This window comes from Astatotilapia calliptera, chromosome 10, assembly GCF_900246225.1.
Source record: "Astatotilapia calliptera chromosome 10, fAstCal1.2, whole genome shotgun sequence".
In the NCBI taxonomy this organism is placed as follows: Eukaryota; Metazoa; Chordata; class Actinopteri; order Cichliformes; family Cichlidae; genus Astatotilapia; species Astatotilapia calliptera.
Window position 1 is genome coordinate 17,766,001 of NC_039311.1, and position 72,089 is coordinate 17,838,089.

At 43.2% G+C, this 72,089-nt stretch overlaps 4 protein-coding genes and 2 pseudogenes across 4 annotated transcripts; all 6 read left to right on the forward strand.

The window, feature by feature from the left end:
- The first annotated feature begins 10,671 nt into the window (after positions 1 to 10,671).
- On the forward strand, positions 10,672 to 11,652 carry LOC113030945 (olfactory receptor 1500-like). The gene has a single exon (XM_026182748.1). It carries the CDS (start codon positions 10,672 to 10,674, stop codon positions 11,650 to 11,652), a length of 981 nt encoding a protein of 326 aa, XP_026038533.1.
- An 8,008-nt stretch (positions 11,653 to 19,660) lies between these two features.
- Positions 19,661 to 20,638, forward strand: LOC113030949 (olfactory receptor 1500-like). The gene has a single exon (XM_026182760.1). It carries the CDS (start codon positions 19,661 to 19,663, stop codon positions 20,636 to 20,638), a length of 978 nt encoding a protein of 325 aa, XP_026038545.1.
- Positions 20,639 to 28,620: 7,982 nt separating this feature from the next.
- Positions 28,621 to 29,598, forward strand: LOC113030950 (olfactory receptor 1500-like). Its single transcript, XM_026182761.1, has one exon. It carries the CDS (start codon positions 28,621 to 28,623, stop codon positions 29,596 to 29,598), a length of 978 nt encoding a protein of 325 aa, XP_026038546.1.
- Positions 29,599 to 34,128: 4,530 nt separating this feature from the next.
- Positions 34,129 to 34,855, forward strand: LOC113031094 (olfactory receptor 1500-like; annotated as a pseudogene).
- A 23,238-nt stretch (positions 34,856 to 58,093) lies between these two features.
- Positions 58,094 to 58,820, forward strand: LOC113030917 (olfactory receptor 1F1-like; annotated as a pseudogene).
- Positions 58,821 to 63,821: 5,001 nt separating this feature from the next.
- LOC113030797 (olfactory receptor 1-like) lies at positions 63,822 to 64,787 on the forward strand. The gene has a single exon (XM_026182515.1). It carries the CDS (start codon positions 63,822 to 63,824, stop codon positions 64,785 to 64,787), a length of 966 nt encoding a protein of 321 aa, XP_026038300.1.
- The last annotated feature ends 7,302 nt before the right edge of the window (positions 64,788 to 72,089 follow it).

Sequence of the window (72,089 nt, forward strand, 5' to 3'; positions counted from 1 at the left end):
GTGTAGAGCCATGTTGATTGCATCGTCTACAGACCTGTTGGCTCTGTATGCAAACTGCAGGAGGTCCAGGAGGGGGGCTGTGAGGGTCTTGAGGTAGGAGAGAACCAGGCGCTCAAATGACTTCATGACCACAGATGTCAGAGCCACAGGTCTATAGTCATTTAGTCCAGTGATCCTTGGTTTCTTGGGGACAGGGATTATGGTAGAGGACTTGAAGCAGGCAGGCACATGACATGCCTGCAGTGAGGAGTTGAAAATGCCAGAAAACACTGGGGCCAGCTCGTTTGCACAGTGTCTGAGGGTGGCAGGAGACACACCGTCTAGGCCAGGAGCTTTTCGAGCATTCAGACTCTTAAACTGCTTCCTCACATCTGCTTCATGAATATGAAGGGTTGTAGTGGGAGAAGGTGGTGTGAAATGGAAGTATGGAAGATTGTGTCGATAGGGTTGGTTCGGCAAAGTTTGTTACTAAACTGAACTTGTTGAAGGGCTATTGGCAAGCTCCTCTAACAACACGTATTGCCGACATCTCTGTTGGCCCTGATTTTGCACATCCTTTCAAATTAGAGGTAGATACCAGTGCCAACGAAGCAGGTGCTTGGGTGCTAACAATGAAAGTCAAGGTCAAATGGTTAGCCAACCTAGGTATTCATGTCCCCCAATGCCTGGTATATTGTTATGAAGTGAAGAAAATCCATAAAAATTCCTGGATAATATAGTGTTCACTGATATTCACATTTGGTATGACGTTGACTGTGACCCAGTTTTCATCACAATGAAATCAGCTCAAGCTTTTATTGGTATCTACCATTACACAAAATGAAATCTTGCTCCATGCTAGACTACTAACAAACAGACAGAAAAACAAATAAACGGAACCAATTAAATACTCCCTCCTTCCAGGGGAGAACTAACAACGCTGTCAATGTGCATATGACGTAAACAGCAATTTACAAGGTCCAGTCGGGGGCATTAAACTTAAGACAGAACACCTGTAGGGTGGCTGTAGCTCAGGTGGCAGAGCAGGTCAGCCACTAATCAGAAGGTCGGTGGTTCGATCCCAGGCTGCACCCTGGCTGCATGCCAAATATCCTTGGGCAAGATACTAACCCCATGTTTGCCTACTGGTGGTGGTCGGAGGGCCCGGTGGTGCCTGTGTCCGGCAGCCTCCCCTCTGTCAGTGGCTACAATGTAGCTTGCCATCGCCAGTGTGTGAATGTGTGTGTGAATGGGTGGATGACTGAATGTAGTGTAAAGCGCTTTGGGGTCCTATGGACTAGAAAAGCGCTATACAAATGCAGGCCATTTACCTGGTGAACAACTGCAAGAAACATCTTACAACTGTGTTTGCCCGCAGCAAACACAGATGTTCATCCATTTTTATCATGGTTCCCTTTGGCTTGTGGGATACCCAGGGACTTGTAGCTTCCCTGTATATTTGCCTTCTGGCAACTCCACCCTTTTAGTGTGCATCACCTTCCCTCTCTTTGCAACCATTTAGCCACTCTTTTCTTGTCCAAATGACATCCCAACATTTTCTCTGTAGATCCTGGTGAGATGGATGATATCTTGCTCACTCCTGGCATACAACTCAATCTCATCCATGTCCAGGAAGTGGTTGATAGTCACTGAATCTACACTCAACAAAAATATAAACGCAACACCTTTGTTACTGCTCCCATTCCCCATGGGATGGACGTAGAGACCTAAAATTCATTCCAGATACACAATATAACCATCCCTCCCAAACAGTGGTCACAAATCAGTCCAAATGTGTGGTAGTGGGCACATCTGCCATATTGAGATAATCCATCCCACCTCACAGGTGTGCCACATCAGGATGCTGATCTGACATCATGAGTAGTGCACAGGTGTACCTCAGACTGCCCACAACAAAAGGCCACCCTGGAATGTGCAGTTTTTTGCACTATTGGGGGTCTGGGGACCCAGAACCGGTCAGTATCTGGTGTGACCACCATTTGCCTCATGCAGTGCAACACATTGTCGCATGGAGTCTATCAGATTGTCAATTGTGGCCTGTGGAATGTTGGTCCACTCCACTTCAATGGCTGTGCGAGGTTGTTGGATATTCGTGGGAACTGGTACACGCTGTCGTATACGCCGGTCAAGCACATCCCGAACATGCTCAATGGGTGACATGTCCGGTGAGTATGCTGGCCATGCAAGAACTGGGACATTCTCAGCTGCCATCTGCCCTGAATAATGTGAACCATGATTCATCCGTGAAGCGCACACCTCTCCAACGTGCCAGACGCCATCGAATGTGAGCATTTGCCCACACAAGTCTGTTACGGCGACGAGCTGGAGTCAGGTCAAGACCCGGATGAGGACGACGGGCATGCAGTTGAGCGTCCCTGAGACGGTTTCTGACAGTTTGTGCAGAAATTGTTTGGTTGTGCAAACCAATTGTTCCAGCAGCTGTCTGGGTGGCTGGTCTCAGACGATCTTGGAGGTGAACCTGCTGGATGTGGAGGTCCTGGGCTGGTGTGGTTACACGAGGTCTGCGGTTGTGAGGCCGGTTGGATGTGCTGCCATATTCTCTGAAACGCCTGTGGAGACGGCTTATGGTTGAGAAATGAACATTCAATGCACGGGCGACAGATCTGGTTGACATTCCTGCTGTCAGCATGCCAATTGCACGCTCCCTCATTGCTTGTGGCATCTGTGGCATTTTGCTGTGAGACAAAACTGCACATTCCAGGGTGGCCTTTTGTTGTGGGCAGTCTGAGGTACACCTGTGCACTACTCATGATGTCAGATCAGCATCCTGATGTGGCACACCTGTGAGGTGGGATGGATTATCTCAATATAGCAGATGTGCCCACTACCACACATTTGGACTGATTTTGTGACCACTGTTTGGGAGGGATGGTTATATTGTGTATCTGGAATGAATTTTAGGTCTCTACGTCCATCCCATGGGGAATGGGAGCAGTAACAAAGGTGTTGCGTTTATATTTTTGTTGAGTATATCCATAAACACCCTTAGCAATGAGCGGGCTTTGGGGTTGATGCCTAATCAGAATAGCATAGGGACATATTGCGCATGTTGGCATATTCCACATTTGATGGTGACTTGTGCAGTAGCCTTGGAGTTAGCCTCTAGTTTTGTCTTCTACAATACCGTTTAGTTGTTGATGAATATTATCAATGCACATACTTAATCATATTTCTCCCATACTGGTTTCTCTTCATTGGCTCACATTACATCAAGAACTAAAATTCAAAATCTTTCTGATCACATATAAGATCTTTAATAATCTTGTCACGGCCCAGCGGCACGAGATAACAGAGATGGACACAAGTGCAGAAACCAAACCGGAAGCGAGACTGTAAGTGAACAGAAGGCTTATTCCCCCCCCCCCCCCCCCACAGTTAAACACCAGCAAAACAACACGACGCCACCACACTAGAGGCGCGCAGAAAAACTAAGTTAACTAAGGGTGACCTAGACAACTCTAGGGTGCAGCTGAACAACTGAGGCAGTGGAGAGGTGGAAACTGGGCTATGAAGTGGCCGGGGCACTGTAATGAGAGGAGAGCACAGTCAACGGGATCCAGCAGACAATCGGCAATCCTGGTGGATGAGGTGGAGGCGAGACCTCCACTCCAGGAGCTACCTCTGAGGACAAGAAAAACAGGTAAGTCGTCACACGGGTTCTGGACAAAGCAATCACACTCCACTTGACTAACATGGGGATAGCAGATACTCAGACGATGAACGGTTGAGTGCGCAGGTCTTATATGCTGCCGGAATAATTGCCCACAGGTGGTCAGCCAGGGAGGAGCAACCAATCTCTGCCTAAAGGAGGAGGAGCCGCTGTTGGAGACCTGCAGGTACCTACCCAGACCATGACAAATCTGAACCCATCTTATCTTAAAGGCCTCATGGTACCATATCATAGAATGGGAGTGGGTGACCTTGACATCCACCCTTAAAAGGCCTGTGCTGCTGGGGGGTTCCTGAGATGCACTATTTCTTTTCCTCATCTTTTTTTGACTGACTGTTTATACACAACTTTGCATTTAATCATTGGTTATTATTAGTCTCTGGCTTGCTTCTACAGTCTGGTTTTGTCTATTGTTCCTCTGCTCACCTCCAGCCAGTCGCAGCAGATGGCTGACCTTCCCTTCTGTCTGAGGATTTTTTCCTGTTAAAAGGGAGTTTTTCCTTCCCACTTCCCACTAATGGTGTATCACTTCAGCCTAGTGAAAGAACTACTGCTTCGAAGATGCCTACCTGTTCATCAGAGGTTTCACGCTTGAGCTTGTTGGAGGCATTTGCTGTCTCTGCACATCTCACCGCCTGCAGAGACTGCTCCCCAACTGCAGCAATCGATACTGTCTCTCCACATTCCTCCACAAATGTGAATGAAATTGGTGTTCGCTCGCTCTGCGGTAGAGTATCACTTCCTGTTCCTGCTCAAACACAGTGGTGTTTCTGAGTAGCTTATTTGCTTAGCAATTTAATTAACAACTTTTAAATACATTCTTCTTTCATAGTATAATCTTCACGTGCTTTATCCGAAGCACACTTTCTGTGTACTCACTACCTAATTTATAGCCAAAGTATTCACTCACTGTCTCTGTACTGTTTCGCTAGCTTAGCTTAGCTCGTAGCCGACTCATTAGCACCATGGCTACTTCACCTGTCCCTCCTGCACTTTCTTGCTCATTGTGTCAGATGTTTAGTTACTCCTCGGCCTCCTTTAGCAGTAATGATATCTGTAACAAATGTAGCATATTTGCAGCTCTAGAGGCCAGGATTACTCAATTGGAGACTCGGCTTCGCACCCTTCATTCACCCGTAGCTAGCCAGGCCCCTGTAGCTGGTGCAGCCGAAGATAGCGTAGGCCCCGCTAGCTATTCCCCGGCAGACCCCAAGCAGCTGGGGAAAGAGGGCGGCTGGGTGACGGTGAGGAGGAAGCGTAGTCCTAAACAGAAGCCCCAGGTACACCACCAACCCGTTCATGTGTCTAACCGTTTTTCCCCACTCGGCGAGGGTCAAACTCTGGTAATTGGTGATTCTGTTCTCAGACATGTGAAGCTAGAGACACCGGCAACCATAGTCAATTGTCTTCCAGGGGCCAGAGCAGGCGACATTGAAGGAAATTTAAAACTGCTGGCTAAGGGTAAACGTAAATTCAGTAAAATTATAATTCACGTCGGCAGTAATGACACCCGGTTACGCCAATCGGAGGTCACTAAAATCAATATTGAATCGGTGTACAACTTTGCTAAAACAATGTCGGACTCTGTAGTTTTCTCTGGTCCCCTCCCCAATCAGACCAGGAGTGACATGTTTAGCCGCATGTTCTCCTTAAATTGCTGGCTGTCTGAGTGGTGTCCCAGAAACGATGTGGGCTTCATAGATAATTGGCAAACCTTCTGGAGGAAACCTGGTCTTGTTAGGAGAGACGGCATCCATCCCACTTTGGATGGAGCAGCTCTCATTTCTAGAAATATGGACAAATTTATTAAACCCCCCAAAATATGACTATCCAGAGTTGGGACCAGGAAGCAGAGTTGCAGTCTTACACGCCTCTCTGCAGCTTCTCTCCTCCTGCTACCCCCCCAAAAACCCATCTCCATAGAGACTGTGTCAGCTCCCAAACAGACAAAAAACAAACTAAAAACCAGCAACAAACAACTTAAACATAAACAATTACAAAGAAAGAACAATAAAGTATCCACACCTGAACCAAAGAGTAAAACAGTGAAATTGTGGATTATTAAATATTAGGTCTCTCTCCTCCAAGTCTCTGTTGGTACATGACTTAATAATTGATCAACAAATTGATTTACTCTGCCTTACAGAAACCTGGTTGCAGCAGGATGATTATGTTAGTTTAAATGAATCAACACCCCCGAGTCATTCTAACTACCAGAAATCTCGAAGCACAGGCCGAGGGGGCGGTGTGGCAGCAATTTTTCACACCAGCCTATTAATTAATGACAGACCAAGACAGACTTTTAATTCATTTGAAAGCCTGATGCTTAACATTGTCCACCCCAGCTGTGAAACTCAGAAACCAGTATTACTTGTTATCATCTATCGTCCACCTGGGCCTTACACAGAGTTTCTGTCTGATTTCTCAGACTTTATATCTAATTTAGTTCTGAGCTCAGATAAAATAATTATTGTGGGTGATTTTAACATCCATGTAGATGCTAAAAATGACAGCCTCAACATGGCATTTAGTCTGTTATTAGACTCAATTGGTTTCTCTCAAAATGTAAAAGAACCCACCCACCACTTTAATCACACTCTAGATCTTGTTTTAACATATGGCATAGAAACTGAACATTTAACAGTGTTTCCTGAAAATCCTCTCCTGTCTGATCATTTCCTGATAACATTTACATTTACAATAATTGATTACACAGCGGTGGAGAGTAGACTTTATCAAAGTAGATGTCTTTCTGAAAGCGCTGTAACTAAGTTTAAGAATATAATCCACCCACTGTTATCATCTTCAATGCCCTGTACCAACACAGAGCAGAACAGCTATCTGAACGCTACCCCAACAGAGGTCGATTATCTTGTTAATAATTTCACCTCCTCACTACGTACGACTCTGGATACTGTAGCTCCAGTGAAAACTAAGGTCTCTAATCAGAAGTACCTGACTCCGTGGTATAATTCTCAAACACGTACCCTAAAGCAGATGACTCGTAATCTGGAGAGGAAATGGCGTGTTACAAATTTAGAGGATCATCATTTAGCCTGGAGAAATAGTTTGCTGCTTTATAAGAAAGCCCTCCGCAAAGCCAGAACATCTTACTATTCATCACTGATTGAAGAAAATAAGAACAACCCCAGGTTTCTCTTCAGCACTGTAGCCAGGCTGACAAAAAGTCAGAGCTCTTTTGAGCCAACCATCCCTTTAACGTTAACTAGTAATGACTTCATGAACTTCTTCACAAATAAAATTTTTATCATTAGAGAAAAAATTACCAGTAATCATCCCACAGATGTAATATTATCTACAGCTACTCTTAGTACCATTGATGTTAAGTTAGACTCTTTTTCTCCAATTTATCTTTCTGAGTTAACTTCAATAATTACTTCCTCCAAACCATCAACGTGTCTTTTAGACCCCATTCCTACAAAACTGCTCAAAGAAGTCCTGCCATTAATTAATTCTTCGATCTTAGGTTGATCATTTGATCATCATTTATCTCTAATAATCGGCTATGTACCACAGGCCTTCAAGCTGGCTGTAGTTAAACCTTTACTCAAAAAGCCATCTCTAGACCCAGCAGTCTTAGCTAATTATAGGCCAATCTCCAACCTTCCTTTCGTATCAAAAATCCTTGAAAGAGTAGTTGTCAAACAGCTAACAGATCATCTGCAGAGCAATGGTTTATTTGAAGAGTTTCAGTCAGGTTTCAGAGCTCATCACAGCACAGAAACAGCTTTAGTGAAGGTTACAAATGATCTTCTTATGGCCTCTGACAGTGGTCTCATCTCTGTGCTTGTCCTGCTAGACCTTACTGCAGCATTCGATACTGTTGACCATAATATCCTATTCATTTCATTTTTCATTCATTTCATTTATTTGTTCATTTTCAGGCACAACAAATACCTATATTGAACATAAAATGCACAAAACAAAAAACAAAAATTGCCTGAAAAAGAAGTGGGACGAAGAAAACGTATTAAATCCCACCCCTATATTCACTCATCAACAAAAAAAACAATAAACTTCCCGCAGCTACGCCCATCATTGCATACAGACCCATCAACAGCCCCGGGCACATACAAGCATCTAAACGGCAGCTCGCAAACAACAATTAGAGCCTTCATAACTGAATACAGAATATGTAAATTATAAATTGCATTACCACAGGTAACTACAAGTAACAAGCACACATACATATACATACATATATATCTACACACACATGTACATATATGTACATACATACGCACACTTTTTTTTTTTTTTTGAATCCATACCAGCAATGGTAAGAGAACAGACATTACAGAGCACACTAAAAACCATCATTGAGTATACTGTGACCAGACCAACTGTTTGTAGAGGAATTTAAATCTATGAATATTTTTGCATTGTGTCAATTGTAAACTCAGACTGTTCCAGATTTTCACACCACATACAGACACACAAAAACCTTTACGGGTTGTTCGAGTTCTGGGTAATTTGAATTCTCCAAAGCCTCTCACATTATAAACCTTTTCTCGAATTTCAAATCTAGTTTGTAAATTTGCCGGTAAAAGTTTAGTAAAAGCTTTATACAAAATTATGGATGTATTGTAATTAACCAGATCCTGGAATTTAAGTAACTTTGCCTGAAGAAAGAATTTGTGAGTATGATCTAGATAACCAGCCTTGTGAATAATACGCAGTGCTCGTTTCTGTACTGTGACTAATGGATTAGTTGTATTTTTATATGTATTTCCCCACACTTCCACACAATATGTAAGATATGGAAGAACCAGGGTACAGTACAGAGTACAAAGTGCATCTTTATCAAGGAATTGTTTCACTTTGTTCAAAACTGCGAGGCTTCTGGAAATTTTGGTTTTTATGTGTCTGACGTTATTAGAGCGATTAGAACATGCTGTAGGTATTACAGGTACTGCACTGCAGTAGTTTGTATCATATCTATCTAATAGACTCCAATTTGTGCATGTAAATGGAGAGTCCTCTTCACACACTGAGGTTAATTATGGAGTTCCACAGGGTTCAGTGCTAGGACCAATTCTGTTTACATTATACATGCTTCCCTTAGGCAGCATCATTAGAAGACATAGCATACATTTTCACTGCTATGCTGATGACACCCAGCTCTATCTGTCCATGTAGCCAGATAACACACACCAATTAGTTAAACTGCATGAATGTCTTAAAGACATAAAGACCTGGATGGCCGCTAACTTTCTGCTTCTTAATTCAGATAAAACTGAGGTTATTGTACTCGGCCCTGAAAATCTTAGAAATATAGTATCTAACCAGATTCTTACCCTGGATGGCATTACCTTGGCCTCCAGTAACGCTGTGAGGAACCTTGGAGTCATTTTTGACCAGGACATGTCCTTCAACGCACATATTAAACAAATATGTAAGACTGCTTTCTTCCATTTGCGCAACATCTCTAAAATTAGAAATATCCTGTCTCAGAGTGACGCTGAAAAACTAGTTCATGCATTTATTACTTCCAGGCTGGACTACTGTAATTCATTCTTATCAGGATGTCCAAAAAACTCACTGAAAAGCCTTCAGCTAATCCAAAATGCTGCAGCAAGAGTACTGACAGGGACTAGAAAGAGAGAGCATATTTCTCCTGTTTTGGCTTCCCTTCATTGGCTTCCTGTTAAGTCCAGAATTGAATTCAAAATCCTGCTCCTCACATACAAGGTCTTAAATAATCAGGCCCCATCTTATCTTAATGACCTTGTAGTACCATATCACCCTATTAGAGCACTTCGCTCTCGCACTGCAGGCCTGCTTGTTGTTCCTAGAGTATTTAAAAGTAGAATGGGAGGGAGAGCCTTCAGTTTTCAGGCCCCTCTTCTGTGGAACCAGCTTCCAGTTTGGATTCGGGAGACAGACACTATCTCTACTTTTAAGATTAGACTTAAAACTTTCCTTTTTGCTAAAGCATATAGTTAGGGCTGGACCAGGTGACCCTGAATCCTCCCTTAGTTATGCTGCAATAGACGTAGGCTGCCGGGGGATTCCCATGATGCATTGAGTTTTTCCTTTCCAGTCACCTTTCTCACTCACTATGTATTAACAGACCTCTCTGCATTGAATCATATCTGTTATTAACCTCTGTCTCTCTTCCACAGCATGTCTTTTATCCTGTCTTCCTTCTCTCACCCCAACCGGTCGCAGCAGATGGCCGCCCCTCCCTGAGCCTGGTTCTGCCGGAGGTTTCTTCCTGTTAAAAGGGAGTTTTTCCTTCCCACTGTCGCCAAAGTGCTTGCTCATAGAGGGTCATATGATTGTTGGGTTTTTCTCTGTATCTATGAAGCGCCTTGAGGCGACTTTTGTTGTGATTTGGCGCTATATAAATACAATTGAATTGAATTGAATTGAATTGAACTTGGGCCCAACTTCAACTTTAACCCAGCTTTACTTTGTTTATTGAAAGGTTCCAGCAATAAAGATGACTTTTGAGTTTAGTTCTGCATCCAAGTCCTGCATTAGGGCCCATACACTGCCTGCCACACAGAGTCATTGTGACAAGTAGTGCAACAGCATTGCTACATAGAGCAAGAGTCCAGGTTTTAAACTGTTCTGGCAGTTCAGACCTCTCACTTTGTAACATATTGGCACAGTATAAATTTTGAATTATTGAAAAATGCTGAACATTTAAAAACCTATATCAAACAACAAAGGAAAAAAGCAACATGTGAAACTACCTCCCACCACCCACCCAGCTCACCCCCACTGATAACACACACACACACACACACACACACACACACACACACACACACACACACACACCAGCTATCAAACCAGAGTAGCTATTGGTTTGATAAATATAAACGCTGAGGGAGTCAGCTAGAACTTCATCATCTGGGGTACTCCAGTTTGCATAACAGAATCATGATGTGCAGTACTGCTGTCTGCATTATCACAGCTTAGGCAATATAAGACTCTAAGATTTTTTGCCAATGGATCTTTTCAACTCTGCACTTGGAAAAAATATCACTTTTTTGCGTCCTGCATTTTTCATTATAAGTGGATTTATTGGCATTCCTAATATAAAATATTATTATGCCTTTCTGTTTTTTGTTTATATTATTTCTGTCCTGGCAAACACAGCTGTCATGGCCACAATATATTTGGATCACAATCTAAGAACACCGAAATATATTGCAGTTTTCAATCTTGCATTGGTTGATCTGTTAGGTAACTCTGCCATGGTGCCAAAGGTTCTCGATATCTTTTTGTTTAATCACCCTCACATTTCCTATAATGACTGCTTGACATTCCTGTTTTTCTGCTATGTATTCCTTTCGATGCAAGCTCTAAATCTGGTTGCACTGTCATATGACAGAGTTATGGCGATCGTTTACCCACTGCATTATCAACTGAAGGTGACTCAAAAGTTCATGCTCTGTTTAATTGCCTCTTTCTGGGTGTTTGTCATTATTGTTGTACTTATTGCAACTGGCCTTCTTACAAGGCTTTCCCTCTGTGAGTCAGTCGTTATTAAAAGCTTTTTTTGTGACCATGGTCAGATATACCGGCTTGCATGCAATGATTATACACCCAGCGATATAACTGCTTGGATTTTGCCAGCTCTTATTCTTTGGCTTCCTCTTTTGTTTGTTTTGTTGAGTTATCTGAGTATAGGCTATGCTTTAGCTAAGGTAGCCACAGTTCGAGAAAGAATGAAGGGCTTTAAAACCTGCACAGCTCATCTTTCATTAGTGGCAATCTATTTCCTCCCAATATTAATCACATTTATTCTACGTGCAAACATAGAGCCACATGCCAGAATCATAAACCTGTCTCTGACATCAGTCTTTCCTCCAATGCTGAACCCTATCATATATGTTCTTCAGACACGAGAAATCAAAGAATCTCTGAAGAAGTTCTTAAAAATCACAACACACTACAAAAATAGAAAAGTCAAATTTAAAAAGTAAGAATAAATTTGGCATAAATATTTTTACCCCTTTGTTAATTTAAGGAATGCATATAAAATAAAATAAAAATGTTCAAGTATGTTTAAGTACTTCCAAATAGAACCCAAATTACAAATGTCACACTTCACGGGGCAGTGTGTGATTGATTTGAAAACACATCCTGTAGCAAAGATTTGTGATTTGTAATTTTTTAATCAACTGTAATTGTTACTGTTAGGACCAACACAGAGAGACATACAGATACTTATTCACAACTATGGGTCAGTTTATGAACGTGAAAGCTTAGGAGTTTATCATAAATAAAATAAAATAAAATAAAATAAAGCCTGTTGACAAGTCATGCACAAACAGGGAAAGCATGGAAAGGTGAAAGATTAGATTCAAAGTAGGGACCTTTATGCTGTGAGGTGATAGTGATAACTAATCACATTTATCTTTAGCCAAATGTAAGGGTTGCCTTTCTGAGAAATATGCATTGCAGCATGACATATGCTTGTTTTTGGTTTTTTTTTCAAAGTGAGATTCAGTAAAGCTACTATATAACTACAGAAATACATTTTAATGACTGTTTAAATAGATAATTTTCTGCTATGAGAATATGTCAGGAAGCCTTCCAACTTCTCTTTCTTCCAGATTCTATGTGGATATGGGCCGCCTTTGATTAGTGTTTCAAAGAATGTCCAACCAAAATGTAAATATAATGTAAAGGACTGACTAAACTGGTAGAAACCCAGAAATGTTATTTTTTGTGGCTGAATCATTGTGTAGTGACCCGATTGAGTAAATTCTACTTATAACAATATAATCACATGGTTTGATTACAGAGGGAACACAGGGCTAATAAAAGTGAAAGACCATGTGGTTAAGTTGAGACTATGAGTCGTATTCTTTATATTTATGAGAAAATTCATATTCACTCACTAATAAATTAAAAAACATTGGTGAAAAAAAGTTTAAAAAGCACAGGAGGAATCAGCAGTACTGAACAGGCCAATTGCTATCCGGTAATCAGATTACAATGTAGGGTTTCTGAGTGATTTGCCGTTAGTAGTAACAAACCACCCAAAGTGTAAACTCAAAGTGTAGACTCTACACACTGGGTACTCTTCAAGGGGTATAAAAGAAAATCTCACCAGTCTGTACAAGAGCGAGGTCTAACCAAGTGTGTTAGCTCACATACTGTAATATGTAATTTGCTGGTAATAGAATCACAGTCAGTCTTTCAGTAACAAAGGACAACAATGTTTCATGTCTCATAATAACAATATAACATTTTATAATTGGTGGTGAAAAGTGAGACTATTTAAAATGTAATGTATAAAAATCCTAAAAATAATGTGTGAACATTTTATTGTGAGCACAATTGTGCTGGAGTAATACACTTACAAGTAGAAAATATTTTAAATCTAATTTCCAGTGTTTATAACGATGACCAGGAAGCAGGGTTGGAGGCAGTGACTCAGCGGAGGGTGGCCTCCAATTCCTGGTTGAGGCGTTCTGTCTGACCGTTAGTCTGAGGATGGTGTCCTGAGCTCAAACAGGGTTTTGTTCCTAAGGATGTACAAAACGCCCTCCAGACCTGCGACGTGAATTGCGGTCCTCTGTCAGAGACGATCTCAGTGGGTATCCCGTGCAGCCTAAAAACATGGTCAACTAGCAGATTAGCAGTTTCAGTGGATGTGTTTGTCGAGGGCAATGAAGTGAGCTGCCTTGGAAAATCTGTCAATCACAGTGAGGATTGCGGTCTTGCCAGAAGAAACCGGTAAAACAGTAACAAAATCCAAAGAAATATGCAACCAGGGATGCCGTGGAATGGAGAGAGGCTGCAACAACCAAGCCGGGCATTGCGTGTTAGATTTGCGGTTTCACGTTGCGGGACCCTGGGCGGTAAGAGATCGAGAAGTTAAACCTACTGAAAAACATGGACCAGCGAGCTTGACGTGAATTCAGTCTCTTGGCTGTACGAAGGTAAGTCAAGTTTTTGTGATCAGTCCACACTATGAATGGGTGTTCCGCTCCCTCGAGATAGTGCCGCCACTCCTCTAAGGCCAGTTTCATGGCCAACAGTTCCCTTTCACCCACATCGTAATTCCGCTCAGCGGTGATAAGCGACAGGGAAAAAAAGGCGCACGGGTGAAGTTTGGACGCCGTGCCAGAGCACTGTGACAATACCGCTCCTACCCCGACGTCAGACGCATCCACCTCAACTATAAATGGCTTCTTGGGGTCGGGGTGAATTAAAATCGGCGCTGAGGTAAATAGTTCCTTTAACTTGGAGAAAGCAGCTCCTGCTTCCGGACCCTAAATGAAAGGGAGCTTTGAAGATGTTAGCTGGGTCAGCAGTGCTGCTACTTGGCTGTAGTTTCTGATGAAGCGGCGGTAAAAGTTTGCGAAGCCCAAGAAACGCTACAGAAGACTCCGGGACGTTGGAATGGGCCATTGCACGACTGCCTGTATTTTAGCCGGGTCTGTCTTCACCTGCCCCCCCAAGGATGTAGCCCAGGAACGAGACGGAAAGGGAGTGGAATTCACATTTCTCCGCCTTAACGTACAGTTTATTCTCCAGCAACCGTTGTCACACGGCTCGGACATGCGTTTGGTGCTCCTCCAGGTTTTTGGAAAAAATCAGGATGTCGTCGAGATAAACGAAGACAAAACGGTCGAGGAAATCTCGCAGTACATCATTCACCAGATTTTGGAAAACCGCTGGGGCATTTGTGAGACCGAAAGGCATCACTAGATATTCAAAGTGCCCCAAATGAGTGTTAAAGGTGGTTTTCCACTCATTGCCCTCCCTGATTCTGACGAGGTGGTACGCATTTCTGAGGTCTAATTTTGTGAAAATGGAGGCACCATGGACCGTCTCGAAGGCGGAACTGATCAGCGGTAAGGGGTATTTGTTTTTTATCGTTATGTCATTAAGCCTCCTAAAATCGATACAGGGCCGTCCTTCTTACCGACAAAGAAAAATCCGGCCCCCATGGGTGAAGAGGAGGGTCTGATGATGCCCACGGCCAGAGAATGTACTTTTCCATGGCTGTCTTCTCGGGGCGTGTCAGGTTGTAGAGGCGGCTTGAAGGTAGGGTGGAACCCGGTAACAGGTCTATGGCACAGTTGTAAGGTCTGTGCGGGGGTAGTGATTGAGCTTTGTCTTTGTTAAAAACCTCCCTTAAGTCATGGTATACCAAAGGTATAACAGAAAGGTCTATGTTGGCGCTTTCGTCATGTGCGAGCTCGACAATGGCAGACGGCGGGGCTGAGACGAGACAATTGGCATGGCAAAATGGGCTGCAAATTATAACTTTCTGCCCTGCCCAGTGCAGATGAGGGTTATGTAGTTTTAGCCAGGTGAAACCAAGGATAACGGGAGTGCTGGGGGAGTGGAATGTCAAGAAGGGGAGTCTGTCCCTATGGTTGCCTGAGGTGACTATAGTAATAGGTGCGGTGCAGTGAGTGATGTGAGAGAAAACTTGGTTTACTAGTGCTTTAACTGGGATGCTAGAGTCCAACTCAAAAAGGGGAATATTCAGCTGCTTGGCTAATTCTTTATCAATGAGGCTTTGCTCGGCGCCCGAATCGACTAATGCCTGGGACGTGTGGGTCGCAGAACCGAGCAAGAGCGTAACCGGCAACAAAAACGGGGCTTAGAATCAATATTGGTACCACCCACCCGTATCCCCGGACCTACCGGTGGGCGCCCCCTTTTCCTTTCTTGGGACAGGTGGAAATAAAATGCTCAGCGGAGCCACAATAAAAACACGAGCGAGAGCGACAACGCCTCTCCCTCTCTTGCGGGGACAACCGGGATCACCCGATCTGCATGGGTTCTGGTTCCGATTCAGTCCTCTCCACGGCGACTGTGGCCGAAGGCTGAACCGGAAGCGGCGATGGGGAAATGAAAACCGGGGACACACGCCGCACTGGCTGACGGGTACTGGAGTTCCTCTCTCGCTCCCGCAGTCTGTTGTCAATGCGAAGCGTGAGCGAGGCTAACTCCTCGAAAGTGACAGGTTCGTCTCGGGACGCTAGCTGATCCTTCATGTGCTCGTTCAGCGACTGCAAATAGACTCCCTGAAGGGCCTTATCGGGCCAGCCGACTGCCGCCGCGGCAGTGCGGAAGTCAATCAAATAATCCGCGATGCTACGGCAGCCCTGACGGAGATTTAACAGCCGCCGAACCGCACTGCCCACCGAGATAGGGTGAGCAAAAGTCTTCTTGAACTCGCCAAGAAAGGCATCATAGCTACAAGACGGCAACGGGTGTACGCTCAGGTATGCCTCGGCCCAATTTAGGGCTTGGTCGCGTAGTTTACCTATTACCGTATTTCCACAACTATAAGGCGCACATAAAAGCCTTAGATTTTCTTTAAAAAGTGCGGCGCGCCCTGTAGTGCAGTGCGCCCTGTGTGTTGTAAGGAGGACGTAGTAGAGAACACCATGAGAACGCTAAAGGGTGAAGTGTGGGCGTTGATCGTATATACCGGGACAGGTATGTGCATTATGCGGAACATCGTTGTTTTAACAACCCTGAAAATGGCAAAGAGACACGCTTATGAAGCACAGTTTAAACTGAAGGCCATCAGCTACGCAGAGGAACATGGAAATCGAGCAGCCGCGAGAGAATTCAAGATTAATGAATCAATGGTTTGCAAGTGGAGGAAGCTGGAAAACAAGCTCCGACAGGTCAAGAAGACGCAGCTGAGTTTCCGCGGACATAAGGCGAGGTGGCCCGAGTTGGAGGAAAGACTCGAGCGGTGGATCATCGAGCAAGGAATGAGTGGGAGAAGCGTTTCGACGGTCACCATTCGACTAAAAGCAGTTTCGCTAGCAGAAGAAATGAAAATTGAACATTTCCGAGGAGGTCCGTCTTGGTGCTTTCGTTTCATGAAACGGTGCCATTTTTCCATCCGGACCAGGACTACGGTAGCGCAGCAACTTCCAGCGGATTATAATGAAAAGCTGGCCATCTTCCGCTCCTACTGCAGCAAACACATCGCCGACAAACACATCCAGCCCAGCCACATCACTAACATGGACGAGGTGCCGCTCACTTTCGACATCCCGGTGAGTCACACTGTGGAGAAGAAGGGGACCAGCACGGTAGCGATACGCACAACGGGGCACAAAAAGTCTTCTTTTACTGTTGTGCTTGGCTGCCATGCTAATGGACAGAAACTGCCGCCTATGGTGATTTTTAAGAGAAAGACTTTGCCTAAAGAGAAGTTTCCAGCAGGAATCATCAAGGCAAATGAAAAGGGCTGGATGGATGACAAAATGATGAAAGACTGGCTGAGGGCGGTGTATGTAAGGAGACCAGGTGGTTTTTTTCCACGCATCACCATCGCTGTTGATCTGTGACTCTATGCGTGCCCATCTCACAGCCGATGTGAAAAAACAAGTGAAACAAATGAACTGTGAGCTTGCTGTCATTCCGGGAGGCCTGACAAAGGAACTCCAACCGCTGGACATCGATGTGAACCGGCCGTTCAAAGTAAGGCTGTGAGCGGCGTGGGAGCGATGGATGACCGATGGAGACCACAGTTTCACTAAGAGTGGAAGGCAGCGCCGGGCGAGTTACGCCACAATTTGCGAATGGATTGTAGATGCTTGGGCTAACATGTCTGCATAAAAATGTGAGTACCTAACTCAGTTTTGCTCCCGCTTCATTTTTAAATACGCACACTTGTATGCTGATGATGATGACGATTACCGGTAATAAAAATGTGAGTACCAAACTCAGTTTTGCTCCCGCTTTATTTTTAAACACTGATACTTGTATGCGCCCTATAATCAGGTGCGCCTTATGTGTGTGTTAAATACAGTAATGGCACACATAACTGAGACTGCGCCTTTTAGTACGGTGCGTCTTATGGTTGTGAAAATACGGTATATAGGAAACTCGAACTGTGTCTAAAACGAAAGAGCGGGGCGAACGCCCGAACGCCAGCTCACACTGTAAAAGAAAACCGCTACAGGCCCCCGGGTCACCTGCGCACGGCTCCGGCTCTGGGGAAGCTGCGTCGCGGAACAGGTAAGCTCGCTGGGGCTCGGGATCTGCCACGGGCTGAGGTGAACTACTGGCGGCGGGTTCTGACTCCGCCGAGGGTTGAAGGGACTGGATGTCGGATTGCATTTTAACCTGCTCGTCTGTAAGCGTGTGTACTTGGGCTAGGAGATACTGCAGCGTCTGTTCGTGACTACCGATGATAGCCCCCTGCTTACTTATCGCTACACGGGTTGGGTCTGCTGTGTCCATAAAACTGTCCTGAGTATACTGTCACGGCCGAACGGCGCGAGGTAACAGAGATGGACACAAGTGCAGAAACCAAACCGGAAGCGAGACGGTAAGTGAACAGAAGGTTTATTTCCCCCCACAGTTAAACACCAGCAAAACAACACGACGCCACCACACTAGAGGCGCGCAGAAAAACTAAGTTAACTAAGGGTGACCTAGACAACTCTAGGGTGCAGCTGAACAGCTGAGGCAGTGGAGAGGTGGAAACTGGGCTATGAAGTGGCCGGGGCACTGTAATGAGAGGAGAGGGCACAGTCAACGGGATCCAGCAGACAATCGGCGATCCTGGTGGATGAGGTGGAGGCGAGACCTCCACTCCAGGAGCTACCTCTGAGGACAAGAAAAACAGGTAAGTCGTCACACGGGTTCTGGACAAAGCAATCACACTCCACTTGACTAACATGGGGATAGCAGATACTCAGACGATGAACGGTTGAGTGCGCAGGTCTTATATGCTGCCGGAATAATTGCCCACAGGTGGTCAGCCAGGGAGGAGCAACCAATCTCTGCCTAAAGGAGGAGGAGCCGCTGTTGGAGACCTGCAGGTAACCACCCAGACCATGACAAATCTGAACCCATCTTATCTTAAAGGCCTCATGGTACCATATCATAGAATGGGAGTGGGTGACCTTGATATCCACCCTTAAAAGTCCTGGGCTTCTGGGGGGGGTTCCTGAGATGCACTATTTCTTTTTCCTCATCTTTTTTGACTGACTGTTTATACACAACTTTGCATTTAATCATTAGTTATTATTAATCTCTGGCTTGCTTCTACAGTCTGGTTTTGTCTACTGTTCCTCTGCTCACCTCCAGCCAGTCGCAGCAGATGGCTGACCTTCCCTTCTGTCTGAGGATTTTTTCCTGTTAAAAGGGAGTTTTTCCTTCCCACTTCCCAATAATGGTGTATCACTTCAGCCTAGTGAAAGAACTACTGCTTCGAAGATGCCTACCTGTTCATCAGAGGTTTCACGCTTGAGCTTGTTGGAGGCATTTGCTGTCCCAGAATATCCAGGGTGTGGCTCACCCTGGATATTCTGTCTCTGCACATCTCACCGCCTGCAGAGACTGCTCCCCAACTGCAGCAATTGATACTGTCTCTCCACATTCCTCCACAAATGTGAGTGAAATTGACTTGGGCCCAACTTTAACCCAGCTTTACTTTGTTTTTTGAAAGGTTCCAGCAATAAAGATGACTTTTGAGTTTAGTTCTGCATCCAAGTCCTGCATTAGGGCCCATACACTGCCTGCCACACAGAGTCATTGTGACAAGTAGTGCAACAGCATTGCTACATAGAGCAAGAGTCCAGGTTTTAAACTGTTCTGGCAGTTCAGACCTCTCACTTTGTAACATATTGGCACAGTATAAATTTTGAATTATTGAAAAATGCTGAACATTTAAAAACCAATATCAAACAACAAAGGAAAAAAGCAACATGTGAAACTACCTCCCACCACCCACCCACCTCACCCCCACTGATAACACACACACACACACACACACACACACACACACACACACACACACACACACACACACACACACCAGCTATCAAACCAGAGTAGCTATTGGTTTGATAAATATAAACACTGAGGGGACCAGCTAGAACTTCATCATCTGGGGTACTCCAGTTTGCATAACAGAATCATGATGTGCAGTACTGCTGTCTGCATTATCACAGCTTAGGCAATATAAGACTCTAAGATTTTTTGCCAATGGATCTTTTCAACTCTGCACTTGGAAAAAATATCACTTTTTTGCGTCCTGCATTTTTCATTATAAGTGGATTTATTGGCATTCCTAATATAAAATATTATTATGCCTTTCTGTTTTTTGTTTATATTATTTCTGTCCTGGCAAACACAGCTGTCATGGCCGCAATATATTTGGATCACAATCTAAGAACACCGAAATATATTGCAGTTTTCAATCTTGCATTGGTTGATCTGTTAGGTAACTCTGCCATGGTGCCAAAGGTTCTCGATATCTTTTTGTTTAATCACCCTCACATTTCCTATAATGACTGCTTGACATTCCTGTTTTTCTGCTATGTATTCCTTTCGATGCAAGCTCTAAATCTGGTTGCACTGTCATATGACAGAGTTATGGCGATCGTTTACCCACTGCATTATCAACTGAAGGTGACTCAAAAGTTCATGTTCTGTTTAATTGCCTCTTTCTGGGTGTTTGTCATTATTGTTGTACTTATTGCAACTGGCCTTCTTACAAGGCTTTCCCTCTGTGAGTCAGTCGTTATTAAAAGCTTTTTTTGTGACCATGGTCAGATATACCGGCTTGCATGCAATGATTATACACCCAGCGATATAACTGCTTGGATTTTGCCAGCTCTTATTCTTTGGATTCCTCTTTTGTTTGTTTTGTTGAGTTATCTGAGTATAAGCTATGCTTTAGCTAAGGTAGCCACAGTTCGAGAAAGAATGAAGGGCTTTAAAACCTGCACAGCTCATCTTTCATTAGTGGCAATCTATTTCCTCCCAATATTAATCACTCTACGTTTAAACATAGAGCCAAATGCCAGAATCATAAACCTGTCTCTGACATCAGTCTTTCCTCCAATGCTGAACCCTATCATATATGTTCTTCAGACACAAGAAATCAAAGAATCTCTAAAAAAGTTAAAGGGAAGAATCACAACACACTACAAAAATAGAAAAGTCAAATTTAAAAAGTAAGAATAAATTTGGCATAAATATTTTTACCCCTTTGTTAATTTAAGGAATGCATATAAAATAAAATAAAAATGTTCAAGTATGTTTAAGTACTTCCAAATAGAACCCAAATTACAAATGTCACACTTCAGGGGGCAGTGTGTGATTGATTTGAAAACACATCCTGTAGCAAAGATTTGTGATTTGTAATTTTTTAAGCAACTGTAATTGTTACTGTTAAGACCAACACAGAGAGACATACAGATACTTATTCACAACTATGGGTCAGTTTATGAACGTGAAAGCTTAGGAGTTTATCATAAATAAAATAAAATAAAATAAAGCCTGTTGACAAGTCATGCACAAACAGGGAAAGCATGGGAAGGTGAAAGATTAGATTCAAAGTAGGGACCTTTATGCTGTGAGGTGATAGTGATAACTAATCACATTTATCTTTAGCCAAATGTAAGGGTTGCCTTTCTGAGAAATATGCATTGCAGCATGACATATGCTTGTTTTTGTTTTTTTTCAAAGTGAGATTCAGTAAAGCTACTATATAACTACAGAAATACATTTTAATGACTGTTTAAATAGATAATTTTCTGCTATGAGAATATGTCAGGAAGCCTTCCAACTTCTCTTTCTTCCAGCTTCTATGTGGATATGGGCCGCCTTTGATTAGAGTTTCAAAGAATGTCCAACCAAAATGTAAATATAATGTAAAGGACTGACTAAACTGGTAGAAACCCAGAAATGTTATTTTTTGTGGCTGAATCATTGTGTAGTGACCCGATTGAGTAAATTCTACTTATAACAATATAATCACATGGTTTGATTACAGAGGGAACACAGGGCTAATAAAAGTGAAAGACCATGTGGTTAAGTTGAGACTATGAGTCGTATTCTTTATATTTATGAGAAAATTCATATTCACTCACTAATAAATTAAAAAACATTGGTGAAAAAAAGTTTAAAAAGCACAGGAGGAATCAGCAGTACTGAACAGGCCAATTGCTATCCGGTAATCAGATTACAATGTAGGGTTTCTGAGTGATTTGCCGTTAGTAGTAACAAACCACCCAAAGTGTAAACTCAAAGTGTAGACTCTACACACTGGGTACTCTTCAAGGGGTATAAAAGAAAATCTCACCAGTCTGTACAAGAGCGAGGTCTAACCAAGTGTGTTAGCTCACATACTGTAATATGTAATTTGCTGGTAATAGAATCACAGTCAGTCTTTCAGTAACAAAGGACAACAATGTTTCATGTCTCATAATAACAATATAACATTTTATAATTGGTGGTGAAAAGTGAGACTATTTAAAATGTAATGTATAAAAATCCTAAAAATAATGTGTGAACATTTTATTGTGAACACAATTGTGCTGGAGTAATACACTTACAAGTAGAAAATATTTTAAATCTAATTTCCAGTGTTTATAACGATGACCAGGAAGCAGGGTTGGAGGCAGTGACTCAGCGGAGGGTGGCCTCCAATTCCTGGTTGAGGCGTTCTGTCTGACCGTTAGTCTGAGGATGGTGTCCTGAGCTCAAACAGGGTTTTGTTCCTAAGGATGTACAAAACGCCCTCCAGACCTGCGACGTGAATTGCGGTCCTCTGTCAGAGACGATCTCAGTGGGTATCCCGTGCAGCCTAAAAACATGGTCAACTAGCAGATTAGCAGTTTCAGTGGATGTGTTTGTCGAGGGCAATGAAGTGAGCTGCCTTGGAAAATCTGTCAATCACAGTGAGGATTGCGGTCTTGCCAGAAGAAACCGGTAGAACAGTAACAAAATCCAAAGAAATATGCAACCAGGGATGCCGTGGAATGGAGAGAGGCTGCAACAACCAAGCCGGGCGTTGCGTGTTAGATTTGCGGTTTCACGTTGCGGGACCCTGGGCGGTAAGAGATCGAGAAGTTAAACCTACTGAAAAACATGGACCAGCGAGCTTGACGTGAATTCAGTCTCTTGGCTGTACGAAGGTAAGTCAAGTTTTTGTGATCAGTCCACACTATGAATGGGTGTTCCGCTCCCTTGAGATAGTGCCGCCACTCCTCTAAGGCCAGTTTCATGGCCAACAGTTCCCTTTCACCCACGTCGTAATTCTGCTCAGCGGTGATAAGCGACAGGGAAAAAAAGGCGCACGGGTGAAGTTTGGACGCCGTGCCAGAGCACTGTGACAATACCGCTCCTACCCCGACGTCAGACGCATCCACCTCAACTATAAATGGCTTCTTGGGGTCGGGGTGAATTAAAATCGGCGCTGAGGTAAACAGTTCCTTTAACTTGGAGAAAGCAGCTCCTGCTTCCGGACCCTAAATGAAAGGGAGCTTTGAAGATGTTAGCTGGGTCAGCAGTGCTGCTACTTGGCTGTAGTTTCTGATGAAGCGGCGGTAAAAGTTTGCGAAGCCCAAGAAACGCTACAGAAGACTCCGGGACGTTGGAATGGGCCATTGCACGACTGCCTGTATTTTAGCCGGGTCTGTCTTCACCTGCCCCCCCAAGGATGTAGCCCAGGAACGAGACGGAAAGGGAGTGGAATTCACATTTCTCCGCCTTAACGTACAGTTTATTCTCCAGCAACCGTTGTCACACGGCTCGGACATGCGTTTGGTGCTCCTCCAGGTTTTTGGAAAAAATCAGGATGTCGTCGAGATAAACGAAGACAAAACGGTCGAGGAAATCTCGCAGTACATCATTCACCAGATTTTGGAAAACCGCTGGGGCATTTGTGAGACCGAAAGGCATCACTAGATATTCAAAGTGCCCCAAATGAGTGTTAAAGGTGGTTTTCCACTCATTGCCCTCCCTGATTCTGACGAGGTGGTACGCATTTCTGAGGTCTAATTTTGTGAAAATGGAGGCACCATGGACCGTCTCGAAGGCGGAACTGATCAGCGGTAAGGGGTATTTGTTTTTTATCGTTATGTCATTAAGCCTCCTAAAATCGATACAGGGCCGTCCTTCTTACCGACAAAGAAAAATCCGGCCCCCATGGGTGAAGAGGAGGGTCTGATGATGCCCACGGCCAGAGAATGTACTTTTCCATGGCTGTCTTCTCGGGGCGTGTCAGGTTGTAGAGGCGGCTTGAAGGTAGGGTGGAACCCGGTAACAGGTCTATGGCACAGTTGTAAGGTCTGTGCGGGGGTAGTGATTGAGCTTTGTCTTTGTTAAAAACCTCCCTTAAGTCATGGTATACCAAAGGTATAACAGAAAGGTCTATGTTGGCGCTTTCGTCATGTGCGAGCTCGACAATGGCAGACGGCGGGGCTGAGACGAGACAATTGGCATGGCAAAATGGGCTGCAAATTATAACTTTCTGCCCTGCCCAGTGCAGATGAGGGTTATGTAGTTTTAGCCAGGTGAAACCAAGGATAACGGGAGTGCTGGGGGAGTGGAATGTCAAGAAGGGGAGTCTGTCCCTATGGTTGCCTGAGGTGACTATAGTAATAGGTGCGGTGCAGTGAGTGATGTGAGAGAAAACTTGGTTTACTAGTGCTTTAACTGGGATGCTAGAGTCCAACTCAAAAAGGGGAATATTCAGCTGCTTGGCTAATTCTTTATCAATGAGGCTTTGCTCGGCGCCCGAATCGACTAATGCCTGGGACGTGTGGGTCGCAGAACCGAGCAAGAGCGTAACCGGCAACAAAAACGGGGCTTAGAATCAATATTGGTACCACCCACCCGTATCCCCGGACCTACCGGTGGGCGCCCCCTTTTCCTTTCTTGGGACAGGTGGAAATAAAATGCTCAGCGGAGCCACAATAAAAACACGAGCGAGAGCGACAACGCCTCTCCCTCTCTTGCGGGGACAACCGGGATCACCCGATCTGCATGGGTTCTGGTTCCGATTCAGTCCTCTCCACGGCGACTGTGGCCGAAGGCTGAACCGGAAGCGGCGATGGGGAAATGAAAACCGGGGACACACGCCGCACTGGCTGACGGGTACTGGAGTTTCTCTCTCGCTCCCGCAGTCTGTTGTCAATGCGAAGCGTGAGCGAGGCTAACTCCTCGAAAGTGACAGGTTCGTCTCGGGACGCTAGCTGATCCTTCATGTGCTCGTTCAGCGACTGCAAATAGACTCCCTGAAGGGCCTTATCGGGCCAGCCGACTGCCGCCGCGGCAGTGCGGAAGTCAATCAAATAATCCGCGATGCTACGGCAGCCCTGACGGAGATTTAACAGCCGCCGAACCGCACTGCCCACCGAGATAGGGTGAGCAAAAGTCTTCTTGAACTCGCCAAGAAAGGCATCATAGCTACAAGACGGCAACGGGTGTACGCTCAGGTATGCCTCGGCCCAATTTAGGGCTTGGTCGCGTAGTTTACCTATTACCGTATTTCCACAACTATAAGGCGCACATAAAAGCCTTAGATTTTCTTTAAAAAGTGCGGCGCGCCCTGTAGTGCAGTGCGCCCTGTGTGTTGTAAGGAGGACGTAGTAGAGAACACCATGAGAACGCTAAAGGGTGAAGTGTGGGCGTTGATCGTATATACCGGGACAGGTATGTGCATTATGCGGAACATCGTTGTTTTAACAACCCTGAAAATGGCAAAGAGACACGCTTATGAAGCACAGTTTAAACTGAAGGCCATCAGCTACGCGGAGGAACATGGAAATCGAGCAGCCGTGAGAGAATTCAAGATTAATGAATCAATGGTTTGCAAGTGGAGGAAGCTGGAAAACAAGCTCCGACAGGTCAAGAAGACGCAGCTGAGTTTCCGCGGACATAAGGCGAGGTGGCCCGAGTTGGAGGAAAGACTCGAGCAGTGGATCATCGAGCAAAGAATGAGTGGGAGAAGCGTTTCGACGGTCACCATTCAACTAAAAGCAGTTTCGCTAGCAGAAGAAATGAAAATTGAACATTTCCGAGGAGGTCCGTCTTGGTGCTTTCGTTTCATGAAACGGTGCCATTTTTCCATCCGGACCAGGACTACGGTAGCGCAGCAACTTCCAGCGGATTATAATGAAAAGCTGGCCATCTTCCGCTCCTACTGCAGCAAACACATCGCCGACAAACACATCCAGCCCAGCCACATCACTAACATGGACGAGGTGCCGCTCACTTTCGACATCCCGGTGAGTCACACTGTGGAGAAGAAGGGGACCAGCACGGTAGCGATACGCACAACGGGGCACGAAAAGTCTTCTTTTACTGTTGTGCTTGGCTGCCATGCTAATGGACAGAAACTGCCGCCTATGGTGATTTTTAAGAGAAAGACTTTGCCTAAAGAGAAGTTTCCAGCAGGAATCATCAAGGCAAATGAAAAGGGCTGGATGGATGACAAAATGATGAAAGACTGGCTGAGGGAGGTGTATGTAAGGAGACCAGGTGGTTTTTTTCCACGCATCACCATCGCTGTTGATCTGTGACTCTATGCGTGCCCATCTCACAGCCGATGTGAAAAAACAAGTGAAACAAATGAACTGTGAGCTTGCTGTCATTCCGGGAGGCCTGACAAAGGAACTCCAACCGCTGGACATCGATGTGAACCGGCCGTTCAAAGTAAGGCTGCGAGCGGCGTGGGAGCGATGGATGACCGATGGAGACCACAGTTTCACTAAGAGTGGAAGGCAGCGCCGGGCGAGTTACGCCACAATTTGCGAATGGATTGTAGATGCTTGGGCTAACATGTCTGCATAAAAATGTGAGTACCTAACTCAGTTTTGCTCCCGCTTCATTTTTAAATACGCACACTTGTATGCTGATGATGATGACGATTACCGGTAATAAAAATGTGAGTACCAAACTCAGTTTTGCTCCCGCTTTATTTTTAAACACTGATACTTGTATGCGCCCTATAATCAGGTGCGCCTTATGTGTGTGTTAAATACAGTAATGGCACACATAACTGAGACTGCACCTTTTAGTACGGTGCGTCTTATGGTTGTGAAAATACGGTATATAGGAAACTCGAACTGTGTCTAAAACGAAAGAGCGGGGCGAACGCCCGAACGCCAGCTCACACTGTAAAAGAAAACCGCTACAGGCCCCCGGGTCACCTGCGCACGGCTCCGGCTCCGGGGAAGCTGCGTCGCGGAACAGGTAAGCTCGCTGGGGCTCGGGATCTGCCACGGGCTGAGGTGAACTACTGGCGGCGGGTTCTGACTCCGCCGAGGGTTGAAGGGACTGGATGTCGGATTGCATTTTAACCTGCTCGTCTGTAAGCGTGTGTACTTGGGCTAGGAGATACTGCAGCGTCTGTTCGTGACTACCGATGATAGCCCCCTGCTTACTTATCGCTACACGGGTTGGGTCTGCTGTGTCCATAAAACTGTCCTGAGTATACTGTCACGGCCGAACGGCGCGAGGTAACAGAGATGGACACAAGTGCAGAAACCAAACCGGAAGCGAGACGGTAAGTGAACAGAAGGTTTATTTCCCCCCACAGTTAAACACCAGCAAAACAACACGACGCCACCACACTAGAGGCGCGCAGAAAAACTAAGTTAACTAAGGGTGACCTAGACAACTCTAGGGTGCAGCTGAACAGCTGAGGCAGTGGAGAGGTGGAAACTGGGCTATGAAGTGGCCGGGGCACTGTAATGAGAGGAGAGGGCACAGTCAACGGGATCCAGCAGACAATCGGCAATCCTGGTGGATGAGGTGGAGGCGAGACCTCCACTCCAGGAGCTACCTCTGAGGACAAGAAAAACAGGTAAGTCGTCACACGGGTTCTGGACAAAGCAATCACACTCCACTTGACTAACATGGGGATAGCAGATACTCAGACGATGAACGGTTGAGTGCGCAGGTCTTATATGCTGCCGGAATAATTGCCCACAGGTGGTCAGCCAGGGAGGAGCAACCAATCTCTGCCTAAAGGAGGAGGAGCCGCTGTTGGAGACCTGCAGGTAACCACCCAGACCATGACAAATCTGAACCCATCTTATCTTAAAGGCCTCATGGTACCATATCATAGAATGGGAGTGGGTGACCTTGATATCCACCCTTAAAAGTCCTGGGCTTCTGGGGGGGTTCCTGAGATGCACTATTTCTTTTTCCTCATCTTTTTTGACTGACTGTTTATACACAACTTTGCATTTAATCATTGGTTATTATTAATCTCTGGCTTGCTTCTACAGTCTGGTTTTGTCTACTGTTCCTCTGCTCACCTCCAGCCAGTCGCAGCAGATGGCTGACCTTCCCTTCTGTCTGAGGATTTTTTCCTGTTAAAAGGGAGTTTTTCCTTCCCACTTCCCAATAATGGTGTATCACTTCAGCCTAGTGAAAGAACTACTGCTTCGAAGATGCCTACCTGTTCATCAGAGGTTTCACGCTTGAGCTTGTTGGAGGCATTTGCTGTCCCAGAATATCCAGGGTGTGGCTCACCCTGGATATTCTGTCTCTGCACATCTCACCGCCTGCAGAGACTGCTCCCCAACTGCAGCAATTGATACTGTCTCTCCACATTCCTCCACAAATGTGAGTGAAATTGACTTGGGCCCAACTTTAACCCAGCTTTACTTTGTTTTTTGAAAGGTTCCAGCAATAAAGATGACTTTTGAGTTTAGTTCTGCATCCAAGTCCTGCATTAGGGCCCATACACTGCCTGCCACACAGAGTCATTGTGACAAGTAGTGCAACAGCATTGCTACATAGAGCAAGAGTCCAGGTTTTAAACTGTTCTGGCAGTTCAGACCTCTCACTTTGTAACATATTGGCACAGTATAAATTTTGAATTATTGAAAAATGCTGAACATTTAAAAACCTATATCAAACAACAAAGGAAAAAAGCAACATGTGAAACTACCTCCCACCACCCACCCAGCTCACCCCCACTGATAACACACACACACACACACACACACACACACACACACACACACACACCAGCTATCAAACCAGAGTAGCTATTGGTTTGATAAATATAAACACTGAGGGGACCAGCTAGAACTTCATCATCTGGGGTACTCCAGTTTGCATAACAGAATCATGATGTGCAGTACTGCTGTCTGCATTATCACAGCTTAGGCAATATAAGACTCTAAGATTTTTTGCCAATGGATCTTTTCAACTCTGCACTTGGAAAAAATATCACTTTTTTGCGTCCTGCATTTTTCATTATAAGTGGATTTATTGGCATTCCTAATATAAAATATTATTATGCCTTTCTGTTTTTTGTTTATATTATTTCTGTCCTGGCAAACACAGCTGTCATGGCCGCAATATATTTGGATCACAATCTAAGAACACCGAAATATATTGCAGTTTTCAATCTTGCATTGGTTGATCTGTTAGGTAACTCTGCCATGGTGCCAAAGATTCTCGATATCTTTTTGTTTAATCACCCTCACATTTCCTATAATGACTGCTTGACATTCCTGTTTTTCTGCTATGTATTCCTTTCAATGCAAGCTCTAAATCTGGTTGCACTGTCATATGACAGAGCTATGGCGATTGTTTACCCACTGCATTATCAACTGAAGGTGACTCACAAGTTCATGTTCTCTTTAATTGCCTCTTTCTGGGTGTTTGTCATTATTGTTATACTTATTGCAACTGGCCTTCTTACAAGGCTTTCCCTCTGTGAGTCAGTCGTTATTAAAAGCTTTTTTTGTGACCATGGTCAGATATACCGGCTTGCATGCAATGATTATACACCCAGCGATATAACTGCTTGGATTTTGCCAGCTCTTATTCTTTGGCTTCCTCTTTTGTTTGTTTTGTTGAGTTATCTGAGTATAGGCTATGCTTTAGCTAAGGTAGCCACAGTTCGAGAAAGAATGAAGGGCTTTAAAACCTGCACAGCTCATCTTTCATTAGTGGCAATCTATTTCCTCCCAATATTAATCACTCTACGTTTAAACATAGAGCCAAATGCCAGAATCATAAACCTGTCTCTGACATCAGTCTTTCCTCCAATGCTGAACCCTATCATATATGTTCTTCAGACACAAGAAATCAAAGAATCTCTAAAAAAGTTAAAGGGAAGAATCACAACACACTACAAAAATAGAAAAGTCAAATTTAAAAAGTAAGAATAAATTTGGCATAAATATGTCTACCCCTTGGTTTATTTAAGGAATGCATATAAAATAAAATAAAAATGTTCAAGTATGTTTAAGTACTTCCAAATCGAACTCAAATTACAAATGTCACACTTCACGGGGCAGTGTGTGATTGATTTGAAAACACATCCTGTAGCAAAGATTTGTGATTTGTAATTTTTTAAGCAACTGTAATTGTTACTGTTAGGACCAACACAGAGAGACATACAGATACTTATTCACAACTATGGTCAGTTTATGAACGTGAAAGCTTAGGAGTTTATCATAAATAAAATAAAATAAAATAAACCCTGTTGACAAGTCATGCACAAACAGGGAAAGCATGGGAAGGTGAAAGATTAGATTCAAAGCAGGGACCTTTATGCTGTGAGGTGATAGTGATAACTAATCACATTTATCTTTAGCCAAATGTAAGGGTTGCCTTTCTGAGAAATATGCATTGCAGCATGACATATGCTTGTTCTTGTTTTTTTTTTTTCAAAGTGAGATTCAGTAAAGCTACTATATTACTACAGAAATACATTTTAATGACTGTTTAAATAGATAATTTTCTGCTATGAGAATATGCCAGGAAGCCTTCCAACTTCTCTTCTTCCAGCTTCTATGTGGATATGGGCCGCCTTTGATTAGTGTTTCAAAGAATGTCCAACCAAAATGTAAATATAATGTAAAGGACTGACTAAACTGGTAGAAACCCAGGAATGTTATTTTTTGTGGCAAATAAACTGAATCATTGTGTAGTGACCCGATTGAGTAAATTCTACTTATAACAATATAATCACATGGTTTGATTACAGAGGGAACACAGGGCTAATAAAAGTGAAAGACCATGTGGTTAAGTTGAGACTATGAGTCGTACTCTTTATATTTATGAGAAAATTCATATTCACTCACTAATAAATTAAAAACATTGGTGAAAAAAAGTTTAAAAAGCACAGGAGAAATCAGCAGTACTGAACAGGCCAATTGCTATCCGGTAATCAGATTACACTGTAGGGTTTCTGAGTGATTTGCAGTTAGTAGTAGCTATGATGTTAGTTTTCCCGCTAAAGCATAAATCCCCAGTAACAAACCACCCAAAGTGTAAACTAAAAGTGTAGACTCTACATACTGGGTACTCTTCAAGGGGTGGAAAAGAAAATCTCGCCAGTCTGTACAAGAGCGAGGTCTAACCAAGTGTGTTAGCTCACATACTATAATATGTAATTTGCTGGTAATAGAATCACAGTCAGTCTTCCAGTAACAAATGACAAAGAAACATATGCAAAGGAAACAATAATCCTGGGAGACTACTTACAGAACAATGCCTAAACATATCAGGTCAATGGACAGAAGGTTGTAACTCATACAAAACACTTGCACTAAGAACACTTGAGTACAACACATGCTGTACTCACTAATTGTACTCACTCTACCTGCTGAATTGAATCATGTTATATGTACTAGTGTCCTTAAAGCTGGATGTGAGTGATAGTGAGCAGGCTCAGGGTCGCTATTGCGGGGATCCAGTATTCTTGGAGTTCTTGGTAAGCTGGTGAAAGTCACCCCACTTCGGGGCTCCATTATTATACTGGGGGACTTTTCTTGGTCAATAACAGTGGGGTGATTGGGAGGAATGTCCTACACCCAGTCTGAACATGAACATACTGTCCATGACAAACAACATGGTTAAATATAAATGTGTCTATACCTGTAAGTGCACATATGCAAGGGTGCCCTAACTAAAAAATAAATAAAAATAAATAAGTAAATGGAAGTGTACAATTATTCATTTTCTGTGCTGCTGTCACTCTCACCTGGATGATACTGGTGGCATAGCGAGAAACATGTTTTAAAAAAAAATAATAATAATTTTCAGTACCCTATACCACCCAGCAATTTCTGCTAAGTCTCATGGTCCTGAGCCTGCCGACTCAGTGTTTTGTGTTTCCTTATGCTTTTGTTGTATGTATTCTGTTGTGAATTGCCATTTGTTAGGTTTCTGTTCTTTGCCTGCCTGCTCCCATTTCTCTGTGTTCCCTCCGTCTGTCCATGGTGTCACACTGTCTGCTTGTGAATCTGCCTGTTTAGTTCTTTGTCTTGTCTGGTTCTGTGTCTGTGAGTTTCCTGTTTTATTGTGAAGGTCTCCGTCTCATGTGAGTGTGTTCAGTTTACGTTTCCCCTGTCCCGTCAGCTCTGATTTCTCCCAGCTGTGTTGCCCTCCTGTCTCTCATCCCCCGATTACTGGTGTGTGTATTTAAGCCCTGTGTGTTCTCCTGCCTGTTGCCGGTTTGTCTATGTTACTCCGTGTCAGTCTGCGTTACTCTGTGTTCCTCGGTGTCCTGCTCTTCGTCTGCCTCTCTCTGCCTCTCATCCCTTTGTCGTATGCTCCCATTTCTGTTATTTTAGTTCTCCCACTTTAGGTGTCTTCAGTTATTTTGTCATGCCCCACTGCTCGTTTGCCACTACACCACCTTGTAAATAAACTTCACTAGCATCTTCATCCACTGCTTGCATCTTGGGTCCTCCTTCCTCCACACCACACGGCTCGCCTCCTCAGCCGTGACACTAAGTGAGACTTCCAGTATAACAGTGGAATATGCCACCCGCAGAAATCTTCTGATGACAATAGTGGTTGGGCGCATTAGGGGTGGGAAGGAGTTTGAGTACAGGGAGCTGGTGAGGAAGTTTGTAGAATGGTCCGAAAGAAACACTTATTTCTGAATTTCTGCAAGACAAAAGAGATGGTGGTTGACTTCTGGAGGAAAAAAAACTGTGAGTTGGCCCATCACAACATCTGCTCCACTCCAAACTTCCAAGGCAGTGCACAACATCTATCTATCTTTCCATTCCATTCCAGCCATCCATCCTCTTCTGTTGTGAAGTTTGCGGACGACACTACAGTGGTGGGTCTGATCACCAACAGTGATGAGACGGCTTACAGGGAGGAGGTCAGCGCCCTGACCCACTGGTGTCAAGACAACCATCTCACCCTCAACGTCGCAAAGACAAAGGAGTTGATAGTGGACTTCCGGAGGTGCAGAGAAGTACACACCCCCATCACCATCAACGGCGCTGCTGTGGAGAGAGTGAGCAGCTTCCGGTTCCTTGGTGTACATCTGGCTGAGGATCTTACGTGGTCAGTACACATAAACAAAACAGTGAAGAAGGCGCAGCAGCGCCTCTTCTTTCTCAGGAGACTGAAAAGATTTGGCATGAGCCCCCGCATCCTCAGGACCTTCTATCACTGTGCCATGGAGAGCATCCTCACTGGATGCATCACCACCTGGTATGGCAACAGCACCGCCTACAACCGCAAAGCTCTCCAGCGAGTAGTGCGGTGCTCTGAACGGATAATTGGAGGTGAGCTTCCCTCCCTCCAAGACATCTACAGGAAGCGGTGCCTGAGGAAAGCGGGGAGGATCATCAAGGACTCCAGTCACCCCAGCCATAAACTGTTCAGACTACTTCCATCAGGAAGGAGGTTCTGCAGCATCCGGTCCTGTACCAGCAGACTGAGAGACAGCTTTTTCCATCAGGCCATCAGACTGCTGAACACATCATAGACACCTCACCTTCACTACTGGAACTTCAACATTATGCACTACATACTGTACAGTAATGCCACTGTTTTGCACATGTCTCACTCTGTATATTTTTATATATTTTATTTATTGACTCTATTTAATTTGTAAAATATGTGTATACACACACACACACACACACACACACACACACACACACACGTAGAAAAACATTTAGTATACCCATCCAGAAATTTTTTTTTTTTGCATATACTATTATATATTGTACATATATTTATTAGTTTCAGATGTAGCCATTCTTGTATTTTGCTTGTTTACATTATTGTATTTTGCACAACTCTGTTGCTTGTGAAGCTCGCACACAAGAATTTCACTCGCATGTGCTGTACCAATGTACCTGCACATGTGATGTGACAATAAAAAAAAAAAAAAAGTGAAAAAGTTTCATGAAAAAATACATTACCTTTGATGAGTCTTAACACATGTTAGCGTTTACCATTATTGACTGACTTCTATTAACTAAATTTGCTACTTACGAGCTTATTGACACAAAATAACAGTGCCCAACAGCAAGCTTGGCAGGACAGCAAAGCCGGTATTTGATAATCTTAGATTAATGTCAGGAGTAGAAAAAGGGCACACATTTTCACAAAGTACCCTTTCCAGCTTTTTAATTAATCCAAAACAACATGATTTTGAGTTGTATTGTCAGTCTGAGGTTGACCAAAAATTCGGGATAGTAAGATGGCAGTCAGAAAATATTAACCATTATGTAATATTCCTATTAGTTAAATTGTCTGCACAAAGCTGTAACCATATGGTTTGATGTCATAGGGGAATGCCAAGTGACTATAAGGGACAGAACACAAACGTGCTCTGCTTCCATTTGGAGCCAGTCTTAACTAAAGAAGGTTTGCTGAAACATAAAATAAAGGACATTAACTTTAACCTTCAACATTAAAAAAAAATTATTCAAATGGAATTTTTAAATTCAGCTGTTGGGAAAAACATCACATTTGTGAAACCTGCATATTTCATAATAAGTGCATTTAATGGCATAGCTAATATTAGGTATTACTTTGTCTTTCTGTGCTTTATCTACATTTTTTCAGTGGTGGGAAACACACTACTGATGATTGTCATAATTTTGGATCATACATTGAGAGGTCCAAAACATATTGGAGTTGTGAACTTTGCATTTACAGACCTGTTAAGTAGCTCTGCTTTGATGCCAAAGCTTGTTGACATTTTTCTGTTTAACCATCACCATATCTCCTACAATGACTGCTTGGCATTCATGTTTTTCTGCTTGACTTTTTTTGCAGCACAGGCTTTTAATCTGGTTGTGTTGTCCTTTGACAGAGTCCTGGCTATCATGTACCCGCTGCACTACCAAATGAGAATCAGCCACAAGCTCATTTTATCTTTGATCGCTTTTTTCTGGCTTCTTGCAATTACTATCATACTCACTGCAGTTGGTCTTCTCACAAGACTTTCTTTCTGTGACTCTGTGGTTATTCAGAGCTTTTTCTGTGATCATGGACCTGTGTATCGGCTTGGCTGCAATGATCTTACTCCAAATCGTGTAATTGCTCATTTGGCATCAGTTCTTGTTCTTTGGGTTCCACTGGCATTTATCGTGGGAAGTTACTGCTGTATTGGTTATTCTTTGTCAAAAACTGTTACATGTAGGGAAAGACTAAAGGCTTTAAAAACCTGCACAAGTCACCTTTCATTAGTGGCAATTTATTTCCTCCCTGCACTATTTATCTTTACCTTTGGGAGTACAATACTTCCAAATGCAAGGACTGTAAGTCTGTCTTTGGCCACTGTCATGCCTTTGACTTTAAATCCAATAATCTATGGTCTTCAGACACAGGAAATCAAAGAATCGTTGAAGAAGTTATTAAAAGTTAAAATGCAATTTAAAATTTCTGCAAAGAAATAAACAGCATTCAGATTTGAACCTTAGCAGTACCCAATCATCCTTTGTGGGGGGTTTTAAAAAGCTGAAAACATAGAAAATTTCATGTAAAATAATCCAAAATATGGCAAACAAAACAATGTTTCATGTCTCATAATAATAATATAACATTTTATAATTGGTGTTGAAAAGTGAGACTATTTAAAATGTAATGTATAAAAATCCTAAAAACAATATGTGAACATGTTATTGTGAACACAATTGTGCTGGAGTACATTTACAAGTAGAAAATATGTAAAATCTAATTTCCAGTGTTTATGTCATATTCAGTGGTACAATGCCACAATTTATGCTATAATTTTTTGCTCTTAAAACATCACGTATACGGCTATTGTGTGTGTTTTTGTGAAAGACTGTAATGTAATAGTGTATTTGATGCTGGTCAATGAACATTACAAAGCATAATTATTAATTTTAATCATTTCTTTACATTCTCATTTGACATTCTATGTGAAAACAGATTTAAGAGATCAAATTAGTTTCCAATATGTCTAGGGATGGGAATTGCTACAAATTTACTGATTTGAATCCCATTTTCAAAGTCAATTATCAATTTGATTTCTTGCGGTGTGTTCACACCGAACGCGGTAGACGCGACCAGAGTGTCAGGTTTACATGTAAAGTCAATCGAGAAGCGCGATGCCGCGCGACTGGGGGTCCCGCGAAAATTCAGAAGCAGATTTGCGTCACGAAAACGCATCAGTTGCGCGTCCAAGTAGCGCGAGTGACGCGCGAATAAAAATATGCACGTCAGTTTGTGTGGTGCATTTTGTGCATTCGCGCGTATCGCGTCTACCGCTCGAGTTGGAAAAATCTGAACTCCAGCGTCAAGTCGCGCCGCAACAACCAATCAGGAGCCTGGTGACGTGATGCTCTGACCTAGTTCAGAGGGGCAGATCCAGCCAAAGCCCTTCATTCTTCATTCAATATGGAGGAAAGGCTAATCAACGCCATAGCAAACCACCCGGAGCTGTACGACACCAGCTGCTTTCTGTACCGAGACAGGAATAAAAAGGACCGAGCTTGGTGGAAGATATGTGAAGAGATCGGGCAACCTGGTAAGTTCATTCATTTCTCTTTTGAAATTTTTGACTGACCCAGGGAAGCCGCACAAAAGCTAGCAAGCCCACCTACTGTCCTGCTATTTTCCCACTGATGTACAAATACCTTTCCGGTAACAAGATAATGTGTTTAATTAGAGGAAACCCGCAGGAGAAAGAAGAGGAGTGGGTCTGCAGCAGGATCGGGGAGGAGATGGAAGTTTTTTGCGGTCATGGGGTTTCTGGACTCCTTCCTCACCCCGCGGGAGACTAGCAGCAATATGGTGGGGACCGCGGAGAACTTCCCCCCCGAGGATCAGGGACAGCCCGAAGAGGCAGCAGGGGAGACCCAGTCAGAAGGTATGTTTACAATGAATTAATGTAGGCAGTTCATTTATGTATGTTGTCATATAGGTATATATGTTATTGTTTATTAATAAACAGTATACAGTGGTCCCACTGTTCATCCTTCACCGCCTCGCTTTTTCGCAGATTTTGTTATTGTACTGTACAACTTTCAACAATGCGTATTGCATCCTGCAGTAGGGATGGGTATCGAAAACTGGTTCTTGTTGAGAACCAGTTCCCACTGTTTCAGTTCCTTGGAATTGTTTGACATTTTTGCAAACAATTCCCTTATCGATTCCAGTTTCCCCGAATGACGTCACCACGTTGCGGAGCGTCATTTACCTGGCAGGAAACATGGCGGCTCAAACGCTCAAAAGTTTGGTTATACTTTACCAGAACGGATGACAACAGGGCAACTTGCAATACTTGCAAAGTAGATATTTCATTTAAGGGAGGAAACACTACGAATATGCAAAAGCATTTGCTCACAAAACACACGATGACCTTAAATGAATGTCATGTTTTTAATTCCGCTCCAGACTCGTGAATCTCAACCCAGCAGCAGCGGTAACGTTTGCACGTCTTCTCCCGTTAATTCGGCAGGTAAATAATCAACTAACAGTGCATATTATGTTAGCGCGATCTGCCTTATTACAAAACCTGCTATTACTGTGCATTTAGGTGACCATGATGAGAGAGACAGACAGAGTCTGGCTGGCTCAGATGCTGCCAGTTCTCGCTGCAGTCTACTAGAGCTGGGCGATAAAACGATAACGATATGTATCGCGATATAACTTTTACTCGATAGAGAAATTAAGCTATCGCGATAGACCTCGCCGCTCTTGTCCTCTTAAAAAAAAAAAAAAAAAAAAAAAAGGTCAGCCAATCCAAATTCAGTAGCGCAGAGCCGAACCAATCACAGCCGCAGCGTCACGTCGCGTGACTTGTTACGTACAGCACAAGTGCCAAGCCGCACGTGTGTTTGTTTGGGAAGCAGCCAGCGGGTAATGGAGCCAGCGCGTAATGGAGGAAATGAGTGTGCCGACTAGAAAAATCAACCGAGCGTGACCGAAGAGAAAACAGATGATGGTTCCAATGTCGAACGGAAGAGCCATAGAAGTTCCGTAGTGTGAAGGTATTTCGGCTATTTCAAGTCTGACAAAAAACAGAGTAGCGTGCACTGTAAATTGTGCCGAAAGCAAGTCTGGAAATACAATAAACTGGTGCATGCGTCACACTGTGCGCGTTATTGTTTCGGTGAAATGAATTTCTACAATACTGTTACTGTTAATTCTACTCTCTGCAGTGTTTAAATGCTTACATATACACACAGTTACTGTCCCTCCACACATACGACTCGGTTCTGCTTCTATGCCCCAGCTTTGTTTACTTTTTCCCACGAGGCTTCTAGACTTCTGATTGGCCAACATTTCTGCACGGTTAGGAATCTAGCTCCACCTGCTGCTTTGGCATGTTCATAGCAGCGTTTTCCTTCATTTCTGCCTTTATGTGTGGACGGGATTATTTTTTAAAACGAAAACGGAAAATCTCCGTTTTCAAAAATACCCGTGTCTGTGTGGACGTAGCCTCAGTCTCTGACTGGAAGCGCTAATTCGTCATTCGGCTTTTGTCAGACTAAAGTAACTGTTAAAACTGTTTGAAAAGCTCAGCTATACAACAAGGAGAGATTGAGAATTTCCTTTTAGTTCTCAGTTTATTTGATATTGACAAAAGTTAGTCAGTTTTGTCTGTTCTTCTGTAAAACAAACTAAGATTTATTTTTAGAATTAATATTTTGTTTCTAAGTGGAATTGACAATTTAGTAGTCTGTTTCGTTTGTTCCATTTTGAAACTTAAACGCTTTAGCGGCTGCCTTTTGTGTAGTTTGCAATATTTGCCTTTATTTATCTGAAAAAGTCTCATGTTCCTTAAGTACATCTACCCTGTTGAACTTATTATGGGAAATAAATATTTAAATAAAAACAAGCTGCTGATTATTTCACATTTTACTTGTGAGCAACGGCACATTTAAATCTTACAAATATAGTTATTTGGCTTATATCGTGATAGATATCGTTATCGCCTGAAATGAAAAAAACATATCGTGATATGAAAAAATCTCATATCGCCCAGCTCTACAGTCTACTGGTAGCGTCTCCTTTCAGGCCAGGATAGACGAATGTCACCGAGCAGTCACTAAGTTTGTGGTAAAAGGCTTGCACCCATTTGCCACAGCAGATGCCCCCAATTTTCGGTAAGTGAATGTGTTTAATTGTAGGCAGGGACATTACTGGATATTCCTGTGTAATTGCTACAGAATAATTTATGTTATACTTTGTTATTGCTACAGAAGAATATTTATTTTATTATTTTACATTTACAATTTTTTTTCAGAATCAGAATCAGAAAGGGTTTTATTGCCAAATGTTGAGCAGGTTTACAACATTAGGAAATTGCTGGAAAAATTAGGAAATTTTTCCTGGGGACCCTCTGACACCCCATTGAAGAGCCGTAGGCTGGATCTCTTAAGATCTCACTGCTGGGTTTGTAAGGCCATGTTACTCCTAAATTTCTCTCTTGTTCAAGGAGAACATATAAAACAAAGTTCTAAGCTAATCGACCTTAGTGTTCTCCTTTTTAAAAAAAGAATCGATAAGAGAATCGATAAAGAATCGAATCGTTAAACAGAATCGAAAATGGAATCAGGATCGTGAAAATCTTATCAATACCCATCCCTATTCTCCAGCCTGATTGACAAATCTCCTCCGTGTCGTTTCTCCTGTGCTTGCCAAATTTATCATGTTTGGTTTTGATAACCATCAAGTCCAATAGAAAAAACAGCACAAAAACACCCATAACTCATAACCCTCATTTGGAAATAGACACCTGCACTGGGAGGGGAAAAGGCGCACAAAAGTGGCACGCAGACGAAGATAAAATGCGGTGATCGTGGCTCAAGAGTTGGGAGTTTGCCTCGTAATCGGAAGGTTGCCAGTTCGAGCCCTGGTGGTGGCGCCAGTGTCTGACAGCCTCGCCTCTGTCAGTGCGCCCCAGGGTGGCTGTGGCTACAATGTAGCTTGCCATCACCAGTGTGTGAATGGGTGGATGACTGGATGTGTAAAGTGCTTTGGGGTCCTTAGGGACTAGTAAAGTGCTATACAAATACAGGCCATTTACCATTTTACTTTTACATTTTGAAATCTACAAAGGTTTGTACTTTGAGAATCAACTTGTGAGAACTGTGAGTAATGTTCATGTGTGTGAAAAAAAGTATATAAAGTGAGTGGCGAGGGGCTAGTTATTCTGAGAACCCCTGCTGCAATAAATGAGGGACCACTGTATATATTTTCTCTATTTCTCTATCTATTATTTTCAACCTGTTAACATTTAATATTGTCTTGACAGAGCCAACGGATTCTGCAACAGAGCCATCCCCTGTTGCTTCTCCTGGCTCCCCAGTCCCTGGTCCCTCTGCTCCTGCTGCTGCACTCACAGGTATGTAATTGTAGCAACAGATGTACAGCACTGATAGCTTTTTACTCAGTTGGATTCCCTTTTGATTACCTTTACTAAATATCTACAACCAATCTGATTATATCCTGTTTTTTTTTCAATGTTGAAAATGAAAATCTAGTAGCAGCCTTCTCATTTCTTTGTGTTGTTTTGTGCTTTGTTTTACAGGCCCACAGAGGAGGACAGCTCCGAGGTGGACAAGGGACGGATCCCAGGACGGTCCATCGGTGGTGGAGCTGGCCATCCTGGAGTCCCTGAAGAGGCCACGCCAGTCTCCAACAGAGTATTTCCTCCTCAACCTTGTTCCTGCTCTGGAGAGCAATGCCGCCTCAGACGAGAGTATTAAATTCAAATTCAAATTCAAATTTTATTTGTCACGTACACAGTCATACACAGTACGATATGTAGTGAAATGCTTGGACAACTGCTCGTGACCTAAAGAAAACAAAAAAGGAAAAGGCTATGAATAAGATAGGAAATAAATATGAAAAATTAAAAAGGGTAAATTTAACTAGGAAGGAATAGAATATAAATTAAGGTTAAAAATGAAATAACTGTACAACACAAATTAGAATGAAGGGTAAATTTAACTGGGAAGAATAAGATAAAGATAAATATATAAATTAAAGTTGAAAATAAAATAACTGTACAACAAAATACACAATACACAATATAGAACTATATAAGAATGTATGAAGAAATCTAAATATAAATAAATATATACACAATAACAGCAGCTGTACAAGTATTAACCGGAAATGAAGAATATAGTGACCAGTGTTGTGCAAAACCAAAGTCCAGAAAGTCCAGTGTGTGTAAGAACTGTATGTGTGGGTCAGTACTGTGTGGTGGTGTGATTGAGAGACCGTATCGCCTGCGGGAAGAAGCTCCTCCTCAGTCTCTCTGTGTTGGTCTTCAGGGAGCGGAATCGCTTTCCTGACCTCAACAGAGAGAACAGTCTGTTGTTGGGATGGCTGAGGTCCTTCACGATCTTCCTGGCCTTGGTCCAGCACCGCCTGCTGTAGATTGAGTGCAGGTCAGGGAGCTCGGAGCGGATGGTGCGCTCAGCTGACCGCACAACCCTCTGTAGAGCTCGTCTGTCCTGCATGGTGCTGTTCCCGAACCAGGTTAAGATGTTTCCCGCCAGGATGCTCTCTATGGTGCACGAGTAAAAGTTCCTGAGCACCTTGGAGGGCAGTTGGAAGTCTCTCAAGCGTCTGAGGTGGTAGAGACGCTGTCGGGCCTTTTTCACCACGGTGTTGATGTGACAGGACCATGACAGGTCCTGCGTGATGTGAACTCCGAGGTATTTGAAGCTGTCCACTCTCTCCACTGGGCACTCGTTGATGACAGGGGTCTGGTAGTTCCTCTCCTGCTTAGTGCTGAAGTCCACTATCAGCTCCTTTGTCTTACTGACGTTTAGAAGGAGGTTGTTCCTCTGGCACCAGTTCTCCAGATTCCTAATCTCCTTCAGGTAGGCCGTCTCGTTGTTATCAGAGATCAGGCCCACCACGACGGTGTCGTCAGCAAACTTGATGATGGTGGTGGATCTGGTAGTGGCCACACAGTCATATGTGTACAAAGAGTACAGCAGGGGGCTCAGAACACACCCCTGGGGGGCTCCAGTGCTGAGAGTGGTGGAGGCTGAGACATGTCCGCCCATCCTTACTGCCTGTGGTCTGCCAGTTAGGAAGTTGGAGATCCACTGACACATAGATGAGCTGAGTCCCAGATGCTCCAGCTTGGTGGTGAGTGTGGAGGGAATTATGGTGTTAAATGCAGAGCTGTAGTCTATGAAGAGCATTTTAACATAATTCCCCCTTCTAGTGTCCAAGTGAGTGAGTGATGTGTGGAGGAGATGAGAGATGGCATCGTCTGTGGAACGATTTGGACGGTAAGCGAACTGTAGTGGGTCCAGTGTGTCTGGTAGTGAAGAAATGATGAAGTCTCTGACCAGGCGTTCAAAGCACTTCATCACTACTGAGGTGAGGGCTACAGGGCGATAGTCATTGAGAGAAGCAGGGTGGGGTTTCTTCGGGACAGGAACAATGATGGACTCTTTGAAGCATGTGGGGATCACCGACTGAGATAAAGAGATGTTGAATATCTCAGTGAACACAGGAGCTAGCTGGTATGCGCAGTCTCTTAGGATACGACCTGGGATGCCGTCTGGTCCTGCTGCTTTCCTGGTGTTCACTCTCTTGAAGGCTCTCCTTACTTCATGCTCGGAGATGACGAGCACGTTTCCGGTGCTGGCAGTATCTTCCTGTCTGCAGCCGTTAGCGCCGCTAACACTAGCATTGTTGGAGACCTTAGCTGCAGCCTCGAAGCGAGCATAGAAAGTGTTCAGCTCGTCTGCCAGAGTCACGGCCGCGTTCGTCATACCGGTTGTTGGTGCTTTATAGTCCGTTATTGTCCTTAGTCCCCGCCACAGGCTCCTAGAGTCACTCTGTTGGAGTTGTGACTCTAGTTTCCTCCCGTAGCGCTGCTTCGCCTCTTTCACCGCCCTCCGCACATTATATTAGTGAAATTTCAAATTTATAAATTAGTTTTTGAAAACAGCACAGCTGTGTTAAAATTTGGAAACATTGGACCCTAGCAATCAGTAGTTTTCTGATGAGGCAGCAGGCTCTCCAGGGCAGAAACAATGTTCTTATTTTTCTCATCCTTCTCCCTGAGGCTCTTCCACTTTAATCTAGGTCCTTTTTATTCCGGTCTCTCTGTAAATAGTTATATTTTATATATTTATGTTTAATCTTTTTCTGTTTGAGAATTTTAATATTATTTCAAATAAATTTTTCTAATGACTAATGTCTCGGTTCTACTACACAGCAAATATTGGCACACAACTTGACACATGTAGAATTTATTTCATATTATACTAATGAAAAAATATACTACTATATAGGAACATAGTGAAGACCAATTATTTAAGAGAATAAAGAGAGGTTAGTTTATTTTGGAGGCAAGCTCCATTTATTAAGAAAACTTTTAAAAAGGCAGGAACGCTCTTTAGAGGTTTGTGGGTGGCTCAGAGCTGTTGTGTGTGTCTCTTTATAAGATAGACCTTCTGAATATCACTTCAAAGATTACCAACAGTGGTCCTCATACCACAGTTTGATATCAGCAAACACTGAGAAAATACATTGATATGACACCAGAGCCATTCTATCATTGCAAACACTGATAACATAGCATAAATTGAATTAAATCAGGACTTGGTGAGACCTTTTGAGTATAACTACAAATATTATAAACAGTCGTCTCCATACCACAGTATGCTATCAATAAACAGTCTCGGTCGTTGTGTCCTTGGGCAAGACACTTCACTTACAGCCAACTGGTGATGGCCAGAGGGGCCGATGGCGCGATATGGCAGCCTCGCTTCTGTCAGTCTTCCCCAGGGCAGCTGTGGCTACAACTGTAGCTTGCCTCCATCAGTGTATGAATGTGAGAGTGAATGAATAGTGGAATTGTAAAGCACTTTGAGGGCATATCAGCATATCAAAGACATTACATTCAAGTACATGCAAGTTAATTATGTGCTGCGTAGCCAAATGTTTGGGCATGTTGGAGGTCTTTCCCCTCTTTGTTGTGATCAGTGTTACTAAGGGTCATTACTCAAAAAAGTAATTATTGCAAATATTACACAGAACACTTTTCTTAAAAGCAATGAAGTACGCTACTTAATTACACCCAGAAGAAAGAGATTCATTATATTTCTTGTTACATTGCTCTCATGTTACTCTGTTAAATGATCTGAAACACACTGTCTCGTAATTACTATTTAACAATATAAACCTACAGGCTACAGCCCCACACACCAGCAAAAAATATCTATCCTAATTAGGACAGACGTGATCTTTCTCTTAGTATTCTAACATTAGGGGTGATCGTGGCTCAACAGTTGGCAGTTTGTCTTGTAATCGGAAGGTTGCCGGTTCGAGCACCGGCTCCAACAGTCTCGGTCGTTGTGTCCTTGGGCAAGACCCTTGACCCGTTGCGTACTGGTGGTGGTCAGAGGGCCCGGTGGCGCCAGTGTCCGGCAGCCTCGCCACTGTCAGTGCGCCCCAGGGTGGCTGAGGCTACAATGTAGCTTGCCATCACTAGTGTGTGAATGTGTGTGTGGATGGGTGGATGACTGGATGTGTAAAGCGCTTTGGGGTCCTTAGGGACTAGTAAAGCGCTATACAAATACAGGCCATTTACCATTTACCATTCACATATGCTCTCAAGCACCAGAGGTTTTGATCTCACCACGATTTATTGTATAGGTAAAGGAAAACAAGCCATTAACCCCGAGGAGCGTCCTCACTCTCCAGCTCCAAACAATAACAACAGCAAGAACCCCGTCCCCTTCCTGCACACAGTCACTCACTTTTTCTGCAGCACAACCAAACATGTCTCTTAAAGAAACAACAACAGTCCACAGAGATAGTTAACCTGTCACAGTAAAATAACCTTTAACAATCGTTACAGTGTTTAGTTATGAACACAAAGTCAACAGCACCAAAATCAAAGTTGTACACCAGCACAAACAGACTTTAAAGTGATCACCACAATGATTCTACTGTAGAAACATGAACGGGTAGAAATGGACTGCAGCCTGACTTCTCAACATTTTCTTACCTGTTGAAGTTCATCAGCAGCTGACTTTATCCCAAATGACGGCCCACTTTAGCACTGTGTTGGGCTGGGGTAAGCATTTACTTCACTTTAACGTCACTCCGGGTTCTTGGCTAGCTTAGCGTTAGCATGCTAGCTTTGCAGAGCTATGAAGAGTTGAAGTTGTGTTAACAGTATTATCGGTTCTTGTGAGAGTGCAAGAACCAATTCAGTGCAGGCCAAATGACACCACCCATATGGGCAGAAATCTGTGCCATCAGAAACTGAATTTGAATAAGTTAAATTTGAATTTGAATTGCTCAGATTGAATCTGAATTGTAACTTGAATAAATGCTTTTGAAAACTGAATTTGAATTAGTCTAATTTGAAATTGAATTTCTGGTTTGAAAATGATCATCACTAAATTGAAATTGCATTTTATATTTTGAAAATGAATTGATTTGCTTTGAAACGGCATTTTATCCTTTAAAAATTCAGCTCTCGAATAATTTCAGTTTCACTTCTCACCATTCAGTTTCAGTTCTACAATTCAATTTCAGTTCCAAAATTCAGTTTTTTGGAACTTACATCCGGTTCCGGTTCAAGCGCAGATTAATAGAACTACGTTTTACTAGCGGACCGAAAGTGTTACTGACGGGAATCTACAGCGTCTTGAGCTGAATTAAGACTTCAGAAGTCATTCGTCATGTCGAATGACCAGCGGATAAATTCTCAGGTTGGTAATAAATGTATTACATGTATAAGAACAAGCGTCATGTTAACAAATGATAGCCGTAAGATAACTTTTATGCTTATTGTAGCTGCTAGCTCAAAACGCTAATTTAGTGTAGTTTGCCCTGAATTCAGCTTTGACAAACAAATATGATCGACTGTTTCTAGAATTCCAAAGTTGTCATCTTGGACCCTCTCAGAGTACCCCCTCTGTATGCTTGCAGAGACCCCTACAGTAGGGAAACATGCAAAACGGTGCCCAAACCAAGACCTGTGCCCCCCAGCTATGTGGAGTCTTTCATAAACTGTTTATGCTGAGTCTGAGTCTGCAGAGGGTCCCGGTGATGTGGAAGACATCATGCCTCGTCCCTGTACCAAAGACGCCACGTCCCAGTGGCCCCCAGGATTACAGGCCCGTGGCACTGACCTCCCACATCATGAAGACCCTGGAAAGGCTCATCCTGGACCAGCTGCGACCCATAGTAAGACCACATCTGGATCCCCTTCAGTTCGCTTATCAGCCTCGTCTCGGAACTGAGGACGCCATCATCTACCTGCTCAATCGTGTCTACACCCATCTGGACCAGCCGGCAAGCACTGTGAGGGTCATGTTTTTTGACTTTTCCAGTGCTTTCAACACCATCAGGCCGACCCTCCTGGGTGATAAGTTAGCAGTGATGCAGGTGGATGCTTCTCTGGTGTCCTGGATTGTTGATTACCTGACAGGAAGACCACAATATGTACGTCTCCCACAGTGTGTGTCTGACAAGGTGATCAGCAACACAGGGGCACCACAGGGGACTGTCCTCTCCCCCTTCCTCTTCACCCTCTACACCACAGACTTCAGCCACTGCACAGAGACCTGCCATCTTCAGAAGTTTTCTGATGACTCTGCGGTGGTTGGATGCATCAGCAGGGATGATGAGACAGAGTACCGGGCTGTGGTCGACTCCTTTGTCACGTGGTGTGAGCAGAATCATCTGCAGCTCAACGTGGCAAAGACCAAGGAACTGATCGTGGACTTCAGGAAGACCAGGAAACACTTGACCCCTGTTTCAATCCAGGGGGTCAGTGTTGACATTGTGGAGGACTATAAATACTTTGGAGTACACATTGACAATAAACTGGACTGGGCTAAAAACACCACAGCACTTTACAGGAAGGGCCAGAGTCGTCTCTATTTTTTGAGGCGACTGAGGTCCTTCAACATATGCCAGAAAATGCTGAGGATTTTCTATGAGTCTGTTGTGGCCAGTGCGATCCTCTATGCTGTTGCATGCTGGGGGAGCAGGCTGAGGGTCGCAGATGCCAACAGACTCAATAAACTGATCCGTAAGGCCAGCAATGTTGTAGGGATGGAGCTGGACTCCCTCAAGGTGGTGTCGGAGAGGCGGATTCTGTCCAAGATAAAGACAATGTTGGATAACACCTCCCACCCACTCCATGACATGCTGGTCAGTCACAGGAGCACGTTCAGTGAGAGACTGAGATTACCCAAAAACACCACTGAACGACACAGGAAATCTTTCCTGCCTGTGGCCATCTCCCTGTACAACGCATCCACTTAACACACTATTTACTGCTTCAACTACACATGTTTCTTTTCCAGCTATTTATTTATGAGTGACTTATGTATGTATGTATATATATGTATATATTGTACTATTCTTAGTTAGTGTATTGTCTGTCTTGTCTTAATGTTGGTTATAATGGAGCACTGTAACAAAAAATTATTTCCCCCAGGGATCAATAAAGTATTCTGATTCTGATTGATTCAAACAGAGATGATCCAGTAATGCTGCACTAATGAATTAGACTAACTATTCACTTTAGCTAAAGTTATTAAGTCAGCTAAAGAGTTGGGATGCTGTGTAAGACATAAATAAAGCTAAAATACAAAGGTTTGGGCACCGTTTTGCATGTTTCCCTACTGTAGGGGTCTCTGCAAGCATACAGAGGGGGTACTCTGAGAGGGTCCAAGATGACAACTTTGGAATTCTAGAAACAGTCGATCATATTTGTTTGTCAAAGCTGAATTCAGGGCAAACTACACTAAATTAGCGTTTTGAGCTAGCAGCTACAATAAGCATAAAAGTTACCTTACGGCTATCATTTGTTAACATGACGCTTGTTCTTATACATGTAATACATTTATTACCAACCTGAGAATTTATCCGCTGGTCATTCGACATGACGAATGACTTCTGAAGTCTTAATTCAGCTCAAGACGCTGTAGATTCCCGTCAGTAACACTTTCGGTCCGCTAGTAAAACGTAGTTCTATTAATCTGCGCTTGAACCGGAACCGGATGTAAGTTCCAAAAAACTGAATTTTGGAACTGAAATTGAATTGTAGAACTGAAACTGAATGGTGAGAAGTGAAACTGAAATTATTCGAGAGCTGACTTTTTAAAGGATAAAATGCCGTTTCAAAGCAAATCAATTCATTTTCAAAATATAAAATGCAATTTCAATTTAGTGATGATCATTTTCAAACCAGAAATTCAATTTCAAATTAGACTAATTCAAATTCAGTTTTCAAAAGCATTTATTCAAGTTACAATTCAGATTCAATCTGAGCAATTCAAATTCAAATTTAACTTATTCAAATTCAGTTTCTGATGGCACAGATTTCTGCCCATACCACCCACCCCCAGCCAGTGGTGAACTACACAATAGATAATGAGACACTTGTGTTGATAGCTGACACAGGGACAGCCATTTCTCCATCAACTCAATGAAACGACTGACCCACAACAGCTTCACTGAAAGTTGGATACTCAGGGGAACCACAATATCAGTATTTCACAAAACCATTTGATGTGACTTGTGGAGATCAAAATTTGAACATCAGTTTCTGTATGCACCAGATTGCCCACTCAACCTACTGGGCTGTGACCTGCTGACTAAATTGGGTCTGACTATCTACTGCAATTAACGAGGACACTGAATTTTCTTGCAACTAAAAGAGCAACTTGTCCGCAATAATTGAGTCCTATATGTGGCACTAAAGCAGAATCAGAAGGAAATCTGACTAAAATCTTTTGGTCATGACTAGTACGCAGAACCCAACACACCACACATTCACTACCAATTCATGGCCGTGTGGCCAGCTGCAGAGATGAAAAAGTTCAGGGGGTTGAACGGGAGGCCAGTGACAAAGATGGAGCACATCAGGAGGCTCACCGGGAGGCCGACTGAGAGGCCAGTGATGAAGACGGAGCAGATCTGGAGGCTGACAATGATGGCGAAGATCCTCAGCTCACGGGACCGGAGGCTGACAATGGAGAAGACAGAGACGGAAACTATAAGGTGGCTTGGAAGATGGCCTGCACTGTTGTGGCCTGGCAGATGGCCATTGACAGAGACCCTTAGGTGGCTTTGCTGGAGGCTGACATCGATGAGGATGGAGACCCTTGATTGAGCAGGACTGGGTTTTGGCGAAGCAGGACTTGGCAGTGCATTGGCTACCGACTCGGGTGGAGCCCAGACCTCTGGGTCAGGACTAGGGATGGGTACCAGTATCCGGTGCCATTATGACATAAACGGTAGTAACTAGACCGAAAAGCAGCGCACATTTCGATTCTTTGGATTGTTTGGATTCTAGCCAATCATTTTACCTTTCCAAGGATAGTAGGCGGGCCCAGGTATGTACGTTCTTTTAGAGCAGCAAAACAGATTAAAAATGCCCAAGGCGAAGCGGTCAAAAGTCTGGCTGTACTTCACAGCAAAAGATGCAAACTCAGCAGCCTGCAACAAGTGCTTTAAGGTGATTCTGTGCAAATGAGGTAACACCTCGAATCTGATGAAACACCTGGCGATGCATAGCGTTTTTTAAAAGCCGAGAAATGCACTGCATTTGATAGCTTGCTGCAAGACCGAGCACCAGGCACATCTACTGCGGGAGTGGTGCCTGTTATCGGACCCGGAGTTAGCAACATCGCCCAAGAATCCGAAGAAGAGAGTCCTGGCCCAAGCCCTGCCAGTGTAGCAGAAATGATGACGGATGATAAAGGCAGCAGCAGACGGTCTTCTCTGGATGAGTAGCTTAATGTTGTTCGTGTGTAATTTATGTTGAGTAGGCTAACCATGTTATTAAATTAATGCATGTAAGGTGAACTAGCAAACATCGTCATAGTTACATGCGGATGTCTTCTTGTTTGATAGAGTGATACCATATGTGCCCTATAGCTGCAGAAAAGGCTAACTTTATCTTTTTACAACCCCCCCCCCCCCCCCAGCTAAACATAAGAGGTTTTAGGACAAAGTTTATGTTTTCCATTCTTTAAGCACCGGTTCGAGCACCGTTTAAGCACCGGCACAGTTTCAAAAGTACCGGTTTGGCACCGGTATCGGATAAAACCTAAACGATACCCATCCCTACTCAGGACCTGGTAATGCAGTGAGCACCGGGCAGAGTGCAGACCTCTGGCTCTGGTGGAGCAGGACAGTATGGTGTAGAGACCTTTTGTGGAAACAGTACCAATTGTTGTGGAGACTTAGCTGGCTGGGGCAGTGCAGGGGCACAGGGGGCTGCACGTGGCACACAGCCTCTTCCAGATGCTTCCCAGATTCGGGCAAACAGGGACCCTAGAGTTTAAATTTGTGAACAGATGATGGGTGTTCCTCAGGCTCAGGCAGATGGAAACCTGCAGGCTCAGGCGACAGTGTGGAGTCTGCAATAGGCTGGGTCGGCTCAGCTGAGCTCCCAGCTGACACAGAAATCTGAGACGGCTCGGCTGAGCTCCCAGTAGATGCAGGAAAGGATACCTTCGGTGGTCCAGAGTAATTTAACCTGCCGCAGATGAGGGTTCTTCCAGAAGATGCCAACTGACAGTCCATGAATGCCCCGAGGTGTGGGCAATGTGCCTCACAAGACTCTAGAAGTGGACCAGATCTCTGTCCCTCCCGGGGTGATTTGAGTCCGCTGAGTTCATGTTGTGGTCGTGTCGTTCTGTCATGGATAGCTGTGTGGCAGGCAGGAGTAGGAGCCGAATGCAAGACTCAAAAATCGAAGGGATAAAGTACAAGAGGCAGCTTTATTGCTGTACAAAAAACTTGAACGCTACAAACAAGAAAACAAAACCTAAACTAGAAACATGGAATTAAGAAATGAGAACAGAGGACTAGGAGCAGCCAGGAACATGAGGAGCACAGGGAAACACACAGCAACACGGACAACAAGCAGAGCAAGACAAAGGGCTAAAATAAGCACAGGGTAATGAGAGTATGGGAAACAGGAGGGAACACAGCTGGAACTAATCAGACATAACAAGACGGGGTCGAAGCAAAGCTGAACATACTAAACAGTGGATGAGAGACTGTCAAAATAAAACAGGACGTACGATAACCATGGAGACAAAGATTAAGACATGCAGGCTTGACACTGGGACTGGGGGAGAAACAGACATGGGAACACAACTGATTGGGCCACAGAAAGGGAACACTGAATGAGAAGACGAGACTTAAACACACAAGGCTGGCAAACATGGAACGTGGAACACAGGGGAGTCATGGAAACAACCTAAAGACCAGAAAGTGCAAATATATCATAAAACAGAAAACCACAAAGAATATTACTTAAACCAGATTCAAACTGTCTGAATACATAAACACTGGGTCACGGACCCAGGACTGTGATACCATGAAAGATCTGTAAGGGAACTATATTTGCTTTATTTGCTTTGGACGGCAAACAGGAAGTTCTTTTGTTCTGCTCAGTCAGACCAAGCAGGGGGCCACACAAGGCATTTGGAATAAGCCAGTGATTTTAGGTAGAATACTATGATGTACGCTTCTATGTGCCTCCAAATGAAGATGTATTTGTATATGTTTCATGTGAATGGGTTGTCAAGCTTTATAGTTTACAATGAGTTAAAAATCATTAGGTTATTTCTTGTTCAGTTCTCACTTTGACTAAACATGGTGCAGTTTCTGGTTTCTTTTTTTCTTTGATATAGGACTGTTTGGACCATCTGAACTGTGCATTTGCGAGTGGGACCTAAACAATGCACTAGAAGTTACAGTTTTTCTCAAATGCTAAAACACATTTCACAAACGTTTCCACCATGTTCCCCTATGTCTAAACACAACACCCTTTTATAAAGCTACATAAACACAACCACACCTTCCCACTGCAAAACTCAAACTTTCACACCAAAAGAGCAGCTCGAAGCTTTCAAAAATGTAAACACTATACACATCATTAAACACTACAGCAAAACAATTGAAAACACAATGCTCAATTTGTGAGAAAGTTCTTTGTTTCATAACTGTGAATGCATATTTTTAGAAACCATACAGTAACGGATCGTCGTAGATCTTTTTGTGAGTTTCATATGAAGAGTATAAATCTATAGAAAATCCTGCATGTATGTACCCAATGCAAAAACAGAATCTATTGCACACAACAGCACTCGTGAAAACATGATCAGGGTGTGAAGTTTTTTTTATTTACGTTATTCACACCACACACACACCACAATCACTGTGTGGCATCATGTCGCTGAGCTGCATCGGGCCACATCGCAGGCTATATTGTCTCTTGCCAGGCACCGCGGGAAAAACGCCCTGGAATGGCGAATCCATCCTTGGAAGGCCTCCGCTGGGATGTCAACACAGGCCAGCTCCCTTGTCCTTAGGAGGTTCTCTCTTGTGTATGGTTGTCTGTCATAAACCTTCCATCTCCACGATGAGAAGAACTCCTCTATAGGGTTCAGGAAAGGGGAGTAGGGTGGCAGACAGACGTTTAAAAAGTGGTCACTGTTGGTGGTGAACCACTCTGATTTGGTTTGTTCTGTGGAAGCGGACATTGTCCCAAATGATCACATAAATGTGATGTGCGGGCCCAGGATGGTGTTGTTGGCAGTCCAGGAGGATGCCTTTTAGCTCCTCTAGGAAGGTAAGGAGACGTTTGATGTTGTAAGACCCAAGGACAGCATACCGGTGGACAAGCCCCTCCGAACCCATGGCCGCACAAAGGGTAATATTACCCCCCCATTGGCCAGGGACCTCAGTGATGGCTCTTTGGCCAATGATGTTATGGCCTCTTTGCCTTCGTTTCTGCAGGTTGAAGCCAGCCTCATCCAGGAAGAGGTACTCATGAGGTCTGGTCATCGCATCCAACTGTAATATCCTCTGTGAAAATGTGAAAGTGCACAGGTGTTCAGAACAACAGTCAATCAGGTAGCACAGTATTGTCCAGAAGTAATGTAGGCCACTGAGCAACACAGTATGTCCACTAACTGCACTGTGACCATGGATGTATACTTACTTGCACATACTCGTAACATAGGTCTTTGTGTCGCGCAGTGTTGCGCTTAAAGGGAACCCTATAGACCTGTTTCATCCGCGTCTTTTTGCACCGGAGAACTCGGTCTATTGTGGCCAAGCTGACATCGTCAATGCTCTCAAAGTTGACATTATCGGCAATGACTTTGTCTCTGATGTCAGGGAGTCTGATGAGGTTGTTCCCACAAACCATATCCACAATGAGGGTTTCTTGTGCTGCTGTAAATATGGCAACCCTCCCACCTCTATGTGGCATTCTTTCAACTCTAAAGAAAGAAACATGTGTTGTCAATTGACATGTGTTACAATACAGTCACAACTGATTTGAAACCAATAGACTACTTTCACAGGTTTGTAAAACTGTTTTGTGACAAAGAAAGCAATCGAGTACAATACTTGTTGTGTTGTCTGAATGCCCTGATCATGGTGGCCACGGTGAACCTACTCAGGTTTGGACGGACTCTTAGTCCTGCTTCAGCCATTGTCATGCCATGGACAATGACATTGTCAATGACTGTTGCTCGCATCTCGTCCGTAATGATGGTGCGAGGTTGTCTTGCTCTCCCTCCTGGACCTTCTCCTCTCCCATGTTGGCCTCCTCTTCCTCGTTGGCCTGCTCCTCTTCCTCCTCTCATTTGAACTCCTCTTCCTCATTGAATAGAATAGAATAGAATAGAATTCAACTTTATTGTCATTGCACAAGCACAGGTACAGGGCAACGAAATGCAGTTTGCATCCATCCAGAAGTGCTTTAGTGATATAGATATTGTTGGGGGAAAACTCTGTAAAAAACCCAGGAGAAATAAAGACACAATGAGACAAGGTTACTTTTTATGCTTTAACGTGAACACGGGTGAGCTGCTGAGAACAACTCACACCATGAACAGAGGCTTGGCACTTTTTATAGGAGAGACAGTGAGAACAGGATAAGAAAATAATAAACAGATAAAATAAACAACTCCCAGCTCTCGTCAGCAGAGAGCTGGGAGAAAGCTGTGAGAGATAAAACAATCTAAAACAATATGTCCCAAAACAATATGTCTGCTGGGAAAGTCTAAAAGGATAATTCTAAACTAATCTAACCATAGACAAAGGGCATCTTTGTACATTTAAAAGAAGGTAAAGAAACATAGAATCATTTTTCCTGTAACAGATATATTACAATATATATTAGCAATAATATAGATATGTAAGTATATTACAGAAATGGGTCTATTATGGTATGTTATAATGTACATGGTATGAAGTATGTTGTGAATATTCTATAACTATACGTATGTACAGGCTGTAGTGAGTACAAGCTATGAACAGGATATAAATATGAAAAACTATACAGAATATGAAATAAATAACTTTACAGAAATCTGAGATATACAGTTATACAGAAATGGGAACTATGCAAGTTGTAAACAGTTGTAGGGTGTTAGAGTTTGTATTGTTGATTGTTATTTATGCTTAGAAATATTTAACCATAGATGCTTAGAGGTGTATAATCAATTGTGTAGTGATAAGTTGTGTGATCTTTAACAGGCTACAGAGGCTTGGTGTGTATTCCATAAATAGAATGCACACCTACATCCTGGGAGCATGGGAAGAGGTTGCATCTTGTCTTAATTGTTTTATGGTAGGATTAACGTAGCTACGTCTGTTCTAGTCTAAGTGCTTTTCTGTTTAGATGAACTGCTGGACTTCCTCACCGGGGGGGGGGGGGGGGGGGGGGGGGTCTAGTCTACCCTCTTCCTGACCAAGGATGTTTGACCCTTTGATCAGCAACACACACACACACACACACACACACACACACACACACACACACACACACACACACACACACACAAACACATCCACCACACACACACACACACACACAGGCAAGGTACTCTTTGTTTGTATGTAGATGTCATATGTTAATGAACCTATGCATATTCATGTAACCTCAATAAAAGGACAGTGGTACGGGAGGACGGACGAGAGCAACTGGGGTCAGACGAAGGAACGGCGTTTGTCCGGTTCTCTCCCGTGCACGAGTAACATGAAGAACTTTGCCTACTTGTGTCTTGCTTTGCAGTGTAATTGTATTGTCTTTAACGTTCCAGCGGATAGGTACAAGCTACAAACCTATCATAGGGTTAAAAATTATCGTATGTACAGAATGATTATTTACACAGAGCTATACAGTAGTGCAGTTAAGATAAGTGAGGGTGTGGATAATTTCTACAGAGGCTATATAAAGTGCTAGTGGTTGTGAGTGGTGGTTCAGTCCATGTTATTATTGTGTGTTTGAGGGTACAGTTGTCCATTGTGGGTGTGTGTATGTTCAGTCCATGAGTTTAACGTGGGTCAGATGTCAGGAGGCAGAGTTCAGGAGTCTGACAGCTGTGGGGAAGAAGCTGTTCCAGTACCTGGTGGTCTTAGTCCGGTGGCTCCTGTAGCGCCTCCCAGAGGGCAGGAGGGTGAAGAGTCCATGTGATGGGTGACTGGGGTCTCTGATGATTTTCCCAGCCCTTTTCAGACACCGCTTCCTGTAGATGTCTTTTGTGGCAGGAAGTGGTGCTCCGGCGATGCGCTGGGCAGTTTTCACGACCCTCTGTAACGCCTTCCGGTCCGAGGCAGAGCAGTTCCCGTACCAGACTGTTATACAGTTGGTCAGGATGCTCTCGATGGTGCAGCGATAGAAGTTCACCAGGATGTCTGAGGACAGGTGATTCTTCCTCAGAGTCCTCAAGAAGAAGAGGCGCTGGTGAGCCTTCTTGACCAGGTTGGAGCAGTTGGTCGTCCAGGTGAGATCCTCGGAGATGTGGACTCCCAGGAACTTGAAGCTGCTCACATGCTCCACAGCCGTCCCCTTAATGTGGATGGGTGGATGTGGGTCAGCATTCCTCCTGTAGTCCACAATAAGTTCATTGGTCTTCTCGGTGTTAAGCAGCAGGTTGTTTGTGTCGCACCACTCAGCCAGACGATCCACCTCCTCCCTGTAGGCGGCCTCATCGTTGTCACTGATGAGGCCAATCACCGTGGTGTCATCTGCAAACTTAATGATGGTGTTGGAACCATCAGCAGGTCTGCAGTCGTGGGTGAAGAGGGAGTAGAGGAAAGGGCTCATCACACAGCCTTGTGGTACACCGGTGTTCATTGTGATGGTAGATGAGCAGTGGTTATCCAGCCGGACATGTTGGGGGCGGTTGGTCAGGAAGTCCAGTAACCATTTGCAGATGAGGGAACTGATGCCCAGGTCTGTCAGTTTCCTGATCAGTTGTGAGGGGTGGATTGTATTGAACGCTGAACTGAAGTCTATAAACAGCATTCTGGCGTAGGTATTGTTGTTGTCCAGGTGTGAGAGGACAGAGTGCCGTGCGATGGAGACTGCATCCTCTGTGCTCCTGTTCTGGCGGTATGCGAATTGGTGGGGGTCCAGGGTGGGGGGGAGACAGGATTTGAAGTGTGCTAGGACCAGCTGCTCTAAGCACTTAGTGATGATGGGAGTGAGTGCTACTGGCCTGCTTCTCTTCCTACTCTCATTTGAACTCCTCTTCCTCGTTGGCCTGCTCCTCTTCTTCCAGGACCAGCTCTTCTCCCTCCTCTGCATCGAATTCCTCTTCCCCTGACTCTACCTACATCCATTGTGTTTGTCTGGAATCTTCAGCATACTGTGCACTCTGAACTTGCTTTTATACATGTGGTCACAGCATTAGCAACAGGTGTCTTCAATTTTGAGTCGTTGTGTGTAATGAATGACGCCAGGTGTGTTCATTGTGTTCAAATATTGCTGTAACACGTATGTAATCCAATTCCACAACACAGTGTGATGGAAAAATCAGCTGTGTTTTTCTGCCCATTTTATTTTGAATCTGGCGCGAATCGGTGAACCAGTCCCTGAATCAGTCACGTGGTATGGACTGCCCGCGAGGCCTCGAACGTCACTGCATACGTAATCAAAGCAAGCCTCGATACGCGCTTCACAAAAACGCCCCCGAGATTACCCGACACACGGGTCGTGTCCAAATTCATGGGCTGCATCCTCCTGAGGACCCAGCCTTCATGGTCTACGTGGGCCGGGTCCTCAGAAGGTCGGGTACGGCGGGAGTAAACGGCTGTGAAATTGGACGGTCTAGTCTTCTGATTAGCGTCACCGCTGTCTCGGTGGAGTTTAATAAACTCAGCCGTCTGCTCCTTGCTATCTAAAATATAACAGGACACTGGCGTAAATTCTCGACCGTCTCATACTTCTGTTTAATCAGTTTTCTGTTTGATGTTTATTCAGCTGTGTAAAAACCAAGGAGGAACCCACCCGGGGGATTAATAAACTTTTATTTTATCTAATCTAATCTAATAACTTTAATCTCAGCCAAACCGATTTACTCACGAACAAATAAAACACTGAAAAAAGCCAAACAATAACATTTTTAGGTTGTCTAAGTGACTTATATATTATGTTTAACCCGAGTAGCGAAAGTCCGTGGTGATCTGAAAATGATGTACCGGGAGTTGTGCCGTTCTCGGCGGCCTCAGTGACCCTCGAGCTCCCGACTAGCTATCGAGCTGGTTGGTAGCAGACGTCTCCGAAAACGTCGAAGCACTTTTGCAAATATGCGATATCTTGATAAACCGAGCAGATATTTGATGCTTACACAGGTACTTTCTCGCCTGAAAATATGTTAAAGGTTTATTTTGTGACCCAGAAAGATTAGTAAGAGTAATTTTAAAACTTAGTAGCGGCCGCCATTGTTGGAAACTGGAGTTTGGCTGGGCCGCGCTATGAATTCTGGGATATGGTAGGCCACGAAGGACACACCCGACCCATCCTTCAAATTCGGGGAAAAGGAGGACGCATTTGTCAGCTGCATTCGGAGGAGTCTACGAATTTGGACAGCCTTCGGCGCGTCGCTGTGACGTAATCGGTCTACAAATGCGACCTCAGGAGGATGCAGCCCATGAATTTGGACACGACCAATATTCGATGTTTCGACACACAGGACACATCACTAAAGGAAAGATGTGTTTAGATTTATGACAACGGAGGATTGTGTTCTGTGAATTGTGTCTTCATGTGACATGTCTAAATGTGTTTAGACAACTGGTCATTTGGTTTAGAGGATTGGCTTTTGTGTTTTAGCATTTGAGAAAAACTGTAATATTGTGTTTTTAATCATAACTGTTGTGGGCTTTTTAGCAGTTATATATGAGTTTTTTTTCTGTAAGGAAATTGAGAAACTTTCTGCTATAGTCAGACAAGCTTGACCCTTATTAAGTTACCCCTATTGCCTAGCCTTTCTGTATTCAGCCTTAATCACCCTGTTACTTCCACAAGGGAACAGATAGCTGCTATAAGGAACAAAACACAAAGCTGTTCTCCTTCTATTCAGAGGCAGGCTTCACTAAAGAAAGCTTGGCTGAATTGGAAAAAAAAGAAGACGACAAAAACGTCTTGAAATGGATTTTTTAAACTCAGCTGCTGAGAAAAACACCACTTTTGTGCAACCAGCAAATTTTATAATAAGTGGATTTGTTGGCATACCTAATATTAGGTATTACTTTGTCTTTCTGTGTTTCATTTACATTTTTTCAGTGGTGGGAAACACAGCTGTGATGCTTATAATCATTTTTGACCATACATTAAGAAGTCCTAAATATATTGGAGTTTTTAATCTTGCATTTACAGACCTGTTAAGTAACTCTGCTTTGGTGCCAAAGGTTCTTGACATTTCTCTGTTTAACCATCATTATATTTCTTACCACAACTGCTTGACATTCATGTTTTTCTGCTTCACTTTAATTTCAATGCAAGCTTTTAATCTGGTCGTTCTGTCCTTTGACAGAATCATGGCTATCATGTACCCGTTGCACTATCAAATGAGAGCGAGCCACAAAATCATTCTGTCTTTGATTGCTTTTTTCTGGCTTCTTGCTATTGCTCTAACAGGAACTGCAGTTGGCCTTCTCACAAGACTATATTTTTGTGAATCTGTGGTTATTAATAGCTATTATTGTGACCATGGCCCTATATATCGGCTTAGCTGCAATGATGTTACCCCTAACAAAACAATTTCTGCTTGGTCAAGAGCTTTTGTTCTATGGCTTCCTCTGATATTTATCCTGGGAAGTTACTGCTGTATAGGTTATTCTTTGTCAAGAATTTCTACATGTAAGGAAAGAGTGAAGGCTTTGAAAACCTGTACAGGTCACCTTTCATTAGTGGCAATATATTTCATTCCTATTTTAGTTGTTTATAGTTTTGGGAGTACAATGCATCCAAATGCAAGGATTGTAAACCTATCTTTAGCCAGTGTCACGCCTCCCATGTTAAACCCAATAATCTATGTCTTTCAAACTGCAGAAATAAAAAAATCTTTGAAAAAGTTGTTAAAAGCTAAAATACAAATATCACACAGAGTGCTGTAGTTTAATGAAATGCATGTAGCAAAACATTTATAATTCAGTGTGTAATTTGTAAAATGTAACATATAACCATGACACTAAAAAGGACAACCATTTGAAAATTAAAGTGGGAAATCCTAAAATAAGTAAATTAATATTTTATTTGAATGTTTCTTAATTGAATTCTGCAGGGGTAATTCCTTCCCTTAACATGTAGAAATTATTGCAACTGTATCCAATGAAAAAAGTAGCAGCAGGACTAACCTTTCTTCATTATACCTTTCCACAATCAAAAGCTAGCTGCTGTGCATATGAAGTTTGTTTGGTTTTTTTTTAAATGTTTTTCATTAAAGAAATTAAAGGGAAAAATGAATTTTGTTTTTCTAGAAAGAATACTAAAGGCTTGATATTTGGGGCATCTTTCTAATATCAATGCATTATACGTACATCAGGAAAAATTATTTGAGTTTTATGTTGTGATTTATGAACTTTTTGTAATAATCTTGGGTTAAATGTAAGTGTCGCCATTTTAGAACATAATGAACCATTATTTAAAGCAGACCTTCCCAAAGTGTGGGGCCCACCCCCTAGGAGGGGGGGGGGGGGGGGGCGCAGAGCCATTGCGGGGGGGGGGGGGGGGGACAAAACGCTTGGACACTGCTAGCACGGGGCGCCCACAGAAACGCAAAGCAGGAGATGAAGCATAGCTGAATATGTTTCCAAACCAACTTCATTCTAAGCCAAAGACTAGAAAATATGGTGAAGCATATCTTCTTTTTGGTTTCACCTGCACAAGTGCCGAGGTAGGTCTCCCCTGCAGAATTGGTTTTCCTTGTGTCGGGAGCACGCGCTGGGCTGTTCAAATCACAGACAAACAGTATCCTACAGTTGTTTATGTTTTTAAACCCATTTTGCACAGAGAGGCGTTTTTTGAAAAATGAATTAATAGCAATGTTGAATATTATTACACATGAAAAAAACCAACTACAGTAAAATAATCACACCGTGACGCCTCTGCCTTTCTAAATGGAGGGACAGTAACTGCGTGTGTATATGTAAGCGTGTAAAACCAGAAGATAGTAAGATTAACAGTAACAGTATTTTGTCTTTATCTCCCATTCTGCAATTTATCTCATGTAAACGTGGCGCACACCGTGACGTGAAAAAAGGCACATACCTTTGACGTTGCGTGACACTCTGTATTCCTCGTCCACACATAAACGGAAAAAAATGAGTTTTAAAAAATCTCCATTTTCGGTGTGGGGCCTAGCAAAAAAAGTTTGGGAACCACTGGTTTAAAGTATACTTTTTTGAAACAGGTATGTAGAGAAACATATTTTCTCTTCTATACTTTGTTTTATCGGAGTTCACACTGAAACTAAAAGTAACTTGCTAAAGACATTTATTTATTGTTTGATCTAAGAATATTTCAGCATGTACTCCTGCCTTTGTCTGTCATGAAAATGTATATATATTACTGCAAATACCATTTTAACAAAAGTCTGACCGATTTTTTAATAAAATGTGAAGATCTGACCAAACTGAAAGAAAGCTAGAAATGTCAAGCAAGCTCAGCCATTACTTAGTGACCACTAGGGGTGGGTTCTTATAATCGATTTATCGATTAAAATCGATTCTGGCTTGGATAACGTAAAATCGATTCATTAAAATCCTGAATCCATCCATCCATCCATCCATTCACTTCCGCTTATCCTTTTCAGGGTCGCGGGGGGCGCTGGAGCCTATCCCAGCTGTCATAGGGCGAGAGGCGGGGTACACCCTGGACAGGTCGCCAGTCTGTCGCAAGGCTAACACACAGGGACAAACAACCATTCACACTCACATTCATTTGGACATTTACACCTAGTGACAATTTGGGTAAAATCCTGAATCGATTTTTTAATATAAATTTATTTTGCCCGAAATGCCAGAATCTCTGGTGAAATCTCACAAACTTTCAACAACCACCAAACAGCTAAGACAGTAAATGAGAGCAGGAACACGGATTCTGCACAAAGACTTAGACACAGCGCAACCCGCGGATCAGAATCAGTTAGATGTCGCCTTTCTCACAGTCGGGGCTGAAAGCCGACAGTTCGCTGATTCTGATCTGTCGGCAGGTCCGCGCTTTGTGTTCACGCCCTTTACGCGCTGATTCTAAAGCTGTTAGTTTGATGTCTCTCCAAAACAATATTGACCGAACCAGCAGCAAAAGAAGATCCAAACTACGCTTCACATAAACATCGTCATGAATTCACTCTGACTTTTACTGTTTTGCTCTCTCTCTCTCTCTCCCTCCCACCCCTTTCTCTCTCTCTGTACTTCATTATTCACTTGCTTGTTAGGCACAAGTCTACCGTTGTTTACAGCGCTGTCGGCTTACGTTTTTTTTTCATTTTATATACTTCCGAAAAGAAAACCTAATTTATGCTGTTCAATACTGAACAAATGTAAACTTTTTTAAATTATGCAAAATGCAAAATGCAAAACGCCGTGTCTCTAATAAAACCCCTGTAACTTCAGAGGTAACGTTCATGTGCTGATTAATGGTTTTCTTTCGTTTTTGATGTACTGCAGAATATTTTTATAAAATCCCAGGCCAGGAAAATCGCCTTCATGTTTTTCTGTGTTTTATCCTCAGCTACTTTGACACAAAGGCATCTGCTGTGACGCTTACACCTTTGATAAAGTCTTGCGTGTGTCAGCTTCCTTTTTATAGATACAAAAATATGTAAATGTACTGATCTGAATTATAATATTTCTGACTGTCAAAATTTCCCAGATTCAAATCGAATCGAATCGAATTAAATCGAATCGTGGATCGAATTGATTCGGGACCTTGTGAATCGGAATTGAATCGATTCTAGAAATCAGTGACGATACCCAGCCCTAGTGACCACTATTCACTAAATTCTCTGCATAAAGCTTAGATTACCTGATTTGAAGATGCCGGGGAACAGGCAGCTGCTGTAAGTGACAGAACAGTGTTGCATCTATGTGGATCCAGTCTTCACTAAACAAAGCTTGCCTGAACAAAGAATACAGGGCTTTGATTTTATAGAAGATTAACACAAAAAAAGTTTTTATGTTTTCTTTTTTTTAAACTCAGCTGTTCAGAAAAATATATCCTTTGTGCATCTTACATAGTTTAAGTACTGGCCATTCTTTCTTAATAATTTATACATATAGAGAAGAATGAAGGCTTTAAAACCTGCACAGGTCATCTTTAATTAAAATAAATCGATTTCCTCCTTAGTATATGTATATTTATTTATATATAGTACCTTCAAATGCTAGGATTATAAATACCTCTTTAACCTCTGTTATGTTGTATGAGCGTCATTGGGACTGGAGAAGCATGGTTGGATGGTAACAAACCATAACCATGGGGCCATTGGGACAACGGTCGCTAAATTGCACAACCAGAAGGCAACATTGGAGACATCGAGAATAGTTATGAGTGTCTTGGAATCCCACAGGCAAATGGGAACCGAAACAAGATCACCAGGAAAGCTGCAACTGGCAAATACCTGCATAGTGACGGGCAAGTCCTGAAGAGTCAGCTGAATGAGAAGAGCAAGAATGGGACAATCAACATCTATGCCCTGCCAGTTAATAGATACCCTGCTGGGATAATAAGCTAGCCAGAAGAGGAAATGGAATCCACTGACATCAAGAAAAGAAATCTCCTTGCGACAAATGGAGGGTTTCACGCCAGGTCCAGCACCATGAGATTGCACGCTAAGTGGAAGGAAGGAGGCCGAGGACTAATGAATGTCAGAACCACTATCCAGCTATCTTTGTTATTTGAAACAACAAAGATTCAACTGACTATGTGCTTAGTGAATATCTCAGGCAGCAGAAACCTGAGAAAGAAAAGGAGATCCTAGGAGGAGATCCATCCAATTGCAACATGAAATATAAAAAATGCATTGACGGTTCTGTGTATAATAACCGTATGACTGTTCCCACCACTAACACATGACCCTACGCTGTGTTCACTGCATCATTCCATGTTTGGCACTGATCACCACCTGCACTCATGTATATATCTATCTACTTAGCACTTTTAATTCTTATTCTTATTTTTATTTTCATGTCTAAGCGTAATTTATGACAGTATGTTTGCACTGAAGCACCGATTCTGATTCTGATTCTGAAATGACATCTGAGATCTCTGTCCAGAAGAATACAGTCCTAGGGACAGCAAAGACCCTCAACCTCCAAGGCCTCTGGTAGAGAACCTGAGATTGAAGGCTAAAAGTCTGCCCACATGGGCGAGTGGGGAAATTAAAAAAAAAAAAAAATTAGTGTTCATCACAATATTTCTATCAAAACTTCAAAGTCGTAGTTGTGCAACGTTATAGACTGATGTGATAATAAAGTGTATCTTTTCACACTTTCCTGACTGCTGTTTATTTCTTACACTAATTGCTCATATAAAAACAGTAAACTAGTTGAAACATCATCCATCCAATTGCAACATGAAATATAAAAAATGCATTGACGGTTCTGTGTATATTTTTAACATGATTGCATTCAGATGTACTGAAATAAACTTCACATTTAATGATTTAAATGCATTTAAACACATTATTTACCAGATATCCAGAAGAAGACAGCTTCTCTTTAGCATCCTCTTTGAAAACAGGTAAACATAAACAGAGCTCTTCCCCCTGAGAGTAAGGTGCTTTCCTCCATCTACATAAGAGTATAGAGTCATGATACTAGCGCAAAGGAGAGGCATCTGTGTGGACACCACTGTGCTGTAGGCATCTTTGCAATGGAGTTATTCAACTCAGCTCTTGGAAAAAATATAACTTTTGTACATCCTGCATTTTTCATTATAGGTGGTTTAACTGGAATCCCAAACATAACATTATATTATGTCTTTCTATTTTTTGTTTATATTGTTTCTGTGGTGGGAAACACAGTTGTGATGGCTGTAATATACTTGGATCATAATCTGAGAACTCCAAAGTATATTGCAGTTTTTAACCTTGCATTTGTGGACCTGTTTGGTAACACTGCCCTGGTGCCAAAGGTTCTTGACATCTTTCTGTTTGGGCACTACTATATCCCCTACAACGATTGTTTAACATTCCTGTTTTTTTGCTACACTTGTCTGTCACTGCAGTCATTTAATCTGGTGGCACTCTCGTATGACAGAATGGTGGCCATCATCTTTCCACTCCACTATCAAGTAAAGGTGACCCACAGGTTCATGTTTTCTTTGATTGCCTCACTTTGGGTTTTTACTATTATTGCTGTATTAATTTCAGTTGGACTACTTACAAGACTTTCTTTCTGTAAATCTGTGGTTATTAATAGTTATTTTTGTGACCATGGTCAGATATACCGACTTGCTTGCAATGACCATTTCCCCAGCTATGTCATTGCTTGCTTGTACCCAGTGATTATATTTTGGCTTCCTCTAGCTTTTATCCTGTTAAGTTACCTTTATATTGGCTATACGCTGGTTAAAGTGGCCACACTTCAAGAAGGACTCAAGGCTTTTAAAACATGCATTGGCCATCTTTCATTAGTGGCAATCTATTTTATTCCACTGTTAACTACGTTTACTTTGATGGAAAAAATACAACCAAATGCTAGGATCATAAACCTGTCTTTGACTTCGGTCTTCCCTCCCATGTTGAACCCAATAATTTATGTTCTGCAAACACAAGAAATAAAAGAATCTTTAAAAAGGTTATTAAAAAGGCGAGGAAAATCCAAAATAACAATTTAATACTAGCAGTGATGTGAGCATTTGTTTGCACTATATATTGTGTATGTTTGTGTTTCTTTGAAATCTGTCCTTTGAAATAGAATTTAAAGTAGAATTGTCTAATGTCATTATGAGTTAAGACTGTTTGCTATAAAAGAACAAGTAATTTCATAGGAATGGAGATTATTTCTTAAACAAAATGTAATCAACGATAACACAAAAAGTCAGTTAGGATGCACGTATTATTTGTGATCAAGGTGATTATGGGGTGTTTAAAAAGCAATAGTATCTAAAAAATCATTGAATGTCTCACCTATTTTTTTGTCTCTGTGTTGATAATCATTTCAAAACAGAATGCAATTATTTTATCTTGGTCTAATTTTCTTCTAGGAGGGTTTTTTTTAGTGAAGAAAGCAAAACATATATGCATTTTTTTTTTACTTTTTCATATCCACGATTTCTAATAAATTCGCTGTGCCAGCTTGTCTCTCTGTGAGGCAGCACAAAGGCAAACACTGCTTTGACTGAAAGCCAAATATCAGCATGTAAAATGCTTGCAATGGTAGTGCTGGTGTTTATAAGGTGGAAAGTTAAGTGATGTGATTACTTTTGTAGAATCAAAACATTGGAGAAGAGTTGAAATTTTTACTTGATAGTGACATTAGAACCCTCTACCGCATAGCGTTGCCCTGAGGCAACAAACCACATTTTCATGCCTTACAGTGGCCCTTCAAAAAAAAACAACTTTTTTTTTTCCAAACAAAAACTTTTTATGCAAGGAAACCAAGGGAATGTGCAATTTCTGTCCTCAGAAAGTGAGGACAGTGAGCTTTCAGGGAGTAACAGTGAAGTAGAGGAGTGGATCCCTGAATGAGGTTTGAGAGACACTTAGGAGCTCAGGGGTCAGTTGGTAAAGTAACTGTGTCTGTGTGTGTGTTAGTGCCCACATAGCAAGCAGGTCTGGCCAGGATCTGGTATCAAACCGGCACTTTGAGTAATCTGGGAGAGTAGAAAAGCGCTACATAAAAATCAGTCCATTCACTGTCTGAACAGAGTTTCGGCATGTTACTTTTGCACTGTTTTGCATGTTCTGGCACAGGCTGTTATTGCATGGCTTGATTAAGGTACACATTATGCTGACATCTAGGGCCAGAGCTGAAACCGTTCTGGGCCAGCACAGGGCCAGCAGTGTGTCTACAACTGGCCCGTGGCTGCACACCACCTACAGATGGCCCACATACCGCAATGAATAATGGCCCTTTGGTGGCCCAGATCAGGTTTGCCAGAGGTAATCCACACATGGGCCAGCACAGGACGACCAGGGTGTCTGAAACTGGCCTTGTGCTGGTCCATGCGTGGGCCACCTCTGGCAAACAAGGTCTAGGCCACCAAAGGGCCGTTATTCATTGCAGTATATGGGCCATGTGTAAGCACATTGTGTGGGCCAGATCCCTGCCATACCAATATTGCTGTGTGGGTATCAGTGTGTGTGGTCATGTATTACTTATTGTTGTGGGGACACAAATTTGTTTACACACTCATATTGTGAGGTCTCGCCTACTTTATGACAAATTGCAAGGTAAATCATTCAATTTTAGGGTGAAGGCTTGAGTCAGGGTTAGGGTAAGGTTCAGGCAGGGACTTGTGATGGGTAGAGTTAGGATAAGTCTCCAGGAAATTAATGTAAGTTAATGTAATGTCCCCAAAAGTGATGGGAACACAACGCGCGTGTGTGTGTGCATGTGTGTGTGTGTGCGCACGTGCATGGGGTTAGGGTCAAATGTTGGATGTATTTTGGTGTTTTATTGTTTTGTGAAATGTTTACATTGTTTATTTGTTGTTTATTTATTTGTTCATCCTTGTTGTACTAATACAACTTATTATAGAATAACTTGGCATTTTACTACCCTTGTTGCACAGTGTTGCCTTGAAGCAACAAACCAATATCTGGCAGGGTGTCAAATTTTATGATTGATATATTATTAGGGACCCTAAAGCTCCCCCAAAATAGGGAGAAATATTTTTTTCCCCCAAAATTAAAAAGTCATGCAGTAGAGGGTTAGATCAGGGGATTATTTTTTATTTTTTTGTTGTTCAGTTTGGATCTTTAGCCATCAGAATTGTTGTCTTAAGGCCAAGAAAGATGCCAAGCGGATTTATTTTACTAAGTGGATCATCATAGCCTTGCCATATTGGTCCATTTGATTGACCTTTATTATAATTACAGTATGTACTTATTTTATTTTATTTTTGGTTGCTACAAACGGGACAGACATGACTGGGGGATAGGACAGGGAGAAAGAATGAAAGAAAGAGAGGGAGAGAAATAAAAACAGAGGGGAGAAGAGACGGTGAGAAAGTGGGGAAGAAAGAAAGAAAAACAAACAAAGCACCTGGATCACCTGTATGGAGAAAAAAAAACAGAAGAGAAAGCAAACAAAAAAAGAGCAACATAATAAATACAGCACCATCACAATAAACTAGCTAACAGTAGATAACAGTAGATACGAAATATTAAACGCTATTGTGCAGCACGCAAGATAGACAGCGCACAATGTGCTTTGAGGCAGCAGCCAAGAAAGGTGTAGTCCGCGTCTGTGAACACCCGTGTGCACACCTGTGTGGATCAGCATGCTTGTATTCCAAAGGTTTCTCCATGTAACGATCTGCTAGGGAGTGTGGGGAGCCATAGCCCCGTCCCCCAGGGTATGAAGCAGGTATGGAGGAGATCCAGGCCCCAGACATCCAGAGGCCCCAGAGTACGAGGACTCGAGGAGGACCACCAAAGGGGGGGAACCGTGCCACCCTCCTGGGAAGAGCTGAGTAGAGCTCCAAACGAGAGGTCACCCAGCAGCTACGGAGCAGAGGCCAGAGGGGGTTTCAGTGGCGTGCCCACGGGCTCTGCCGGCAGCCAGCTGTGCCAGAGAGGACCGAGCTTCAGGCCCAGAGGCCTGAGGGCACCCCACCCCCCAGAAGGGGCCCAACCGGGCCACAGGCGCCAGGCCCTGCCAATCGGCCACCAGGAGTAAGCCGGTACATACATGAGCGCCCTGCCCCAGTCGACAAGAACCACCAACACACCAACGTCTGAGGGCATCAGCCACCGGCAGGGAGTGTGGTGAGGGGAGATAGGCCTCTGTACTTTGGAGGGCCTGAGATGTACCCAGAGAGGTGGAGTCTAAGACCCAACCTGACATATAGACACAGACGAACAGGCGCACGCGGACACAAACGTGCATTCCCACCCCCATATACACAACCAAATACTTGGCACTCACCCAACGTGTAGACAGACACAAATAGACACTGCACAGACAGTCACACTCCCCAAACATACTCTATAACCTAGGTCCAGGTACCCCCGCCCCCAGAGGGCCAAGCCGCACCTAGACCCAGGAGATGTAACCCTTCTCTCTGGGATGGAGGCAAGCGGACCACCTCCTTCTCTGCAGTAGCAGGGAGGCCCCGCATCCCAAAACCCAATCTGACGGCCAGCACCTCCTCCCAGCCCCCCAGCCCTGACGGCTAACAGAACCAGGGTGAGTGAAGACCCCAAACCTCCCTCCGCCCACTCATATGTAGTGTTGCTGTGTGCTGTTCTAAAGTGCATTTAAAACACAGGAGAGCGTGGTTCCTGCTTCCTATCAGAGAGCAGCACGGCTCCTCCCGAAAACCCTCAGTGTCTATATGCATTTAAAATTGAGGGTAGGGCACCAGCGCCAGAGGTGGGTTGGAATACACCGACCATCCTCTGGATGCTGTAAAACATGCCCACCTCCAAGGCCCTATATGTATGTGTTATGTGAGAGTGTGCGTAATGTGGATGTCTAAGTTGCAGAATAAAATTGAGGCAAGAGGTCAAAAATGAATCAGCGACAAAACTAATTTTGAGAGCTTCACTTTTACACTCAGCTCCCGCTTCACCACACCAGACCGGTGCAACATCTGCATCACTGCAGCCGCAGCACCAATCCGTCTGTCAATCTTTCACTACCTTCTCCCATCACTCACGAACAGGACCCTGGGGCTACGTCCACACTAGATAGATAGTGATAGATTTGAAATCAGTTACAAAGGGCAGCATTGTCATTGTTCATTCGTGCACAATGTCCCCAGTCTCCCTTGGGATGCTGTTGAAGCTCTGCTGGAGGTGTGCATTAAAGATCTCACGGACTGGGGCCTCTGCTAGGCATTCCCAGCTAGGGCTGCCACGATTAGTCGACTAGTCACGATTAGGGCTGGGACAACGCGTCGACGTAATCGATTACGTCGACGCGTAAAATACGTCGACGTAAAACAATTTACGTCGATGCGTCGTCACTTTCAAAAAAATACATGGCGGCAGCGAGTAGCGGTAACATGAGTGAGGTAGTCGCAGTCGACTTAAACCACTGCACCCGAACACGCAGTTCTACAGTATGGGGATATTTTAACCGAAAAGGAAGTGATTCAGTCGTTTGCCGGCTTTGTAAGGTGGAAATGGCCTATCATAAAAGCACGACGGCTATGCACCAGCACCTCAAACGACGACATCCAGGAGCAGCTTCTGAAAAGGACAAACCACCGTAAGTTTTCAACTTTTTTACTAACGCTGGTTTTTACCCGTTAATTCATCCGACCCCTCCCCCCCCTCCCCTAGACATACACTCACTCATAGACAGAGATAAACACCCAACCTCCATAAATACAAAACTAATTTAAGCTGCTTAGCAGTAACATATAGCAGCTGCTGTTTAGTTGTTTTTTTAATTTGTGGCCCATGCTGGCAAAATGAGTCGGAATGCGCGCAGGCTGATTATCAGAATCGGCGAAAGATGAAAATGTGAGACATAGAATTGGCCGCAGGAGAAATGTTAACAAGGATAATTCACCACCACCTAAACGTAGCCGTCGTGGACAATGTTACAACATCGTTAAAATGCTTGCAAAAGCAAAATGACAACGAACTCTTGATTTGTCAAGTTTAATGTCTTTCATCCTATTTGAATGCTGTTTTTATACATAATGCTTCTTCAGCTTGATCTTATAGGTCAAAGTTATGCCATCTAATGGCTAGAAAGCAGTGCACCAGTAAATGTGCCATCAGCTATGGCTGTTTAAACGCTATTTTTTGCAGTTATTTTTTGCAGCCATATCATATGTTCAACATTGGTGATTATCATTAATCTCTTACTGTTATGCTATGAAAGCACATGGCATAACAGTATTAGATTATTCTGTTATTATATGTTACCTTATATATGTAATCAAAGTAGTTGAATTAGAATACTGCTGTAGATCATATTATACCCTTTAATATAGAGTGTGTGAGCTGTATGTAGTTTAGTTCTCATTATACTTTTGAGTTAAAAGAACATATTCACTTATTAGTTTATTAGATAAATGTGCATCACTCTGTATCCTTGATCTGCTGGGAATGTGTTACACTGTTTTCTTGACATGTTCTATTGTTGAATCATAAAGAGAAGGTTGTAAGCAGGAGACTCTGTGTCTAAGACAGGGGAGATAGACAGACCACATTCCACACCCCCACCTTACAGAAAGCAGAGAAACAACTGCCGAGGTCATAACTGAGGCGACGTAAGAGAGAAAGAATGTTAATGTTTGGTCTTTTACGACTAGGTGGGGGCCACTAGAGACTATAAAAAGCTGAGCAACCCGTCACCATTTTGAGACTTGCTGTGACCCTCTGCAGGCAGGTCTCCCCATCATGATGGTCCTTATGCTCTTAAGTGTTGAATTGTATGGAAATAAATGATTGTTGATTGAGTATAAATACACCGAGTATTGTCCTTCCTTCAGCCCAAAGATTCAAAGAATTGGGAGATTTCAACAACAGTAAGGCACATACATGGTTTATATTTATTTATTATAACAACCAGATCCTTATCTAATTATTTTGATATTATGCTTTCCATATAATTATTTTGTAATTATTCGAATTCATCTGTGTGCTGTGTGTGATTTATGATTTCAGGAACAAACAGAAAAGTCTGGAGGACTACTGTCAGAGAAGAAGTACACCATGCACCCCCCAGGAGGCGGCTGTACTTACCGAGAGCGTCTTAACTATGATTTTAAAAGACATGAGACCACTTGCTGTGGTTGAGGGTGAGGGATTCAAAGAAATGCTGACCACTTTCCAACCGGGATACACTCTGCCGTCTAGGCGTCATTTTACAAGCATGATGGAGAGAAAGTATGAAACTTCAGTTGAGAAACTAAGGAATGAACTAAAAAAGGCCACATCCAAAATCTCCCTTACCACTGATGCTTGGACAAGTCTGGTCACAGAGTCCTACTTAGGGGTAACTTGTCATTTCATTAATGACAATTGGGATCTTCTCTCCTTCAATTTAGCAACACTGCCAGTTGAAGAGCACCACACTGCAGAAAACCTTGCCTCCTGGGTGGAGAAGGTGGCAGAGAAATTCCACATTTCCTTGCATAATGTCCTTGCCGTTGTGCATGATAATGCAAGTAACATAGTTGCAGCTCTCCACATCCTGAAAGAGAAGTTTGGAGTGGTGTCCTATCGGTGTGCCGGGCATACACTGCAACTGGTTGTAAACCATGCACTGAAAGACCCCAAGATTGATAAGGCACTATCAGCTGCACGGGGCCTTGTAAAGCACATCAGGAAAAGTGAGCCAGCTTGCACCAAACTTAAGCAGAAGCAAAAGCAGATGGGTACAGCTGAGCATAAACTAATCCAGGATGTCGCTGTCAGATGGAACAGTTCATACTACATGATTGAACGTCTGTTGGAACAGAGATGGCCAGTGGTTGCGACGCTTTCAGATCCAAAAGTCACACAGCGTGGGAAACAGTACCTAGATCTGAAAAGTGATCAGTGGATTCTTCTGGATGAATTGAAGGAGGTGCTCAAGCCTTATGAGCAAGCCACTAATGTTCTTAGTGGACAGTCTTATGTCACAGTCTCTGTTCTTCCCCCCCTGCTGAAAGGTCTCCTGAAATCCACCAAAAACAAATCATTTGATTCTGCTGCAGTGAACTCTTTCCAGAACTGTGCAGAAGAGGAAATCTTGTATAGGTGGCAGCCAGAGGTATCTGCATTTCAAGCAGATGGAAAAAATGTGTCACTCATTGCTGCTGCCCTTGATCCACGTTTTCGTAAACTGAAATTCCTTTCTCCAGAAGATGCTCTGAAACTGCAAGTAACAGTACAGAGGGAGGCACTTGATCTCAAACGGGAGCAGAGATCACAGTTACAGCAGGAACATGTGGGACAGGAAGCCTCAGCAAGTCCCCCAACAAAGAAGAGGTCTGTGTTGGACACTTTGTTGGGTACAGATTCTGAGG

Coding starts and splice junctions, on each gene's coding strand:
- LOC113030945 (XM_026182748.1), top strand. CDS start 10,672: ATGGATCTTTTCAACTCTGCACTTGGAAAAAATATCACTTTTTTGCGT.
- LOC113030949 (XM_026182760.1), top strand. CDS start 19,661: ATGGATCTTTTCAACTCTGCACTTGGAAAAAATATCACTTTTTTGCGT.
- LOC113030950 (XM_026182761.1), top strand. CDS start 28,621: ATGGATCTTTTCAACTCTGCACTTGGAAAAAATATCACTTTTTTGCGT.
- LOC113030797 (XM_026182515.1), top strand. CDS start 63,822: ATGGAGTTATTCAACTCAGCTCTTGGAAAAAATATAACTTTTGTACAT.